This window comes from Microtus oregoni, unplaced genomic scaffold (genome assembly GCF_018167655.1).
Source record: "Microtus oregoni isolate MIOR12 unplaced genomic scaffold, Mior012 000031F_ref0000149, whole genome shotgun sequence".
NCBI lineage: Eukaryota > Metazoa > Chordata > Mammalia > Rodentia > Cricetidae > Microtus > Microtus oregoni.
This window is the reverse complement of record NW_024543090.1, coordinates 3,718,381-3,789,874: the sequence shown is the minus strand read 5'-3', so window position 1 is coordinate 3,789,874 and position 71,494 is coordinate 3,718,381. Positions and strand designations below refer to the sequence as shown.

The 71,494-nt window shown below is 45.8% G+C and overlaps 1 protein-coding gene across 3 annotated transcripts; it reads left to right on the top strand.

The window, feature by feature from the left end:
- Positions 1-23,659: 23,659 nt before the first annotated feature.
- Ehf (ETS homologous factor) lies at positions 23,660-65,750 on the top strand. Of its 3 annotated transcripts, none has more exons than XM_041679053.1 (9): positions 23,660-23,799; positions 44,225-44,324; positions 50,069-50,314; positions 52,848-52,910; positions 55,167-55,235; positions 55,338-55,406; positions 60,918-60,980; positions 61,987-62,182; positions 62,281-65,750. In XM_041679053.1, exons 2-9 carry the CDS (start codon positions 44,228-44,230, stop codon positions 62,378-62,380), a joined length of 903 nt encoding a protein of 300 aa, XP_041534987.1. In that variant the 5' UTR covers positions 23,660-23,799; positions 44,225-44,227; the 3' UTR covers positions 62,381-65,750. The 3 variants fall into 3 exon arrangements, with proteins under 3 accessions (XP_041534987.1, XP_041534988.1, XP_041534989.1); XM_041679054.1 differs by lacking the exon at positions 23,660-23,799 and adding an exon at positions 26,208-26,224; XM_041679055.1 differs by lacking the exon at positions 23,660-23,799 and having other exon boundaries at positions 44,070-44,324; positions 60,921-60,980.
- Positions 65,751-71,494: the final 5,744 nt, after the last annotated feature.

The window sequence follows — 71,494 nt, the reverse complement described above, 5'->3', positions numbered from 1 at the left end:
TCACTGTGAGGACTAGCCATCAGTTAAGGAGTTCAGTGCCAGCTTGATATTTCTATACCCTGTAACCAAAGAGTGGGGAGTTTCCAGTAACAGTCTTATTCCGTAGTTCTGGTGGACAGCCAAGAGCATTGGTTGTAGCCAGTATTGGTCTGGGGAGCCCAACAGCCGCTATGATCAACAGGTTGCTGTAATGAACACCATGATCCAAAGCAGTTTAGGGAGGAGGGTTTATTTCAGCTTATAGGTTATAGTCTCTCATCCAGGGAAGCCAGAACAGGAAGTCGTGGCATGTGCCTGGATGCAGGAACTGAAGCAGAGGCCCTAGAGGACACTGCTTACAGGCTTGCTCTCAGACTTATCTGCAGGTGGCCTTCTTACACAGCCCAGGCTCATCTGTCACCTAGGGGATGACACCACCCACAGTAGGCTGGGCCCTCCTACATCAATTAGCAATCAAGGAAAAGCCCCACAGACATGTCCACAGGCCTACCTGGTGGAAACAGTTCTTCAGCCAAGCATCCCTCTTTCCAGGTGTGTCAAGTAGGCCATGAAGATTGGCCATCACAGGGAGGTAGCCCACTCCTAGTTCTAGAATTTTTCATTAGATAACCAATGACTTCTGGGAGCAGCTTTATTCACTTACATAGAGTACCTCCATTCAAATACACTCTTTAAAAATGTTATTTGAAATATTTAGTGTGTGTGTGTACTTGTGGAATCAGATGAAGGTGTTGGATTCCATGAAGCTGCAGTTACAAGTAGTTGTGAGCTGCCTGGTGAGTGTTAGGATCCGAACTCTGGTCCTCTACAAGAACAGCAAGTGTTCACTATTGAGCCCCTCTCTAAATTGTTCAAAATTGATCAAGTATCGGATTTCTGCATGGCTTTTCCATATATTCTTATTTTCAGTTAACCCTCTTCTCTTATTCCTTCTTACTCCATCTCATTGCCTCTTCTCCTCGCTTCAACCTTTCCACCACCACTGGGGCCTTTTGCCATAAGAAATTATTTAACCAAGCTAAGGTTCTCTGTGGCTGACGGTCTAAGTCAGTCATAACAAATATTTACTGAGGTCCTCTTAAGTGCTGGGTTCTGTGCTGCGTTGTGTGGGTGGGGCTAAGAATCACACAGAGAAAGGTCTGTTCATTCCTACTGTCACGTATCAGGGTTTTAAAGGAATAAGATAAACAACTAAACTTTGCTCCCTGTACACAAACATGCATGGAACAGGCTATGCCTGAGCTGGAAGAACAATCGTTAAAGGAGAGTGAGATTGCCCACAGGCTGCGGCTGCCCAGACAAAGCACTGAATTTAGGGATAGAGAGTTTCTCTGTCCTCATCCAAACTTGTATCGAAGTGGATTCCATCCCTGCCTCCTTTGTTAGCACTATTTAGAGCATGGCTTGGCAAATATTTGCTGGATAGAGACAAGAGAAACATTCTCTGCCCCCCAGACTGGACAGTGTCTGTCCTGAACTCTGCTATTGTGGTGCAAAGAGCCCACAGAGAACCTCAGTCCCACACTGCTTTTGCATCTGTATAACTTAAGGTACACATGCTGGAATTTGAATTTTGTATGATTTTCACATTTAATATATTATTCTTGTGATTTTTTTCGGTCACTTAAGTTGTAAAATATATTCTAGGTCAACAGCTGTAGAAGGTCTATATTTGGGCTAAGGGCTATAGTTTGTGAACCTCTGATTTAGAGCTGTAAGTCTTATTGCAGTGAGCCCCTTTGAGCATGCAGGGAAGGTTCCCCACTCATTCACCCACTCGTCCTACAGATGTTTTTAGGTTTCCTGGGTTCTGGGGGGCTTCTGCAGTCACTGTAGTGGCTGCTCTGCCCTGCACAAAGGCCTGTCCTGGGGAGCCTCAATGTCATATGCTAAATTACCAAGTAACAGGAGTTCTGAATTTTTAGTTCACAAATAGGCACTACAGGGAATTTGGGCTGGGGATCAGGTGCTGCCCATCGGCCTGGGAAGTCAGGGGAGGTATGATTGAGGGTGACAAAACGGGGCATGGATGCCAGGAACAGGGCTCGGGGCAGAGCTGAGACAAAGGGGGATGGATGCGCGGGACATGAGAGGGTGGGCTCGGGCAGAGCTGAGACAAAGGGGGCCTGGATGCGCGGGACATGAGAGGGTGGGCTCGGGCAGAGCTGAGACAAATGAGGGAGAGAGAACTGTTAGGCGGAAGACTCTGGGCGGAAAAGGAGTCACGTGGGCATGGGTCCTCTGACCCAGGCTGAAGGAGAGGGCAAAAGAGGGTCTCCTGTGTCCTGATCAGGCCTTGTCTTCTTTACTAGAAGCGAGAAAACAAACAAGAAGAAAGCAAACCAGCGTTTGAGGAAGGGAGCACCTCCCGCTCGCAAGCTCAGTTTTGTGGCTCACTGAGAAGGGCCTTGCTACAAAGTGCCTGCTCCCCACCTTCAGGAGCCACCTGCTGAAAGAGTGACAGCCAGATGGGAGCTACCCATGGGCGGGGTTTGTGCACAAATCTCCCAGAGGTTGGAGCGTCTCTTCCACATCCTGATCATTGTCCTTCACTGCCCCCTCCCGCCCCCCACCCCTCCGCCACACACAAGGAACCAGTTCTTGCAGGATCCACATCCTTTGCATCCTTCCCAGTAACCTCCTCTGTTCAGCACTGTGTTCGGCACTGTGCAAACCTTCTGGGCCTCACCCTGCCCTCAAGGACTGTGATCCCCAGGACTGTGCCGGAGATCCTCCTGATCTTGCTGAGAGAACCGGGTCTGAGTCAGGTTCTCTAACCCAGCGGCCACCTGTGCTCCTGGGGAGCTTCGGGGAGGCTGGGAAACTTTCAGAGCGCAGTTAATCACTAACTAGCTGGAGATAAGGAAAAGAGAATGAAACAATTGAGAAAATGCCCAACCCAGAGCTTAGTGAGGCTCTGCCCACACATGCCAGGAACTGGCATGCCAGGAAAAGCCCCAGGATCAAACTGAGGTTGTTCACTGGAGAGCAGGCATGCCAGTCCCTGGGGGCTGCAGAACCCTGATTGACAGGCTGAGAGCAGCCAATGACCTTCCTCTGCTAGGACCCTTTGGCTTCAGCTAAGACTCAAACCCAAGGACAAACAGGGCCAGTTGTTCCTGCTGCTCCGTGCAGGGCTTGGAAAATCTGGATAGATCAGACAGCTGCCTGCGCTTACTAGGTTCATGCTGAAAAGAAAGTCAGACTGAATACCTGTGTGTAGTCTAGGCCGGCTTGGTAGGAAGACAGACCGGGTGAGGTCAAAGGGAGTGGCCAGCGCCTCCTGAGAGGTCAGGAGAGGGGGTGCCACAGCTAACGGAGGGTTTGCAAGTGTCAGACAAGCCTAGGCGCTTCCTTTCTGTTATCCCCAACTTTGTAACTGACCTGTGTTCAAGGGATTAACCCTGCGTTACAACTGGAGAATTCAGTGGCGTGTTTCAGGTCACCTTGCTGCTGAATCCCAGAGCTGGCGCCCCAGCTCTCGTTCTTCTGACCTCAAAACCACAGAACTATCCTGAGAACTGCCCCTTTCCCATGGCCAGTGTCCAAAATGCTTGCACGGGAGTGTTTTGCTTTCAACTAGAGACTTGAATTCTGGAGAAAAACAAAAGCCCAGACTTCTATCCAAGTGCTGACAGCCATTCATGCCTTACTATGAATGACGGCCTCCCGAGGGACATCTATGAGTGATGTGGGAAACTGAGGGTGCAGAAAGCACAGAGACAAGTTCCCTCAGAGACGACGACCCCAGCACACATCCGGCTCCTGCCTGGGTTTACAGTAATGTTTTACCAATCTGATAGCCTCAAGGGGCTTTTAAGTTTTCTCTGTTAGCTCCCTGATAAGTATCCCTACCTTCTTGTTGATGCTATCAGCTGGGCTCAGTACAGTTACTTCATCAATTTTTATTACAGTCTGTCTTTTCAGAATATTGTAGATAAAAACTGTCCCCACCCGCAAGCTCAGAAGGGATTTGAGGGGAAGAGTACCCAAGTGCCTGCCAACTGGAAGAGCTCATGATGGGAGGCCAAGTGAGCTGGCATGCCTGGGGTTCCTTCCACAGCAGCTGCTGAGAAGTAGCCTCTGCAAACTGACCATGCTCAGAGCCGTTTTACTCTCATGATCAGTTGGAAGGTGGAAGCGTTTCTGAGTGCTCACTATGCGGCAAATGAGACCAGACAAAAGTACTGACTGTGTAAAATCTTAATTGAACCTGCCCAGAACCTTGCACACCCAAGTTTAAGCAATGGGCTCCGGCCTACATGGCAAAAATAAAAGAGTTGTTGAATCCATATGTACAGACTCCCCAGAGAGCTTTGCACTATGCAGGAATGCTCCAGGACCATCATCTTGGGTATAACATAAGAAGCTGATCATAAGTAGGGCCCTAACCATCCCCCAACTGCCTTCAATCTGCATATTTGACAAGATCCCAGGTGACTGGCAAGTGCTTTGCAATTTGAGAAGCACCACCCTCCTTACACAACCCAGGTCTAGTGCTGGTGGCTTCCTAAACTATTGTATTCAATCAGTTGGCTAAACAATGACCAGCTAAGTTGGGTCAGACAACTGGTGTAGGTCAAGGGACAGACATCCTTATGGGAACTTGTGACTCTGCACTTTATAGGAGAGTGTAGGGATTGGACCGAGGTGGTGAGAGTCAGGAAACTTGGATCCAAGCCCTGGCAATGCCACTCACGGTCTGAGTACCGGCTTTTTCTGAGTTCTGTGTTCTCACTTGTGGAACCACGTAGGTAAGCCATCATGCACCCAGCATAGTGTGAGTTTCACAAACACAGGGAAAGGATCTGGAAGGCTCTGGGGGAGGGGAGAAGAAACCCAAAATTAGTGATCTTCCCGCTCATCTTTCACAAGGAGACAGCCCCCCCTCCCCCACCAGATGAAGGAAAGCAGTATGCTAGGGTGGCAAGACAAGAGTGAGGGTTGCTTTGTGTCCCAGAAATGTGGGGTCTTCAGTCACTTCCTAACCATGACAGTGGCCTAGATCGCCCCTCTCAAACTTATTTTACTTAGTGAGCAGCTGCTGCAAACTCGTGGGTCACTCAGCAAACTGGCGGGATCTTCAGGGTGGACCGGTGGTGAGGAATGATTTCAGTCTGAGTCTCTAATCTGGGAGTCTCACTCGTTAAAGGGAAGGAGATAAATAAGACCCAGAGATTCAAAATAGCTTTCCCACTCTCTCCCTAATCGCCCACCTCTTTCCTCATCTGCACACTTTTTTGAGTCGTCCTTAGATGTCGAGGCCGGACCAATGCCACCTTAAGCACAGCCAGGGTTTCCTTTGCTTATCCCAAGCCAGTCACAGCACTGTGCACTTCTGCTCTATCCCACGGTGGAATCCCTCAGCCATCCTGAGGATGCGTAGATACTCTTATTGTCATCTGCATTTTATAGCTGGAGCAACTGAGCCACAGGGCAAGGAAGCAGCTTGCCTGAGGCTACTCACCCCTTTCCTCCTGACAGTGAACAGGTTCTGTATTGGACCCAGTTCCAAAGCCCGTGCTCTAAACCACTACACTTCCCACCTTATAACCGTGGATTATAACTTGGTTCAAACAGTAGGCCTGTTGACATGGCGTTTCCATCCTAGATCATTGGCTCCCCCATGACAGTAAGCAAAGCAACCATATTTCCCTAAGGACAGAGCACAGCTTCCCCCACCTTTAGGTGTCTGTCTGTCTTGTGGCAGTCTGAATCAGCAAGACAGCTGTTGTTTGGTGAGGTTCCCAGGTGTTTTAGAACCTCCGTAGGCTTCATGGCTCTGGGAGAAGCTGGGTTCCATGGAAGTGGCCTTTTTGCTTTTTCTTCATGCAGAGCAGGCTACTGGCTTCTGGGAATGCAGGGTCATTACCTTTGAGGGAGCTTCTTGCAGGTGACCTTTGCCCTCTGAAAAAATGTGGTGACTGAGATAAGGATGTGAGTTTGCAGCAGGAAGTTAGGCTTCGGGGCTCAACTTCTCTCGTGGAGAACTGAGCTCAGGGTGATGGGAATTGGGAGGGTGCTAGAGATGGCCTACTAAAACTTATTAATAACTAAACCTTAAGTAGCAAGCCTGTGGGCTGTCTCACACTGGTTCTTAATTAATATGCATGTGTTGTAAACATGTTCCTGAGAATATAGGACCATGCTTACATGTGTGGAGGCCAGAAGCTGACACTGGGTTTCTTCCTCTATTTCTCTCCACCTTATTGTTTTGAGACAGAGTCTCTTATTGAACCCAGAGCTCCCCGATTGGCTAGATCTTGAAGGACATGCCTGTTCCTGCCTCTCTAGCACTGAGATCATAGGCACAAATGGCCAAGACCTGATGTTTACATGGGTCCTGGAGATCTGAAGTCAAAATCTTGGGCTTCCATGGCTAAGCATGTTATCCACTGAGCCATCTCCCCAGGCCTCAGGTTTTTTAAAGCCTTCAAACAGATGGCTTTAGTATGTCTGGGTCTTCAGATGTAGACTTGCTCTTGGCACCCCTAGTCTGATGGTGCTCCCCTGTTCAAGTCTCCCAAACATCTTTTGGTTTACTTGGTGTATTTGCCACCTACTTGATTAGCCTCTTAGGTCTTTCTTAAACACGAGTCACTTACTAAGGAAAAAGTTCTGATGCTCTGTAGCTTCGCAGGGTGACTGTAGCTCACAATACTCTATTTTATATTTTTTTCTTTTTTCTTTTGGTTTTTTGAGACAGGGTTTCTCCGTAGCTTTTGGTTCCTGTCCTGGAACTAGCTCTTGTAGGCCAGGCTGGCCTCGAACTCACAGAGATCCGCCTGCCTCTGCCTCCCAAGTGCTGGAATTAAAGGGGTGCGCCACCACTGCCTGGCCTCTATTTTATATTTTATAAAGACTGAGAAGAGCCAATCAAAGGCTCCAAGCAAAGAAATAATAAATGTTAAAGGAGATGGAAAAGCTCACCTCTCTGATCTGGTCATTATTCACTGTATGTGGTGTTAAAATTACCTCACAAATATGCACAATTACTATATTTCAGTGAAAAAAATTCATGCTTCTATAAAGCAATCATATCTCTACCAATAGTAGAAAATAAGCATCAATAACTGTATATAGAAATAAAAAATTTGCATTTACTAAAACCCAGCAAAGGCATGGAACCCTGGAACCCCAGTTCTTTCTGTGGACATGAGATGCCTGAACATGGAGACTTCCTTTGAAGTGTGTGAAGAAAGAGCGGATCGGAGGGGATGCACTTTCTATGTGGTTAACTGTAAATCCAGGCCCCTAGGTATTCTAAAAGCATGCCATTTCTGGTGACTACGGAATGCGACAGCATTAGAGCATCAGCTTCACAAGGGCAGGGCAGCAGTGGTTTCTCTTTTGCTGATCTGTTCGTTCACTGATATTGTCCCAGAGTCTGGATCAGAGCTTGGAGTGTATCAGGTTCTTCTATATCTAAGTCAGACATTATCTGTAGGGTTTATAACCTGATTCTTCCATCCCTTATCTTCTCTCTACTCCGAGAAAGCTGGATCTAAGTGGGGAGAGTGTTCAGTTGGTTCCTTTATCAGGACCCAACCATCCACTTAGGTCTGAGAACTCTGGGAAACTGACCCGTAGCCTACATCAGCTTTGACTTCTTCCAGTTCTTGGATGAACGTGCGACAGTGTTGATGTGGGAATCAAATGATACCATGAGTGGGCAAGCCTTTACAAACTAGAGAGCCCTCTGCGCAGGGAAAAGTTGAGTTGGTTGGAAATGGCAGAGATGTCTGGTTGTGACTCAGCGACACTGTGTGGCTCCCAGCTGCTGTGTGAGCGCTCCTCCAAAGCCTGGCTCTCCTCCTCGTCTTTGTTTTCTAGCAGAGAACCCATTGCTCCCCTTTTCTCACTGAGCCAGCTCCTTGACCAGCTCCTGTACACTACAGAGTGTTGGAAAGGGCGGCCAGTGATGCTGATGCCATCCTCCCTGTGTTTATTTTTTATTATACTGCTACTAATATTAGTAATAATATTGTCCTTACTAATAATGCAGGGAAACTCCCACTTGTCTGTGACTGGACCGGTTTAGCCTGGAGGCAGAGGCATGGATTCAATGACCTTTTGATCTTCCTCTCAGCCTTTCGGCTCTATTACCACCTTGTAAACCTGAGGGTTTTCTGTTTCTACCCTTAAGGAGTTGTGGTTAGAACTCACCGAAAAGTTCCACACAGTGCACCTCCCAATGGCCACTGCCTTTCATAATCTGCCTGTCATTCAAGATTTCCCAGGGCATGGCAGTGAAGCAGCACTGGCCATGTAATGAAGGCAGCAGGATTTATGTGTCACCCACCAAGCTGGTGAGGCTGTCATTGCAGAAGTCTGATACCTGTCATCTACTGAGGAGGTGACATCCATACCATGCCATTCCTTATCATTAAGTACGTGTTTGCAGAGTCTTAGGATTCACCAGCCACTCTGCTAGTCTATCCCAAGAGAGAGAGACAATGAAAATCAGTAAGGGTTTAGGAGAGATAGAGTCAAGGAGAATTCAACAAGCCGGTGTGTGTGTGTGTGTGTGTGTGTGTGTGTGTTTGTGCACATGCGCACGTGCAAGGGAACATGTGCTAATTGGTGGTAAAATAGTCAATCAGGAAAGGCTCCCAGAGGAAGCTGTGTTTGGGCTGTGATCTAAGGGATGAGTAGCCATGAGAATGAGGAAGAAGGACTAATGAATATATTCTGGGCTTTGCAAGAGTGTATGATATAGTTTAGAGGAGAATAGCTGGCCCATTCATGGAACTATGCTATTGTGAGATGTGGATTTAGGTTTCAGCAGTGTGTTGGTATTCAACTCTTATATGTCTCATAATATCCAAAGTGATGTGTCTGAAATGGTATTTATAATAACGAGTTGACTAATGACGGTCATTCCTAGGTTCCTTTAAGGTACAACATGGACAATGGAAAACCCAGGGGCTGGTGAGATGGTTCTGTAAGTAAATGGGACTGCTACCAAGTCTGGCGACCCAGAGGATGGAAGGAGAGAGCTGATTCGCCCAAGTTGTCCTTAGATTTACACACATACACAGAGGCAGGCACGCAACGCTTCCTACAAACAAACGAACAAAATAAAGAAGAATCTAATCATGTGGTTAGAGCGCTGTCATTCAGCCTTGTTCTGTACCTCTGAGGGTGAGACAGGGACTGGAATTTGAGTTAATTGACAATGGATAATGATTTAGTCAATCATGCTGAGCTAATGAAGCTTCCAGAAAAACCCAACAAGACCTGAGCTCTGGGTTTCCAGGAAGACGAACAAGAAGTCATCCATATGCTGAAGATGGCTTCTGGGGAAGCCTTGTGCTGGGGATCCTTCCAGACCCTGCCCTACACAGCCCCTCATCTCACTAGTTGCATCATTTCAAATGTCTATTATAATAAACTGGTAAATACGGGTGTCTACTCGAGGCCTCTAAGTTGCTCCAGAAAATTAATTACAACTCAAGCAGCAGGTGTTTGGGAGCCCCAGTGTGTATCTGTCTGGAGCACATATCCTGGAGCTTATAATCCACAGAAGTTTTGTGAAGTAGGTGTTTAATCTATGAGGTCTGGTGCTATCTCTGGTTATTAGAGGACACCCAGCTGGTGTCGTCTGCAGCATTGCTTGTTTGGAAATGTGGGCAAAGTCCCACATGAATTCCATCACAGAAGCAAGCTGTGTTATGAGAGTACTGTAGGGCAAATTGAGCCTATCCTATTAGGATCCAGGTACTAAAGGAGGGATTATGCAAGGTGAGAAATACTCGGAGAAAAGACTGGGGAAGTAACTAGATGCCAAAATTATGCCGTAGAGGCTTGTTTTTTTTGTTTTTTTTTTTTTTTTTTATTCCAAGAGGCAAGGATTCCACTGGTGAGTTTTAAACTAGCGGATTCACATTGGAAGAAGAACTCTAATCTTCCTTTGATTCCTACCCAGTGCTCTGGGTACATCTGTCTTAAGATGCTCCAGGCAGACATTCATATGACCTGCTATAACCAGAGTGGTCCTGCTACCATACTGGAGTTTAGACTCAGTTCACAAAGTGCTTAGAGCAGGATGACGTTAAATAACCAGTGCTCTGTCGACAGAGGGAAGAAGGCATCTGTCGGGGTCTGGCTTTCCTGTTTTCTGATGGTTTAATTGGAGGTTAGGATACCAGGCTTTTTGCTTCCTCAACCTCTTTTAATCTCCCTTCCCTACCATGTCTATCCCGCTCAGTCTATCTCCCCTTCCCTACCATGTCCGTCCCGCTCAGTCTATCCCCCTTCCCTACCATGTCCATCCCGCTCAGTCTATCCCCCTTCCCTACCATGTCCGTCCCGCTCAGTCTATCCCCCCTTCCCTACCATGTCCGTCCCGCTCAGTCTATCCCCCCTTCCCTACCATGTCCGTCCCACTCAGTCTATCCCCCCTTCCCTACCATGTCCGTCCCTCTCAGTCTATCCTTTTCAGCTTTCTTAGCTACTCTTTGGTTTTCTGAGTTTCACGTATCCCGGAGAAGTGCTGATTTTGTTTTTTGATAACCAATGGGACACTGACCAGCTAAACTGCTCTGCTCTCTCTTACTCACCTGGTTCTTTATGGCATCAGAAGGTTCAATCATTTGAAGAATGGCTTCCCAATCAAATAAAGGGAAGCAGGTCCTGAGATGTGGGGAAGGCTTGGCTCTGAGGTTAAATGGAATCTCCGTAATTCCAAAGGTGCGGCTTAGAAGTAGTTTAATACTTTAAGCACGCAGAATTGTGTCCTAAACATTATGTTTTCTGATTTTGCTATTATAGGAAGTTTGTGTTGGGAAGGGTGGCACTTAGAAGAAGGCACGAGGAAGTTGAAGTGTTAGCTTAAAAGAGTGTGTCTCCGTCACAGTCAAGCTGTGACTAGGCTCATATCCTGATCACATGACCTTTCATGTTACTGGATGCAAAGGATCTGGTAACCAAATGGCATTTCCCTGGAAAGAGCTCATGGCTGGAGCTGTGTGCTGGTGAGTGGGTGAACTCTTGTGATGGAGAGAGGAGGGAGGGGACTGTGCAGCCACTGGAACCTTCAGAGAACTGTCACCTTGGTTAGATTTTCTGTTAGTGTGATAAAACACTGATCAAAAGCAATCCGTGGAAGAGAGGGTGTGTTCACTGAATTTGCCTACACTCCACCATGCAGGGAAACCAGGGCAGGAACTCAAGGCAGAGACCTGGAGGCAGGAGCAATGCAGAGGCCGTGGATGCTGCTGAGTGGTTTGCTCCCCTTGGCTTGCTCAACCTGTTTTCTTGTAGAACCCAGGACCACTTGCCCTCAGTCGTCAATTTAAAAAACAAAATGCCCCACAGACTTGTCTAAGGGCCAGTTTGATGGAGGTCTTTTCTCAGCTGAAGTTCCCTCTGCTCATCCAATCCTGATTTTGTTGACAACAAACAACAAACAAACAAAAAACCCCAAAAAACAAAACAACACAAAACAACTAAACAAAACACCCACTAACCAGAGCAGTTTCTGTATCACAGTGATTGACAATACGGCTGCCACTCCTTCTCTAGGGACCCAGTTGGGAGTTGGTTCTAAATCCCACTGACCTTATCTTAAAAAATTCTCAAAATGGACCCAAGAGGTGCCTCAGCAGTTTAAAGCACAGGCTGCTCTCGCAGAGAACCCGAGTTCCTTTCCCATCTCCTACACAGAACAGGTTATGTCTGCCTGTAACTCCAGCTCGAGGGGATCAGATTCCCACTTCTGGACTCTTTTGGGCCCCTGCACTCACAGGTGCACCTCCCCACACACATAAACCCATAATTCAAAATAAACTAAATCTTTAAAGTTTTACAGGGCTGGAGAGGTGGCTCGGGGTACGTGAGGCTCTTACAGAGGATCAGAATTTGGCTCCTGGCATACACATCAGGCTGCTCGCAACTGCCCATAACTCGGGCTCTTAGGGATCAGATGTCTTCTTTTGGACCCCATCAGCATCTGCACACACAAGTACATATATGCTGTGTACATGTGCCAATTATTATACACAAATGTTATTTATTTGTATAAATAATAGCTCTAAATTTATCATCTATCTATTATCTATCTATCTATCATCTATCTATCTATCTATCTATCTATCTATCTATCTCCCAGAAGCAAGGTCAACAGTCAAGTTTGCCTTCCTCTGAGAACATAGATATCAGTGGAAATTGTTTAGGAGCTTCAGAAACTGGAGGTTTAATTTAGGAGTATAGCAATAGTAAATGAAACAACTGACAACGGTACCCTTTACATTTGTCATCCACCTTTGTCTCCTTAGTAACTCTATCAACTTAGTAGTGCTAAGATCTTCAGATAGAAAAAAATGGGTTTAAGGGAGGAGGATGTAGTTCACTTAGGAGAGTGCTTGCTGAGCGTGCCCTGGATTTGATCCCCAGCCTCAAATAAATCAGCCATGATGGTACATGCCCGTAATCCCAGTATTCAGAAGGTAGAGGTAGGAGGATCAGAAGTTCAAGGTCATTCTTGGCTATACAGAGAGTTTGAAGCCTGCCTGGGATGAGCAAAAAAAAAAAAAAAAAAAAAACTGCTATCAATAATAAATAGGAATAAATTTAAAAAGAAATAAGCTTAAAAACTCAGTGAATCCAATTGTGTCATTTGGCCAAAGTTGTATTGTCACATATGACCAATCTGGGCACAAAGCTGCCTATCTCATTTTATGCCGAAATGCTTCCTGAAGCATGACAGGGTTTGGCTGGTCATAGAGGCTGCTGCCACAATGACTGGTACACAAGAATGAAAGTGTTTTATTTTATTTTTTTTAATCCTGGTGAAAAAACGAGCCCTTTTCAACCTCCCACAGGACAGTGGGGCAAGTCAGGACTTCCAGTGCTTACCAGCACTGCAGATTTGTGCATATTTGACAAGTCTCCCCCTCAAATCCGCATTCTCCCCTTGCTTTTGGAGAACACAGGGCAAGTGAGAGACAGAGATAGGGACTTAGCAGGATGGATGGAAGAGTAACAAGGAGACCTTGCAAGGTGGTAGAATGCCTGAGTGACTTTTTTTTTTCTTTTTGTTATTTGTTTGTTTTTAAAACAAACTTTACTTGGGTCCGCAGTACCTGGTGGAAACTCTGGACCTCCTGAAGTCTTTGAGGTTGTGATTTATGACCCTGTAAACTAGACCGCCCTTGGCCTTCGTGTTGCTGCTCCAGCTTGTAATTATCCTTGCCACAAGTGGCTGCCTGGCTTTGTTCTGCAGTTAGATACTCCTTAGTCCCTCTGTGCTCCTGAGTCATTCTCAAGCTCCAGTGTGCACATTCAGCCTGGTGAGTCACTGCCATCACTCGGGAGGGCAGTGTGGGCAGGGAGGAGGAGAGGGTGCTCCTGAGGATAACCCCTTCTCTTTTACCCACGCTCTTGAAAAGCAGGGCCTTGAGGGATGTGCAGCCGAGGATGGGAGCTAGGCTCACCAGTGTGGGCAGCCCTATTCAGAGCTTTGCCTGTGAGAGAATGCACACCAATGACGGACAGGCTTTCAGGTCAGACGATCTGTACTCTAGACCTTGCCCTACAGCCTTGGCCCAATTTCCCACTTTTCTGTGACTGGGTTTCCTAAGGTATAAAATAGAGATAAAAGTAGTCCCTATGTGCCAGGGACATCTCAGTCAGTGTGGTACTTGCCTTGGAAGAGTAAAGACTTGAATCTTAATTCCTAGAACCAACCGACTGTAAACATCTGGGTATGATGGCACATGCCTGTAATTCCAGTGTTGGGAGATGGAGATGGATTCTGGAAAGCTCAGGGGCCAGCTTTCCCTGCACGTGATGGTGGAGTCCCAGGCCAGCAAGAGACACTATCTCTAACAAATAGGTGGGAGGTACCTTGGGATGGACACCAGAGGTTGTCCTCTGACGTCTATACGTGGTATGCATGTACGTGCCAGTACACATATATACATACGCACAACACATACATGGCTGTACACACACACACACACACACACACTCACACACACACACACAGTGAAAAATATAACCACCTCATTAAAGGGATTTTTGGGCTATTAAGTGGTACCAGAGGTGATGATGACCTCGATAGGATGGGACCAACTTATATTCATTTTAAAGATGGTTGAATTGAGTCTCAAATTGCCCAAAGTAACATAACTAGTAAAGAGTGGGGTCAGATAAGAACCCCAGTGTTTCCAAGGCAGGAACCTTTCCCGCTGTAATTAGTCTGTGTTTGTTGTGGGCTGACAAACAAGCTGTCTCTGCTACAGGGATAATATCACCCAAGTGGGTTCTCGGGTTTTCTCCTCAGTGTGAAGCTGGAAAGCAATGTAATAAGATTATGTAAATATTAGTTCAGGGTTCTGGTAAAACCAGCAGGGCTTCAGGGTAAGCCGACTCCCAGCAAGCAAAGGCTTGCCTGCTAATTCTCTGGCCTTCTAAGACTGATCAGGTTGCCCAGTGTGGAGGTAATGCCAGTTTCCTTCTGTTTGGAGGCAGAGCGGCTGTCCACTCCCCCTGAGGCTGGGGGAGAGCACATTCCTTGTGCATGGCTAGAGAGTTTTAGGAGAGGGGCCCCCAGGTCAGCCTAAACTGGTTCCCATCTGTCCTTCCCAGAAGTGTGACCTTGGGAAAGTCACCTAATTTTTCTCAGCTTCAGTGTTCTCATTCTTAAAATATGGGATTATGATGGTACTTTCTGGAGCCCTTTTGAGGATTAGGTGGTAAGTTAATAAAACAGTGTCCAAACCAGTGCACAGTGGGTACTTGACCAAAAAAATACAACTGGGTTAAGGGGGGTTTGGTGGCCCGGATGCTGTAAGTGTGATGCTTCTTTCCTGACACATGTTGAGCATCCAAAGAGCGATGGTCGCTCAGCCAGGACTAACCAGCAGTCAGGGTTTCTGATTCAGCAGGGAGCTCTTCCTTTCCACACAGCTCTCAGTGTATCACCCACAGATACTCATCAATGCAGGCATTCATGGTGACTGCCGAGCCCCCTTACCTTCTCTCCGTGCCAGCAGTGCTGGGAGTCAAGCGTGCTCTCAGTCCAAAAGCAGAAGAGAAGCATGCCCAGAGATGGTCCCAGGTCTAAGGATGCATGCAGGCTGTTAGAGAAGATCAGGTTGGAGAATGTCTGCTTGACACGTGCCTAGGTTGGCCAACTTTTCTAGTTTGACTGGGAGTGAGGGGTTTCCTGGGACAGTCAGTGTTAAAATGGGGGTGTAAAAACCCAAACAAAGGAGGTCCTGTAAAATCCCGGTGGTCCTGTAGCTCCCATGCCACTACAAGACTATATGCAAGCCAGTATCTCCGCCATGAGGCTGGAATCGCAGAAAGCTAAGGAATGGGCTGGATCCAGCTGTCAAAGCCACGGCTTCAATCCTACCAACATTGCTTAGTAAATTAAAGACTCATGTAGTCAGAAAAAGAGAGATATACAGAAAAGAGAGATTCAAAGATGAAGAAAACTTCTAAATGGTTTACAGTGTGTTAAAAATATATGCAGGCTTGAAAAAAACCAAAAAGGTTAAAGCCATTAATGATTCTAAGCCTGGGTTTTCAACCCTGGAGCTGGTAGCAGCAAACATGGCCACTTCATTTCCATCTGTATCTGCCACAGTAGACATATTTGTTTTTCTCCTATGACGGAGGCACCACTGCCTAGTGCCCCCTAGGCATGCGGTAGGTGGTCCGGAGCATCTGTTAACTGTTGAATTTTGACTGTTTCCAAGGACATGGGATCCTGGGAAATCCAAATTCTGAATGAAGGCGGATGGGAAGATGACACCGGGGAATGGCTGTCTTGCCCATTTTGGTCCTGTCTGGGTGGTGGGACAAAAGGGAACAGGAAGGCACAGGGTGCCTATATAGAAGACACATTCCTGGTGTCGGGATGTACCCCCTGAGATGAGGTTGAAGATTTAGAGACTTAGAGCTAGAAATTTAGGTGGAGACTATACCGTGGAGGAGTCAGTGTCTCTCCCTTGGCAGGACGCAGCACCAAGAACTTGCTTTCTGTCATGGTTCTGGGAACATCGGAGTACCCATCTTTAAACCATCCCCCCTCACGTTTCAACCACTCCCATATCTTTGCTACCATTTTTGCTGTTTCCATTCTCACCAGAATTACAGAACTTAAGAATTTTCCTTCAGTTGGTTAACTTTTACTTATTAATTTTTCACATCAAGATCATATAACTTAAGAACAATGGTTTGCTCTTGAAATCATCTTTCATGTCACCAGAGATGGATGTGTTTCCCTCAGAGGAACATGGGCCTGGGGTGGAGAACTGGCAATGATTTTGGTTGAGAGAATAAGCTAGTTGCTTTCTTGAGAAGTTCACAGATGCAAGTAAGTCCAGAATAGTTCTTGTGTGTGTGTGCGTGTGTGTGTGTGTGTGTGTGTGTGTGTGTGTGTGTATGTGAAGTTCAGGCAGAACTGTGTACTAAGATGGTAAGACACTTTATCGAGTGACTTCACAGTCACTGGGGTCAATTATAAACCCCCAAGCTCCCCTCTCTCTTGGTCACCCTCTTGCCTAGCAGCTCTGTCCTCTGAGCTGTGTGTGGTGGAAGCTCTGACGAAGAGAAGAAACAGTGAGCACAATGCACGCCTCTCCTCTGTGGGAGACTGCAGACTCTACAGGGACCTGCAGGGCTCTGGATGCCTGGCAGTTACTCCTTCCTTCACTGGTGTGATTTTATGGCTTTCTGGACTCATCTTGCTTGGTTCTAAAAAGGAAGATAACTCCCAGCCAAGGCTCAAGTTTTATTCCTCCTCCTAGCAAACTGGAAAAAACAAATGGGATTAGCGAAAGTTAGTTATTTGCCAGGGGAGCCCCTACCTCATCATGATTGCACCCCTCCCTCACCATGATCACATCCCTCCCTCACCATGACCACACCCCTCCTTCACCATGACCACACCCCTCCCTCACCATGACCACACCTGTCCTTCACCATGACCACACCCCTCCCTCATCATGACCACACCTGTCCTTCACCATAACTGCACCCCTCCCTCACCATGATTGCACCCCTCCTTCACCATGACCACACCCCTCCCTCACCATGACCACACCCCTCACTCACCATGACCACACCCCTCCTTCACCATGACTGCACCTCTCCCTCACCATGACCACACCCGTCCTTCACCATGACTGCACCCCTCCCTCACCATGATTGCACCCCTCACTCACCATGACCACACAATCATGAGATCTAAGATTGGATTTCCTGAGGTTTTCTGCCCTGGTAGTTCTAGAAACTTTTGAAGATCCACAGACCAAGGAGACCGAGGACCCATAAGGAATGTTTTAAGTTTTTTGGTGTTGATAGGAAAAGTCCATTGACATTGGATTTCACTGTTGATGGGAAGGAGTTCACAGCCAGTGGAACTTGCCTGTCTCTAGCAGCTTGTTGGAGCGGTTCCTTCCTCTTCATTCCTTGTATGATTCTTTTTCTTCTTATTCATTTTAAACCAGGTGTATGTCCATGCAAATGTGCATGTGGAGGTCAGAGGTCAATTTCAAGTGTCTTCCTCTTGTTCTACACCTGATTATTTTGACACAGAGTCTCCCAATGGACTTGGACATCACCAACTGACTAGACTGGCTGGCCAGTGAACCTCAAAGATCTTTCTGTCTCCACCTCCCCAAGATTAGGGTTATAGGCATATACAACCATGCCTGACTTTTAAGTGGGGCTCTGAGCCGAAGTCCTCCTGCTTGTGGGCAGGCATGTTACTTTTGATTTTCACTGGGAGGGGATTGGTGCAGAACTTTGCTGTTCTCGCTTGCAGCAGGGTTGTGCTCCTAACAGAAGTTTTCGATGCACTGACGGTGCAGATTTGGTTCTCTTTGTAGCCAAGTTCCTTATTTCACTTTTACTATACATCCACCTACACAATATGTGCATATATTTGGTTTTCTGAATTTCAGAGATATTTGCCTCCAACCTTAAGTCAGGACTCTGATCAAACTTCCCTGGGTCAATGTTATGAAAGAAGTTAACTCTCAAAATATCATTATTTGGTATATAGGCTGTCCAGAGTAGGAGACTGACTAATCGCAAACCCTGAACTAACATGTGGTTACTGAGAGTTGGGGCGGGGAGAGGAGAGAAAAATCAGGGACATGTCCCAACACCAGCAGGGAGATTTCATCTGGGTTTCCCCCAAATATGAAATTATTCAGAAATAATTCCAGAGGCCTCTTTCCTGCCATCCTACCAGCGAGCAGGTGCAAATGTTTTGAATGGCCTGAATGGATAACTTATTTATGCAAATGAGTATTTTGCATAGTCCCTGTAGATGTGCCTGTCTACTCTCTGAGGTCACTGTCGGGAGGGTTAGAGATGTATTTGGTTCAAGGGCATGGACAGTTCCAGTTTTATCTGGAAGACGTTTTTAGGAATGGCCACCTGGGTGGTCACTCTGAGACACCCTAGGCCGCTTTGGAAGAGTGATGGCCACTGATGGTGACCCTCTTTCCCTGTTAGGCTCCTCTGCTGTTCCCCCTCTTTGCTGCTCTCACATCACAGCCCCCCCTCCCTGCCATTCCTCAATTCTTGACCCAGAGACTCAGTTGGCACTTAGCCTGTCCAGTGCCCAGAAGCCTGGTGAGCAGCAGGGTGACCTTTGTGTCAAAAGACCCTCAAGACTTTCAGGGCAAGACAAAATCACTACTCTTGCAGTGGGGTTTCCCCTCAATTTTTATTTTGAACGTTTAGCTTTTTCAGTATTTGATCTTAAGCTATAGGAGCTGTCTTCATACATTAGACGTTCTTGTTTTGGCTTCCCAGTTTCATTTTGATCTCCTGTTTATTCGTTTATTTTTACTTTTTTGAGACAAGGTCTTACTCTGTAACCTAGGCTGGGCTGGAATCAGCTCGTATGATGTGATCATCCTTTAATTGGTTTTATATTTAAGGTTCCATGATAGTAGGAAGGGCAGTCTTTTGCAGAATGTAGTATGTGAAAACAACTGCTAATTGTTCGACCTGGTGACTGTAGTTAAAAACAAAGCATTGTGTGCTTGAAAGCTGCTGAGAACAGATTACAAGTGTTCTCACTGTCCAAAAATGTTAAGTATGTGTGGTAATGCATATGTTAATTAGTTTGATCTATTCATCCCTCAAGATATACATGATCAGAACATCATGTTGTAAAGTTTAGATATACATATATTATACAATTTTAATTTGTCAGTTATAAAAAGAGTAGCACAGAAGGTAGAAGAAACCTGCTATAATTATGAGAAGCGTTTCCCTGTATAGAAAGGAAAATACTGGCCACAGGAAATTCGTCTGGCAGAGGCTAGCTTTTGCTTGGTCTTCTGGCCTTTTTCTGAGACTGAGAATTGAACCAGAGAAGCTCAAAGTAGTTTGATTCAAGAACCAGGGTGAAGTTTTCACTCACTTGGGACAGTGTGTGAAGCTGTTCATGAGGAAACATAAAGTAAGAGAGAATTCAGCAAGATCATGAGCTACAGAGGAGACAAAGCAGGGCACACTAAACTAGGCAAAGTGGAGGGGCCCTGAGTAACATTTTAGGGTGGCCGTTTTTCTTTGGTGCTTAAGTAGGACTGGGGACATATTTAAACGATGGAGAATCTGTCTGTCTGTTTCTCTCTCTCTCCCTCCCTCTCTTCCTTCCCTTCCTCTCTCTCTCTGTGTCTGCTTCTCTCTTACCACAGCGAGCTCTTTTCAGTACCACTGGGTGCTCCCCCCACTCCACAGTGAGGCTGTTTCTCGCCTTGACATTTCAGAGGGTCCTCTCAGCCTGTGGGTGCCCAGATGTGATGAGAATAGCTACAGAGTGTTCTGTGCAAATGTTAGGACAACTGTCAACCTGTGACCTCCCTGAGAAACTGAAATGCCACTTTCAGGGCCCATGAGCTATCTCAGAGTACAGGAAGATACCCTAATGTTCAAAATGAAGGAGAATGGTAAGAGGCAAGATGCATAGGAACCCTAGTTCCTTATTTAACTATAGCCAGGGTAACCAATGATTGACTTTCTGTACCCTGTGAGTTTTACTGAACCAGAGAGAGAGAGAGAGAGAGAGAGAGAGAGAGAGAGAGAGAGAGAAAGAGAGAGACTCTTGTTCCTGTTCAGCTTGTATTAATATTTTTGTTGTGCCTCTTATTACATAGCTGTCCCATTCTGTTCTGCCCTGGGGTAGATCTATATCATCAGTGGAGAATGAGAGACAGAAACATACACAAACACACATTTGCTTTCAAAGATAAATATAGGCTTCTACTTAGGAACAGATGTGTAAAGCAAGTGAGCATCTGTGTGTGCAAAGTAAGGACATCCTGCTGCCATTGGCCTGTAATGACATCAGGGCTTTGTCTGAGACTTGGACCCCTTAGGGCTTGATAATCTCAGAGAGGCTCTTTGTCTTGGCCTCCATTTAGCAGTTAGGCCCCTTTGCTTCCTTGATTTCGTGATATGGACCTTTTAGCAGACAAACCAACTAACTCAGGAACTCCACGCCACTGCAAATAATCCTGTCTGCCCTGCCTGCACCATTTGCGTGTGTGTGATGTGTATGTGTGTTTACACTTGAGCGCTTGTGCGCATATGCACATAGAGTCAGAGACTGACATTTTCTTCAGTCACTCTCCGCCTCGTTTTGAGACAGGAACTCTCCGTGATTCTACAGGACTAGCTGGCCAGCAAGCCCTAGGGAACTCTTTTCAAGGCATCTCTGGGGCCAGGATTGCAGATGCACACTGCCATGCCTGGGCTTTCTACCTGGGTGTTGGGGATCCAAACTAAGGTTCTCAAGCATATACAGTAGGCACCTTACTAACTGAGACACCCCCGTCAGGACTTGACTCAGGTTCCATGCCTTTGCAAAAGCCTGGGACTGGGAGGGAGCCTTGACCTGTGAAGAGACAAGGCAGGTTTCAGAAGATTTGTGTTTCTAGACTGTATTCCAGTTTCTGGAATCATCTCGATTTTACCTCACCTCATTACTCTATGTCCTTCTTCTGTCTCCCAGAGAGTTTTAGAAACAGGATGAATGGTGGAAGTCTGGTGATAATGACAGTCTTCTGCATCCGGTTCAGGAGCATACTCTGTATCGGTGTAAAGTATCTACTGTTTGATGTTTCCATAGTTACTATTTAAAACTTATTATGGGGTTTATTCCATCCATCCATCCATCCATCCATCCATCGCCCTCTATATATTAATATATTATCTATCATCTATTATCTATCTATCTGTCTGTCTGTCTGTCTGTCTATCTATCTATCTTATCTATCTATCATCTATCTATCCATCTACCATCTATTATCTATCTATCTATCTATCTATCTATCTATCTATCTATCTATTATCTATCTATCTATCTTTCTGTCTATCTATCATCTGTCAATCAATTATCTAGCTCTCTACCTACCAGTACTATCTTGTTAAAACTGAGCATCAGGTAAATGGTCTCATCTGGAGGAGTTTTTCCGTTGATGCATGCCTAAGAATCAATCTCTCTCCTGCGAGGGAGGTACTGTTTTGGCTGTTCTTCTTCTAGAAGGGTCAGCTCAGTCTCAAGTAAAGAAAACAAGCAATACTTGAGAGGACCTGCTAATTATCAGGCACTTTGTTTGGCATTTCATATATATGAACATGAACCTCCATAGTGGCCGTGGCTATAAGGTGACAGACACCTTTTTATCTCCTCCCAGCTCCACCAATGCCCTGATTGATGGAGTGTCCATCCAGCTGGTTAAGAGTAAGAGTGGAAAACAGAGTAGAGATGGAAACAAACTGTCTCATCTTGAATTCAAGTGCCTATAACTTCAGGTGGCTGGGCCTGAGCTAGGATCCACATTATCTTAGGCGCCTGCATTCGGTGTTCATACCTCAGGAATACACAGCTCCTACCCCTTATCACGCCAGGCTGCCTCAGGTCAAGGTTTGGCAAAAGTGTGGAGTAGGCTAAGGTTGCTTGCTCTAGAGTCTTTTCCTCCCCCTGCTAACACCCACCCCACGGTGGGTGGAGCTAGAGGAGCTTGGGCTGCTCTTGATTCATCTCTCCAAGAAGACTCTAGCCGGCTGTTCCCTGGGGCCTCTCTCTCAGATCTGGAGCTGATAAACTAATTGGGGCTAATGTGATAATAGGCAATGATGACATTTACTGTTTTTATCAGGCCCAGGGCACACATTTGCCTGTTAACAGGGCCTTTGGCAGGTAGACAGGACTGAACTGGAGGGGAGGTGGGTTTATTTGCTGGAGGTTAGAGAAGCAGAGGGGCTTTACAGACCTGCCCCGAACTGTACCCCAATACCTCCTTTAAAGACCCACTTCCTTCCAAGACCCCCCTCCCCAAACCCACCACTGCCCTACCACTGTCTTTTGCACTTGAAAGTTCTTGAAATTCAAGTCACTTAAACCAAGCAAAACAAGAGAGCACTGCGTGGGCTGGCTCCCCATCCCTGTTAGCAACTATTTGGTGTCTGCTTCTTTCTCAAGCCTTAGCTTCTATATTTCATTTTCACAGATGGAAATTCTGGGTTGTGACCACAAACATCTATCTACCTTAGCCGAAATTCCCTCCTGTCTCCCGACAAAGAGGGAGAAGTTCAAGAAACCTGTCTGGATGCTTTGCTCATAGAAGGCTGTTGTCCAGGAAGACCCAAGGGGGAAAGTTAATGGTTAGGAGACTGTATTTTTCCTGGCCAGGGCACTCGCTCACCTGTGCAGGTGGAGAAACATTTGGGACCCAGTGAGGCAAGAATAGGAAACTCCCTGCATAGCCTTGACTCAGGGGGATGGGGCTCTGGGAAATTCGAAGATCTCCTTAGCAGTCCACGTCTTGTTCAGACTCTGTTGGCGTTTTGATTTTCTTTTCTGGATTCTACAGAAAGCGTTGATAAACAGTACCAAAAAAAGAAAATAAAGAAAGAAAGAAAGAAAGAAAAAGAAAAAAAAAAGGAAAAAAAAAGCATCTCGGAAGTGAAGTGAAGATGATCTTGTCAACCAGTCCCTGCCTTGTCAATGATTGTTACCCTTAGGCATCTCATAGTGGACCCTTCTAGGGCCACCCCCTTATAACCTTTTTCCAAGGTGCTTACCTGGGGTTGGGGAAAAAGCCTGTTCAAAGTCCTCTAAAACTGTCAAGAGTCACTACCAAGAGCCGGTCATGGTGCCCCGAGAGAGAATGGGCTAGACGCTCCTTTCACGCTTGGTACCTGCACAGCCAGAGCAAAGGTCTTGATGCCAAAGCAGAGAGGACTAAATACAGGTTAGAAAATGAGACAGATCTTCAGGAGCACCTCACAGCCCTCTGCCTTCCTTCATCTGCCCGCCAGGGACTTGGGTTTTTATCTACCCCCCCTTCCCGAGTGTCTTTGGGAAGTGAGGCATTTTTTACCTGAAACTGCCTTTAAGCTGAAAGGCACGGTCACCACCAAATCAATTCCTCATCCATTAACAGGTTGTCTCTGTTCTTGAGACACAGGCATAACCTGGTTAGACCTGTTTTGTTTGAACACTAACGTGTGAGTTGGCCAAATGCAAATGAGCCAATGTTTGTAATCCTTTATTTTATTTTTTTAAAGGGCTGGGCAGCCAATCAGAGGAGGGGGAAGTGACTTAGGGAATTCCCGGTTGGTGGCTTATTGCTTAACATCCTACAAAATGATTTTAAATTATTGTCATATGCATTTATCTTCACTCTGATGAGAGCCGAGACGTGATAAGGCCGTGGCTCCCCATCCCGGTAGGAGCTGGTGCCGTAGCTGCCTGCCTTCTCCTCCATCCATAGCGCCATAGGACTGCCCAGCCAGAATCTTCAGGTGAATGAGGTAAGTCCTCACCTTTAAACCTTCTTTGGAGCCTGAAATCCATACACCTGTGTGGAAAGAGAAGCCTGTCTTGACTCAGACAGGTGAAAAGAAACCAGAGGCTCCGGGACGCAGCTGGCAGGAAGTGAAGCTTGTGTTACCTGGCCTCACCTACTGAGTCTTGTTCGAGTTTATTTGGGTGAGAGCCTCTGGGCTGCATGAGTGTTATCTGTAAATTTTTTTTTACATTATCTGAATTTCCAGTCAGCAAAATTCTAAAAGCCCCCTGGCTTTTCTCTGCCCATGTGGTGTAATAAAGCCATATCCCTGGGTTAGATAGGCTAAAAGCAGCCGGAGACAGGTGACTCTGATGTTGCTCAGTGACAAGCTGGTTGGCTAAAGGCTGCCAGGGATCAGGGATCATAGACTGACAGTCTACAGGTGTCTTCGCTGATATTTTTTTTTTCCTGACTTACAAGCAATAAGGAAAAGCCAATTCACCTCCACTGTATTCCAGTTGGGGGAAATGGCTATAGATAGGTAAGGTAACCTATATTTGCAAAGGGAACAGGGACCAGGTGGCCAAGGCGGGAAGACTGTAGCTGTAAAAATGATGCCCTGTAGAAAGAAGACTCAAGTTAGGTAAATGATTTTTCCATATCGCAAGGGGACAGACTAACCCTTTGTTTTCCACAATGGGATACTATGACCAGACAGACTGTCATGACTCACCAGCAGCAAATGCCTTCGATATAGGGACTCTGTCCTTTTGTTTGTACAGCATGAACAAGTGTTGGCCCCAGTGCGGATCGAGGAGAGAAAAGTGGGGGAATGAATCTTGATGGCTCGTAAGAGCACCAAGGTGGCAAGGTCACTTTTATTTTTATTTTTTATTATGTTTTAAAGTCTGTTTTGGGACACTCTGAGCATTGCTGTGGGGTGGTGTGTGAAGTGTAAGCTGAAGTGTAAGGTTCTCTGGTTTTGAGTCCTCAGGTGCCTCTGCCTTTCTCTGTGCTGACCTCAGGGAGAGCGGGGGAGTTCGGAGTCTGAGATTTCTGGTAGAAGCAGCAGTTGATTCTGTGGGCATTGGTGTGAGGATGTATCAAGACCGTATCTTTTAATGTCTAAGGGGAAGTTAGGACCACGAACCGCTGTGTGCCACTTCCCCTGAGGTCCAGAGAACAGTCAGTCTCTAACAGAAGAGATTCAGATGTGTTATGAGAAGAATTTCACAGTCGAGAGTGGGATTGGAATATGGAGCCGTGTGGGACTGGTTACTGGTGCATCAATGGGCCATGCTATTTAAAAACTGTAATGGAAGAGATGAGAGTTATTTGGAAGTTCGTAACCACATTTAAACACTACCAAATAGCATGAATACCATCTTCCATGTTTCTAGATTGTTGGGCAGACATTCTGAAAGAGAGCGATCTTGAGGACGCTACTATGTTGCAAGTTAGAGGACCACTCAAAACATCATTCAGGGCCTCTCGCTGTAGTTGTGGGTAGGACGTGTGTTGGACCCAGGCTTCATTTATGAAAAGGTCTCAGATTTGATAACATTGTTTTGGTGTGTGTGCTAAAAAAATTATATTACCTATATCCATACAAGCTTCTTGATATTTTTATTATTAAATTATTATACTATGATTTCTCATGGGAGTTCCTTGGGCCTTTCTTAACCTCTGGTGAGCTCCAATCACATTCACAATTCCATATTTGTGGGTCCCGTAAGGGTTTCCCCTTCATCTTCTTTCAGTACCCTTTTGACTCCATTGAAGGCCCGAGACAAAAATGGAAGCTGAGAGCTCAGCTCTGTTCTCAGTGGCATTCTGTTAGCTAGCTGGGATCAGGTCAGAAGGTGAGTGCTTTCCGGGCCATGTTCTGCTCTAAGGAAGTGGACTGCACTTTCTGCAATCTACTAGGTTTTCTTTCCTTCTTATCCTCGGTGCTCTCTGGGGGACTTGAGAGCTGGGCTGTGTTCACTGGACTTTCTTGCGTTATTTTTTTTTAAACCTAAGTATGAGAATCTTGCTTTGCATTGCACCGTCACACACAGTTAGGGGAGTGCACTCGGTCTCCTCTCCTTTTGGATGGTGGCATCCCTAGGGCTTTTCCAACAGATACGACCTTTGAAGGCTTCTGGGAGGTGAGGTGGAGAGGGTACCAAAACACCGAAACTGAGTCTGCCAACTCACAGCGCTACGGTTTGAAGGAACTAAACATAAACTCAAAACCTCCATTTCAGTACCACCACTTCGCTGGTGTCTTAAGCCATTTCCCCTGTTCAACTGCCTCTCATCTTCCATGGAGGCGAAGCAGCAGGCTTTTCTGTCGTGGGTGGGGCCCCAGTTGGGGAGCATTGGCTTGCTGTTTCAAAACCACACAACCTGACCCTGTCTTTGTTACTGTTTAACAGAGCACAGAACAGTGGCTTTCAGAGTGGGTAAGCTAATTCTGTCCTGGGGTCCTCAGAGCAGTGAGCGCTGCCCAACTTTTCTTAATTCGATTCCTAACAGCTGGTGGGAGAAGATGGGTAATTCATTTTATCTGACATTTTCATACCTGCTTATAAAATGGTTTTAAGTGATATAATTTGCTCTGAGTAGCAGGCATTTTTTTTTTTATCTTATCTCAGGATGGGATGTATTTTCTAGCCAAATGCCATCATGGCGAGGAAGCCAAGATGCTCTTGAGTAGACGTTTCTGTCAGTCCTTTGGAGTTAGTTGACGAAAACTTTACTGCCTTTTAGATGGGAGCAAAGATTATGTCTTAAGGCTTGTCCTGGACAGCTGGCTGGCGCTATCTTTGGAGTGATCAGGGCACACGACAGGGAAGGCAGTTGGTGGGACAGTGCTAAACATGACAGTAAGGAGACCTGGCAAGTCTGAATGGCCCAAAGAGGACACGCTACCTCTCTGGGTTTTAGTTTCCTCTTTTATACATACTGAATACCTTTAAGACATATTTGAACTCACAGATTTTGCTGGCTATGGTGGCCAAAGGTAGGTGGAACATTTGTGCTGAGTGTCAGCAGGATTGAGTCTATGAGAATAAAGAGAGGGATGACAGATGCCCCTGAGGCAGAAAGACTACTGGGGGCCCTTAAGTATCTCTGTTAGGATCTTCAGAACTTTGACTAAGAATGGACTATTGAGGAATGAACCTGGCAGCCTTCGTTGGCGGTGTGGGGAGGGGGGTCTCAGCCGCTTATGGCACTTGGTACCCCATCTTAATCAATAGACTCAGAGCAGGTGAGATAGCAACTTGTAATAATGGGGAGCCCGTGATGTACTAACAGCACTTGAGGAAGCACCGAGCTACTTCTGGATCAGCCCAAGGTGAGACTTCCTATGCTGTGCCTGAGCTGCGTTGATTTGTCTGTGGTGACTGGGCAGATGAGAAAGGTGTGGACTCTGTCCTAGAGGAAGATTCGATGGTCATCATGTGGGCAATAGGGCTAGTTGGGTCACCCAGGAGCCTGTGCTGTTTCCAGATGGCTCAGCCCTATATCTGCAGCAGACAGAGCTCACAGGAGGGTCAAGCACGGTGTCCCACTTAAAGAGACTCCTAGGGTATTAATTGACTTGGTTTAAGAGACACCCTGTAAAATGCTCTTTTGAAAATGATTTCACTAGCACCTAACCACATTGTGTCTTTGGTTTGCTGTGCGGGGCTGGGCTTCCCATCGCCAGGCCACTGGCCTCACTCGTATCTCCTCTCCGGCTCTCTCTCTTTCTTCTCAGCGTTAGAATCATTGTTAAGGGTTTCTGGCCACTCATTTAAATTATGGTGTTATAGGTCTACCCAAAACATGATTTCTGATGACACAAGCCTAAAATTAAAAAGGGGCAAAGAGCCAAACAGATAATTGTGTGCCTTTTAAGAGAACCGAGTATTCCATTAACCCAACTATTTCACTATGAAAACTTATCTCAAATAACCTTGTCTAGATGCATGCTTTCTTTGAGGTAGCTGTGGTGAAGTCAAGGTGGCCTGCCTGTCCGCTGCTTTTTGTTCTTCTTGTATCACGGACTCACGATAAACAGTCTTTGGGGCTGGGACCATATGCCAGGTATGAATGTGAGAAACTTCAGTCACTATTAACCCGTCCCCACCTGATACCAGCTGAACTCGGATGAGCCTCTCTCAGAATAGGGAGGAAGTTCTTGTTGTACTTGCTGTGATGGCAGAGTCTTGTGAACATGACCATCATAGGGAGTTTGCCCCGGAATCTCTTAGGAGACCTTTAGCAAGCTTCCCTCAGAAGGGCTGCTGTTACAGTCTTGAGGAGAGGTAGGGGGAGAGCTATTACCAGTTCTGTCTTCCACGAGACCTCTGAGCTGACTTGTTTTGGCTTTGTGTGGGCTGTAGATTTGGCCTGAAATTTAGCCTCTGCCTAGCTTTGTTCTTTTTAAGAAATTAAAGGGCAGCTGGTTGCGATTCTGTCCTCTTCCCTCCACTGGCCAGAGGCTGTTTGGAAGATCATGAATAAAAAGTAGATTTTGACTGTTTGTGTCTGAAGGGGCAGGCAGCGTTGAATTCTCATGGCTGGGAAGGGGCTTTGCTGGGATGTGGTAAGCCGGACACTGGAGGAGTCCTGGGTACCTGGCTTTGAAATGGACACTGCCACTGAACAGTTGAGTGCTTTGGGACGAATTCGACAAACTTTAGCATCCAAGTCTCTTCATCTGGAAAATGGGGTAATAGCATCTACTATGTAGGAGTAATAAGGATTAAATTAAGCAAAGAATGTGAAAGCACCCAGACAATGCTCGTGAGTAATGTTAGTAGTCATTTGCACGCTGGAAGTCAGAGAGAAGTATTCAGCTTGGGCGTTTTTCTCTCTGTCTCCACTGAGTTGGAGCAGATGAGTTTTAAATTCTGTTTATTATTGTTGCTTTTCAATAATGACCAACTTGGATTCTAAACTTTGACTCTGGGAAAGAAACTGGAAACTTAATTTTTCATAGAGATAGTAAGCATGAGGAAACAGGAAGGTCTATATTAATAGGAAACCTCCAAATTGATTCTCATGCTGAGCTGGCTTCAAGTCACAACACACATAGGGGTGGCCTTACAGGACATCTCTGTACCATGCCTTGATGCCTGGCATGTAGGAGACCCTGGAAGAAATGTCTCTCTTCAGATTGTTCACCAGCTAACACAGCTGTGTGAGAGGGTGCCCACTCCTACAGTCCTTAAGTGTTTCTGTGGGTATCTACTGATCACTGCCACAGAAAGTATTGACCTTGGGTATCTAGGGGCTTTGGTGTGTGTGTGTGTGTGTGTGTGTGTGTGTGTGTGTGTACTTATATATTTTCATGAGATCTTGTGGGTCTGCCTCTTGCTAAATTGTTGAGCTGTTGTGGACAGGTGCAAGTCATTTCTAAAGACCAAGTTGAATAGTCCTTGCTGTTAGTAAAATATCCATGGTTCTACCTAATGTCCAGAGGAGAGAATTCAGGGGCATCTAGGAACTTTGATGCAGAAGAAATGACATTATTATTTTTAGCAATTTTCAATTATAATTTAATATATCTCTCAATGTGAATATAGGCAAAGCTCTCTATTAGTATTAGCCATGATTGTGATTATTCTCAAGAAAAATCATTAACATTTTTATAACACATTGTACTTGTTCCAGATGTATCGACATCTGAAATCGCAGAGGTGATTAGATATGTGACAGATATGAAGCACATAATTTAATATCACACGTTCAGCAAAGTTAAGAAGAGGCTCACAAACTCCAGCAGACTGCACAAAGGGTCCATGGAGAAAGAAAGGGGGAGAGGAACCAGGGGGCAGCATTTTCTTGCACAGGAAATGACTGCTGAGTAGATTAGCTGATCCACATTCTTCACTCCGACAGGGGAGTGTGTTTTTTCTGCTTATGGACTTAGAGTTGTGGTTTTACTCAGGCACAGGGCGTAGTGAAGAAAGTAACAATAATACCGATGTTAGTAAATGCTGTTTGCCGAGTGTCTGCTGTAGGACAGGGAGGAGGGGGTTGTCCCCTGCTATGTTCAATGTTGTATAGTATTTCATTCTCTAATCTATCTGAGAAGGCAAGATCATGGGGAGGGCATTCAGGGGCAGGAAAGATCACTCCACCCTCAGTGGTGATGAAGTCTTAATGGGGTAGAGGCAAAAGTGGGGCTGATGTCTTGGAGATGGTCAGCATCAGAGAAGACTTCTGTGGTTATATAGGTGGGGGCTGTGTTCCAGAGAATCTGTGCTTAGGAAGTCTATTTGGTTTAATACCCTGTTCCTAAGCTATTGATCTGCTTAATTCTCTCTCTCTCTCTCCCCCTCTCTCCCTCCCTCTCTCTCTCTCCTCCCTCCCTCTCCCTCTCTCCCCCTCTCTCCAATGCATAGCTAGGGATGACTTGGGACTCACTACGTAGTCCAGGCTGGCTCACACTCCTATCCTCTGTGTCTGTATCTCAAGTGCTGGTCTTACAAGCCTGTGCCATAGTACCTAGCTTAATATTCTTAATAAGGTTTGAACAAGGGGCTCTGCTTTTGGTATTTGCTCTGATTCCTACATTCTGGAGTTTACGTTGCCTTTCATCAAGGTGAGGTTTTTGAAATATGTGATAATTCTTGGGGCCTGGCCATCTGGGAAGTTGTTTTGGAGGCTCTCTGCATGTGTTCATCTTATTCATAAACTAACCCTGGTATAGAGCTGAGATTTGGGTCAAGAGGGGGGAAGATGGGAGTTGTGGCATGGGTGAGTTCTTGTTTTGTTTGTACACTGAGAGTTTCCTCTGAAATAGTTGTGGGATGGGCCACGCCATTATTACTGTGGCAGGATTTAATTCCCAGGAAAGCCTTTGTGAGATTGAGGTGCTTGCCTTTATGGTGGGTTTTCATTCTTGAATTTCCTGAGAGCTTGTTGTGTACATAGAAGTACATAGGAGAAGCAGAGGTGTGTTCTGGAGGGAAAATGAGACCCAGTGTGCCAAGGGGCTAGATTCTTATAGGAAGAGTCTTAGAAGGACCTTGGGTTGCTTACCTCTATCATTGAATGGTTATCTAAACAAAAAGAAAGCTATGTTGCTACCTTTTCTTTTTTTTCTTCTCTTTTCTCTTCTCTTCTCTTCTCTTCTCTTTTCTTTTCTTTTCTTTTGAGACAAGTTTTCTCAGTAGCTTTGGAGCCTCTCCTGGAACTAGCTCTAGTGGACTAGGCTGGCCTCGAACTAAGAGAGATCCGCCTGCCTCTGCCTCCCAAGTGCTGGGATTAAAGGCATGGGCCACCACTGCCTGGGCCGAGAAAGCTACATTTTCTTAAGAAGTCATCTTTAAATTTGCAAGGAAATCTAGGTGTTATTTGCATCTGACACTGTAAAGATGACGATAGGACCGTACATGCTTCTCTGGGGTTTCCAGGTTGAGCTGGAGACCTACCAGGCTTGGCTCTGTGGTCATGGAAGATGGGGGGAGGCGTTGCTGGTTCTCTTTAGGTAGAAATTAGGCTCCCCAAAGACACACCCAGTCTCTTTCAGTGCTATGGTGTTCCCGACAATTGCAGGTCTTCCCCCAGACTTCGGGTGACCTCCAAAGGGGCTATAAACCCTCCTTAATTTTCACTGGGGTTTCCTGCTATTATTAGTGCTCTTTTATTAAGGCTAACAAGTCTGAGGTGGCTTCAGGCAGCCACTTCAACACCTGAGTCAATCTGGGGCTTTCAACAGAAAGGCAGACTAAAGAGTTTGGTGTTGGGGATTGAACCAAAGGGTTCTCACATGCTCAACTGTGCTGCTCAGGGACATCTTCAGCGTCTCCTCCCCCCAGACTTAAGGTTTCATGAATATGTTCTGGGGACCACGAGTCAGCAACCTTGTAGGATCTAGGCTCATGTTCACCTAAGGACTCAAGGACACCTTTCCTTTTGGAGCACAGCATGATCAGTTCATCTCCCCCTGGCATGTAGGGTGGAAATTCAAGGAGACATCCTGAGATTTTTTTTCTTTCTTTCTTTTTCTTTTTTTCTTTTTCTTTTTCTTTTTTTTTTTTTTTTTGAGACAGGGTTTCTCTGTGTAACAGCCTTAGCTATCCTGGAACTAGCTCTGCAGACAGGCTGTCCTTGAACTCACACTCAGATACTTTTAAATAGAAAGTATGAGGTCCTAGAAGAGACTCTCTGTTCTTTAGTGACAGAAAGACCCATTTTCAAAGCTACAAGGAACCATGCTGCTTTCCCCAGCCTTTCCAATACCCAATACACTTATAATACCCCCTCTGTTTAGGAGATTGATGGGTAAGTTTTTTTTTTTCAATTTCAATATGTCTTGTCTTTTGTAAAATGGAGATATTAGTAGCTATGTTTAGCATTCTCATGAGGATTCCAGGAGATGATTCATGTACAGTTTGGCTCCATTCAGACTAGGCAATAAAACACTTGATAAATATGAACTGCCTTCCCTATCTTAGGTTTTGCTATTGTCTTGTAATTATGCAATTTGTGAGATTTCAGATTGGTGGTTGTTGGCTTGACATTTTGGCGTTTTCTGCAGAGGAAACTTGACTCTCGAATTGGTCAAATCCATTGTCCTAGTCCATTCCAACCCCTCCCTGCCTCCTGTCCCCACCCCTTACCTCCCTCCACCCTTCCCGCATTCCTGTGCAGTTGGTCTTATTTATTTTTCAGTCAACTAAGGGTGTTGTTAGAGCTCTTCTTTTTCTTCTGCCTGGTTTGATGTGAGGAGCTCCACTCCCTGCCCTGCTCACGACAAGAATGCCTGGGAGTGCTCAGCCAACCATGTCCCACCCCTACTGGATCTCCCTGTCCTTAACACTCAGACGAGAAAGCACAAGCCCTGCCTGTTCCACAGTTTCTCCCCACTGCCCTCTGACCCTTTAAGCCCCTGGTGATAATGGGTCTGTGGTCCAGAAAAGGCTGGGGGGGGGGGGAGGCGTTTGCGGCGGGGAGTGACGCTTATTGCCCGTGACTATGCTTGAAAAGAATATGAAGATGCTTCCTCTGATGGGCTGAAGGCTGGGTGACGAAGCCGTGAAGCCACTGGCTAATTGATGTTGTTCATCGTTTTTGTTGGAGTGATTTGTTTAGAACTTTGTGCCCCTTTTGGGCCTTAGCTCATCATGTGCTATTGACAAACTGATGAGGAATGAGGGCACCATGTTATTTGGATTAGAGAAGAAATCACACCTTGAACGTCACAGGTCCTCTTTCTTCCTCCCGGGACCTCAAAGCCCTTGGTAGGGCATGAGTGAGCTTTTCCAACCTGGTTTGCTATAGGTATGGCTAGACTCATTGCCATGGTCTAGGGACTAGAGCTTTTCATCCAGACTAGATGTTGGGCATCTGTGGGAGAGGCTGGACTGAGACTGGGGATGTGCATGCTAAGTCTCCCCTTTCGGTCTCCACCTCCTCCTCAAATACCCTGGCTTACAGAAGTCAACCATTTGAAGAGTGGTTTGGGATTGGAGCATCACCCAACAGTCCCTTCTCCACCCTTGTTCATCTCTTTTCTGATCTGAACCCAGGCTGGCTGGAGGCCGGCCATATCATTCTGCAGACCTTGGATACCCTCAGTGCCCTTGCAAACCAGTCAATGGAAAAGTACAAAGTCTTCTGGCTCTCCGGCTCTGCCAGCTCCCACTGGCCTATTTGATCCCTCCTTTTCTTCCGAGGGAGTGGGAGGATAGCCTCAAAACTGAAAGTACAGGGTTTTCTCTCTTTCTTTTTTTCTTTTTTTATAGGAAAACAAATTGCCATGAAGCTGAGACAAACCAGCTCAGGCTGTCTGGGCAGATGCCTTTCTTTGCTTTTTTTTCTGTTTATTTTCTAACAAATCAATGCTTAACTGCATTGTTATCGGAGTAGAGCAACAGGTGCAAGAAAATAATCCCACTGCCAACTCAAATGAAGAGGGAGGGCTTATCCCCTCTGGGAGGTATTCAGAAGATAACAGAAGCCCCTGCCAACAACTGAATTAACAGCTCTGTGGACGGTGGGTTCTGTGTTAACAACCCACTCCTAACCCTCCGACACATAAACACGCCATTGTCTTGGGAAGAGGGTTTCAGTCATGCAGACAGCCGGCTGCTTCATTCTGCCCCAAGTGGAGATTGGTTTTGGCTGAGGCGGCTTTGTGAAACTCAGAGGAATTATCCTGTGCCAAGTCTATGTCTTACTGAGGGTTTTCTCTGAGGCCGAGGGGATGGAGTTGCTGCTGAGAAGAGGAGCTGATCTGCTTTTTAAATTGGTTGAAATTCTTTCTGTGGTTACTTCTTCCCAAATACCAGAGAGGGTTGCCTGGCATTCTCTGCTCGCACTCCATTACCAAGGAGATGAACGAGCTCAGGAGACTCTGGAAAGATCTGATATTGTTTTGGAAGTGTGTCTTGGCTGATAATCTCTTAGTGCAGGGCGGCATCTGTGTTTTGTTCGCTATCTTTTTTTCCCTAGCACCAAGCAGGATGCAGAGCATCTAGGATAGATGCTAATTGGAAGGGACCAGTACATATTTGTAATAGTTGAACAAGCATTTCTCAGAGATGGTTTCTTTCCTCTAAAGGCTGATTCATCAGTTTTGAAGGGTGTAAGGCTTAACACATAGGTGGTTAAATAATCTTTTAAAAGTGGAGGTGGGGCTAGGTCAAGTCAAGGGTCACTGAACCGGTCACAGGATCCTTTTGAAGCAACGCAACAACCAACAAACATAAGGGCCACCTGGAAATGCAGGGTCCCGGGGCCAGAGTATCTTCTTAGTCTTTATTTATAAGTAACTAGACGCTGTTGAATGTGGCGGTTTGGGGGTCCTGAGCATCAGAGGCTGGCCTGTTGACAAACAGTACAGCAGTAGGTTCTCCATAGACAGATTGGGTCTTGAATCCTCCTGCTGGAAATTTTCGTCTCTCTGGCTTTATAAGGACTGTTTTCTTGTTTGAGGCTTTCCCGTCAAGGCTGATGTCTCTAAGAGTTAGTTACCTGTGGTGAGAAATTGATGTAAGATCAGGTAAGAGAGTCTACAGACCAGACATTTTCAGCTGTGAGGACGCTCAGGGTTCTAACAGAGGGGCTTGGGAATACAGGTTTTGGTTTGGAGGTTTGGGTAGGATTCCATGCGGGTTGAAGTTCAAGCCTTCCTTGGGTGGTGAGCATGCCTTGGGGGATCAGTCCCGGTTTTCCAAGGGAATTTGGAAGGCGATTGTTGTGGCAGTCATGGGGTGCTCCTGTCTCTGCATCTGTCAAGGTCCATTCAAAAACGCAGTAGGAGTGAGGTTGTGTCTTTACTATGTGTCCTTCATTAGGCTTTGAAGTCCAGAGGGGGCCATAGCGAGGAGACAGATTTTTTAGGTTCAGAGGTAGTAAGGAAAAGAGTGAATTCTTAGAAATGATCATCTTAGGAGGTGACATGGTTCCTACTTCAGATGCCACTCGAGAGAGACAGTGGAGCCTTTCCTGGTCCCAGTGGGAGGCACCAAGGTGACACCAAAGCCAGGTCAGAGAACAGGGCTAAAATCTCACAAACCTTTCAGGAATGGCAGCCTTAGCTCTGATAACCTGTCTCTAGCATAAAGTTTTCCTAAAATTCTAATCTCACATAAGCATGGAGCTTTATTATTTGTTTTATACTAACTTGAATGTTATCCACGACAACTATACTGGTGTCAATCGATCTGTGGGCGTTAGTAGCTGCTCCTTCGAGGGACTGTGGTCCACAGGACAGAGGTGTCGCAGCAGAAGCATATGCACATTTTTGGTAGAAAGAGAACAATTGCTCTCTTGAAGTCTCAAAGGCTCCGTGATCTTTTGAGATTCAATCTAGTTTATAATATCCGGATGAAATTGACAGAGGCCCTGTGGGTTATTCCAGGTAATCTTGTTTTGATCAGTTTTGGTGCCTGCCACTGTCAGTATGTGCCATCTTGTCTAGGTCTGGCACCGAGGCTGATAGGGATCAGCACGATCTGTCTATTTCCCAGTGGCCTACGGCCAAAATGGTTTCTCTGCCGTAGAGCCAACCTCACCCTCCCCATATTGATATTATTGATCGTGAAAACACTCAGTATCCCAGGAATATACTTCAGATGTTGTCCCTGGAAACAAGAAATGTCTGTCTCAAAACACAGGCGGAAGATAGGAAGTTAGTTCTGACATAACTGGAGGGACAGATACATTCTCCACGTTTTGATTCCTTTGTAAAAGCACAAATTATTGCCTGTATTCTATTCAACTACATTTCACAGGGCCATGCATTTTCTTTTCTCCTGCTTGGGAGTAGTCCTTTGAAAGAACAGTCAAATTGAAGCAGGAAGTCAGAAAGCTGTTGCGACATCTTTAGCACAAACGCTGTGAATTCACCTGCTGGCAGTTTTGAGTAAGGATGGAGAAGGTATGGCTGTTGCTGTCACAGAACAAGTAATTATTTAAAAGGCTTAATTGCTTTCCTGGCTTGGGAAATAAATGTGTCCCATGGCAACCAGTTCTGTGGCAGTGGGAAGAGCATGTGGTTGACTGAAGAAGGAGAGAGCTGTGAAGGAGTTACATCGTGGCCTTCCCTTGCAGTTCCTGGGGCTGAGGACAGGGAATACCAACACTAACCCTGATGAGAATCTGCTCCATAGTGCTGGCTGTTTTTCGAACACTTTCCACCTGTGATAGGAGGGAATTATATCCTTTTGGCCTGGGATCTAATTCAGGGACAGCACCAATAATTATGGGCCAACTTATTTCTCAAATATTAAGTTGAAAATAAGTACAGGAATTATCAAGGAGGTTAGTTATATCATACATGTTTATATATATATACACAAACACACACATATATATATACATACACATATATGTATCTATTTATTGTGCATATATTTGTACATTATAAGGCAGTTCAGTGGTGTTGAAAATGCTGTGGCCACATATGGAATGGTACTGTGGGTGCAAATGACTTGAGGGGTACTCTAGACTCTTCTGAGCGCTAGTGTTAGACTAATGTTGAATTTTCAGTTAGTTACAATCTTGCTGAACCCCGTGATCTTGAACAAGTTGCTGAACTGCTCTAAGCCTCAGCAGGTCATCTGTTAGACAGCATAATGCCTCAGGGAGTTAGGGAAATCCTCAGCATCCACTGGGATAATGTTTTCAAGACTTTTAGCACACAGCTGGCACATTTGAAATATTCCCAAAGTTTAATCACTATTATACAATAAAAATGGTGAATTTTGCAGCGTTTGGTGTTTGCTGGGAGTCCTACCACTGAGCAAAAGAAAGACCCGCTTCTAGCTGAGCAAGTCCATGTTTGTCTTGTTTGTCTTTCCTGGTTCTCTGCCAGCTCTCCAAGAGGGGCCAGTGGAGCAGTCTTTGGTCTTGTTAGGAGTCCCGAGGCTGGGAGAACTTCCTGTATGATACAGGGTTTCATTACCCTCGCAGAATCCCAAAGCTGTCTCTTTCCTTTCTTTTTCTGTCCCGATACCCCAAGTTTCAGAGCCCACTCTTTGGAGTCCTTGCGGTATCCCTGTATGAAGGAACCCACGGGGCAGAGAGCTCCGTGGTCACGCTTCATTACAGCCATGCTGCTCTTCCATCTATTACTGCCCCAGCACAGCAGCCATGGGCTGTGGGCAGTGCAAAACCTGGGATCACACAGAGCTTGGGAATGTGTGCCCTTCCACTGGGCTTGGCAGCCTCAGGCACTATGTGGTTGGGGGGAGGTGAGGAACCTGGTGGGGTGGAGTGGTGGTTTCCAGTCCTCCAATAACATGACTTCTGCAACTGTGGAGAATAAGCTTGATTAAGGCTTGGCTGCTCCGGCAGCAGGAACCAGAGAATTGTGCAGATGACAGAGATCTGAGGCTCTGCTTGAAATGAATTTGGTTCTCAGTTTTCTCTGTGGAGGTTCAAAAATGACGAGGCTGATGATTGCTGTTAATGTTATCATTATACAAGCTACCCGATGTTTATAAAGTGTTTATTATGTGTTCAAAACTTTCCTAAGCATGCATTAGTTCATTTTTTTTTCACTCAAAGATTCTTTTCAGAATATCCTTACTTCATAGATGGGGAAACTGTGGTCTGGAGAAGTTAAATGAAGTGTATAAATTTGTCCTGTTGATAATCTGGCAAAGCCAGGACTTCAAATATGGCCACCAGGCACTCTAGCCAATGGCTCCCAGACTCTTACACTCTTTTGCTTCTGAGGAGTCTAGTCATATCCCAAGAATATCCCCAAAGCTGGCCAATTTCCAGCTTAACAAGAGGTTTCTGGGTCAATCCTATCTGTAGAGCTAATGAGTATTGCACAGCGACAGCATGTAAAAGACTGGGGTCTGCTTTGACCTTTCTTATTTACTTTTGTAACCTCGACTTTTTGCCATATGGGGAAAGAGAGGCTGTAAATAAGACAGTACTTCTCCATAATCAACGTGGCCATAAACATCTCAGCTGTTGTGGTACATGTCACGGTCCTTGGCATTTAAAGACTGCCCTGCAGACCGGGCAGATTGAAATGAGTTGAAATCTTCTGATACTCATGAACATGTCCTTCGAGCTCAGCTCCGGGGTGAGCCAGTCTCTGTGGCTAGACCTTGCCTTCTCCCATGTGCAACAAAAATCCAAGACTTAAATTTTAGAGTCAGGTCAAATGCTCCTTGTTCTCTTCTCTATATTTCTCTCAAGTGGTCCAGTCTGAACGGTGACTGGGCTGCACCTCCTCTGGAAGAGAAGGGAGCCTTTGATGAAAGCCTAGACGAAGAGCGGTCCCAGGGCATTGTGGAAACTTAGAAGCAGCCTCTGTCTTGGCATTTTAGGAGGTTGTGTTGTTTAGCTTAAATCACTCTTTAAGACAGCGATGGACACAGGAGCCTGTCACTCCTGCAAAGATAAGATGATGACAACCCAATCCACGGCAGCGTTTTCTTTCTGTAGAATTAAGTTCTGGGTTGGCTAATTCCTAGTGGCCCCTGATTCTCAGAGAAGCTGACAGCTCATTACTTGTAGGAAACTTGTTGCTGATTATCCAACAGGTCCCAACTAGTCACAACTAGCCACCTAACGTGAGGTGGTTGTCTGGGTTTTACTCTGAGGGTAACATGGCTGGCCCCTTTTCTTTAGGTAATGTGTAGACTTTTGTCCCCTAAACTGTCATGCTTATCAACTTCTGCACAGAGTGGTGTCATTTTGGGTAAATAGAAAAGTCTAGATTATCAATAAGAGCACAGATGAATATTCTTCTCTCTCCTTATCCATACCTATGAAGAAGGAATAAGAGACTGAAGATTGTTTTTATCCCTATATAATTTACATTTTATTTCACTCCTAGGGTATGAAATAAAATTTACTGTGGTATACTATAGTTTTTAATAGGCCAAGCCATAATTTATGTTTTTCTCTCCAGTTAAATGTACTCTAGAACCAGGCTGTGCCTAGGGTACCTGGTGCTTATTCTCAACCACTGATTAGCAATGGCTTTGTGTGCCAGGCTTGGTTCTGTAAGCTCACCTGTCCCTGTTGTGTTTAATCCTCAATGAGCCCATGTAGCCAGGAGAGATACCGCCTGCTTCTCAGGATAGGAAAGAGCAAATTAGAAAGGTCTAGATCCAGCCCAAGGTTCCATTCCAGCAGAAGAGCCCTAGCTGCCACATCCACAGGCTTTAGTTTGAACCACAGTTCTCAACCAGGAGTGACTTTGCTCTAGGGGACACATAGGAGAGATAGATAGATGATAGATAGATAGATAGATAAATAGATAGATAGATGATAGATAGATAGATAGATAGATAGATAGATAGATAGATAGATAGAGCTTCTGGCATGTGAGATCTAGTGGGTAGAAGCCATGGGTCCTGCTGGATACCTTACCTGTGTGTGGCAACTTCCACATCAAAGAATTTCCCAGTTCTTCCTAAATTCCCATGTTTCTTATATCAGTATTGAGAGTGCCCAAGATATGGACCATTGAAAGATGAATGGGTAAAGAAATGAGGTACATATATGCACTAGACTAATATTCAGCCATGCAGTGAATAAAATCTTGTTATTTGTGGCAATGAGGATGGAACTGGAGGGCATCATGGTGAATGATAAGGCAGACATGGAAAGACAAACACTGCGTACTTACTCCTACTCCTTGGTGGCAGGTTAAATAATGATCTCATAGATGAAGAGAGAATAGTGGATGTTAGAGGCTAAGAAGATAGAGAGCGAGGGGGTACAGTAAAAAGGTGATAGGTGGTGATAGGTAGCAAAATGCAATTAGAGGAAGAATTAGTGCCAGTGTTTTCCAGAACAATAGTGTAATCACAGTCTGCAATCATTCAATAAATATTTCAAAACATTTGGGACAGAAGTATTCTAAACACAAGCAAATGACATGCCAGAAATGAAAAAATATTGATCCTATATTGTATATACGTATGAGTTGCCAAACTGCACCCTCTAAGATATGCACAAATACTAGGCCTTAATTAGAAATTTCAAGAAAGAATTATTTAGCCCCAAGTTTTGATTGTAGGGATGTTGAGAGGCTACAATTAGCCACTGTCTGGCATGATGAGGATCTGGTTCCTGGTGCCTCCACCATGACCCCTGACAGCACCATCAGCATCCCTCAAGCTGAGGATGAAGAGAACTGGGCCCTTTCTCCAGCTTGCTTCATACACATTGCATAGAATGCCGCTCTTAGCCCTGAGGTGCAGAGCCAGTCCCAGCAGAGGTGAAGAGTGTTGTGGCAATGCCCTGACATCTATGTGTAAAGAAAGAAAAGGCTACTTTTATATTGGGGTGTGGACATGCCGTGCACTGCACTGGACACTTCTAAAGTCACTGTGCTATCCTCCAGGACAGCTCTCCTTGCACTTAGTCAGAGTCCCTCATCTCTCACCCCCATCATCCCAGGCTGGGAACGAGGAACAGACTCAAAGTCACAGAGCTGGGGAATGAGCCTGGAGCCTACCTGGGGTCCTGCAGGCTCTAGCTGGACTCGTCTCATGACTTGTTTTTTTAAGGAAAGCTTTGCTGAAGGTTAAGTAGGGAGCTGTAAACAAGTCCTAAATATTCCTTGCTCCTCCTTTTAATTAAAAGGGTAGCTCTTTACACCCCATAAAGCAACCAGTGTACAGCACGGAGAGTCTATATTAGTATACGGGGGTGTGGGTACGTTGGTCATAATAGGACTTTTTTATAGTTCCCAAGGCACATTTATTATCCATTATCTCATTTGATCTCCTCAACCGTCCCGGGAGTCTGTTGGAGGACAAATGTCTGCATTTTCTATTTGAAAAGCTGGGAGTAGTAGGCTGGTCCAAAGGCCTTGGCTAACCCAGTCCACCCAAGGTGCCTCCTGCGGCTCCCTGCAGCTGCTGTCAGGGTCCAGGGCCAGCTATACTTAGAAGCCTGGGGGAGCTCCCGTGAACTCTGACTCACTAAGGGTTAAGCCACATAAACTCTTTTATGGGTGGTAACCATTTAATGGGCCCTGTAAAAAGGGCCCCTCACTATGCTGCCTGCTTTCCCCTGGAAAGAGGGTGCTGGCAGGGTGGAGGGCTTGGGAGGGGGTACAGGGTAGGAGGTCACAGGACAGCTGAGACACTGACATCCTAAAGGCTTCTCTGCGAGTTGGGAATAATTAGGAAAGTTTCCAGGAGGTTGCGTTAAGAAATGACACTTGCCCAGCTAGAACCTGAGCGCTGGCTGAGACACCTACCAAATTCCTGTTTTAAATGTTTTTATCCTTCTTATTATTAAAACTATTTTTAGATTTATTCATTTTGCTTGTTTTATGTGTATGAGTGTTCTGCCTACATGCAGGTATGTGCACCTGTGTGTGTCTGGTGCCCAAGAAGATGAGGACATCACATTCCCTGGGTCTGGAATTAGGGATGATTGTGATCTACCATGTGGGTGGGACCTGAACCCGAGTCCCCTGCAAAAGGGACAAGTATCTCACCGTCAGAGCCGCTTCTTAGCGACAGCTCTTATTAGGACCTCTGAAGATCTTGACATATTTAGTGCCAAGCGATTCTTCTCAGGCTTTGAGTTTCACGATATACCCATTTTGCAGTGGAGAAAGTGAGGCTCAGGAAATCTGGGGCCAGACAGATACAGAACTTCGCATCATCTACAGTGAACCAGGAACTAGAGTTTCATTTCCTTCCGCAACTCAGAAGAGGGGGGCAGCCCTCAAACGGTCTGCTTCATACCTATGCCTTTTCTTAGGAGGTGGAGAACAAAACCCTGACCTGGCTAAAAGGGAGGCTCCTCCTGGATCCTGCGGGTCTCATCCCCACCAGCACACCCACTTTGAAGCAGCCCTGCAGGCAAGTTCTTGGGAGGCCTGAGCCTGCAGGACTGCTCTCTCCAGCAGGGCTGGGCCCTGAGTTTCAGTCCTCTTGGGGTTAAACAATAACCTTTCCACTGCTTGTGGGTGAGCAAATGCTGCCAAGGAAGAAACCCAGCCTTGAGCAAACATAAGCCAGGGCCGGGCCCTGTCCCTCCCCAGCTGCCAAGTCCCCCCATGGATGAATTAGCTTAGGGGGATTGTTTTAAAAAGCCCGATGTGAAAATGCCTCCATTACTGTGTGAAAGGAAGGTTTGGCCTGGTTAGTTTTTCTTCCCTCAAGGTGAGAAGAAAAAAGTTTGCTAGAAGGGGGCTCAAGAATCGTTTAACTTTTCAGACTGAGAAATGGAGGCCCGGGGTTGTTTGGAGTACAGCTTATCCACAGAGGTAGCATTTCCCCCTTAATTGTTAGACGTGTGCCGAGTGCTGCTAGTATAGGAATATGTTTGTCTTTAGTGTCCAGGCGAGATGTGATCGTCTGCATTTTCACCCGGGGGAACGGAGGGCCAAGGGATGTTGATAACCCATGTGAGCTACGAGTAGGAGAGCTTGCAGGAATCCCAGCTCTCCTGTGCGCCCTCCACAGCCTCCCTTCCCTGACTTGATTGCCTGTCATTTCTACTCCGCCTTTCTTTCTTCCCTTTGCACTCATGCTGGGTGCAAGCCTCCATGTTCACCCGGCAGCAGTGATGTTGAGGTCAACAATTACAAGTGGTGTCTAGCCCAGCTGAGCCTCCAGGTGCTGCTCTGTTCTCAGAACCTGTAGACAGCACCTAGCCCTTCATCAGGGTGATAAATATTTGCTGCATATATGAATTATGAATACATTATATACTTTCCCAAGATTATATATCTTTTCTCTCAGGTTCTACATTGAACCTACCAGAGGAGTTGAAGCTCAGTTAGGTGTGTGTGTGTATGGAATTACTCTGAGGGGACCATTCCAATCTGTTGGCATGGATGACACCTGAGAATGCAAAATTCCTTCAAATAGGACAAAAAAGCACCATGATCTGTAGTTTTCCATACATCACCATTTTATAAAGAACAGGGGCATTGCTTCTCGGGCCTTTTGGCTAAGATCAAGTGTGAAGAATGAGAGACTTTTAGAGCCTCACTATGTTCAGAAAAAACCCCTGCTCTTGCTTTGATGATTGCACACACTCCCAGACTCTGACCTGTAGGGTGGAGGGTATCCAGTTTGGGGGCAGACACATCATAAACGCCAGGGAATTTTTCTGAGATGTAAAATTGTTACATTGTTCCAACGTTCCAGAATCTGAGGAAGTCACCTTGAGGATGGCTTCAAGGCCTGTTGAATTTTCCAGGTCTCCATCAGAAGAAAAACTAGACATAACTTTTTAGCAGAACATAAAATCTTAGTTTTCTGTACCAAGAAGATGAAGTGTCTGTCACAGAAATCAAAGGATTCCTAATCGTAGCCCAAAGCCAAAGGCTTAAAAAGCCCTAAGGCCTTTAATCCCAGCACTTGGGAGGCAGAGGCAGAGGCAGAGGCAGGAGGATCTCTGTGGGCTTGAGGCCAGTTTGGTCTATAGAGTGAGTTCTAGAATAGCTGGGGGCTGTTACACAGAGAAACCTTGTCTCAAAAAAGAAAGGAAGAAAGAAAGAAAGTCAAAAAAAGAAGTTTTACTAAGAAATGATGAGCTTCAAAGAGGACTCAACAGTGAGGAAGTCTTCCTGTGTCCCCAAGCTTGGGGCCACTTATGTGAGGACTCACAGGGGCGTCTGACATAGGGACTGAGCCTGAGATTTCCCTGATCGCGACTCTACTTCACATACGATCCCTCTGGCATTTTCACTTTTGTGAAGCGCTTGGACACTGGCCAGGCTTGCCCTGTGAGCAGGTATTGTGTTTTCTTCCCTGCTTCGTTTCTGATCAGAGATTATTCATTTATGAATGGGTGGCTATAAAAACTTGCCTCATGCATATGAAAATTGAACCTGGAAAATTTTAATTGCCATGAGTTTTGCTTTTACTGAAAGGGCTGTGGCAATGGGTGGAAGGACACGTTCCTTCCTCCCTCTCTTTCTGTCTTCCTTTCTTAATGAACTCCATGTTGTGGACTCGCCAGCGAGTGTCTAAGGGGCGCTGATTAGATGACTGTTTGATCCCTTGCAGATCATGATTCTGGAAGGAAGTGGTGTAATGAATCTCAACCCAGCCAACAACCTTCTCCACCAGCAGGCAGCCTGGACGGACAGCTACTCCACATGCAATGGTAAGGGTCCTGCAGCTGTTGGCTGCTGGTGGCACTGCCCATGTCTATCGTCTCCTGGTCTGACTTCTTTTCCAACTTAATGCTTGAAAAGTAGAGGTTTTACTCAGTGATGACATGGAGGCTAGGGACAAATCTCACTTTCTTTCCCTCCTTTCTCCAGGTAATTCAGTGTGTTGTTTATCACAGACTTTATCACTGATTTGTACTTTCTTATATGAGAAAACTTTCAATGCTGTTTACCCTGTAGTCCTCCAGGCCCCTATGGCAGAGACCATTTGAGAAAGATCACTGCCTCCTTCCAAAATGCAAAGATTTGGGGTTGGCACTAATGGTGGTAGATGAGATGTCCCAAGGGAAGGGAGACATATTGTTGAAGTTTTCGATAGTGTTTCATTAGGATATCAAGATAGAATCAAGAAGGTGAGCGCATACATGAGTACACACATGCGTTTAACACACACCACACCACACCCACACATCCACACACACAAGGGTTAAAGAAAAAGGGGTTATAATAGTTTAAACTTCGTAGCTTATTTCCCATCACATCCCAGTTTAAGGAAGCGAGATTTGTCAGGGAACCCCAGTGCCAGCTTTCACTGCGTTACTTTGGAACATAGAGACCCCAAGCGGGAGGACCTCGTGGTATGCAATGGTTGGTGATCCAGCCTGTGGCTCCCAGGAAAACTGAACCAGGGGCTCCATGCCTGGTAGTGAAGGCACTCAGCACAGCCAGGCTGCTGGGTGTCCAACAGTGCTGGTTTAGAAAGCTCAGTGCACCCCCACCTGCTGCCAATTACCCCCCCCCACTTCCCCCAGCCGCTGCTGCCCGTGTTTACCTTGACACACAGATGTGTCCTGTTAGAGACCAGATTGAGAAGTAGGGGTGAGCATAAATGGCAGGGTGACATTCTCTGCCGAGTGGCGGGTCCACGTGGCACTCCTCTTTTACTTTGGAATCCCAGCCAAGCATGGCAGGAAGTTTGAAACAGGTGGCCTTCCTGTTTTAAATCACTTGTCTCCTAAAACTGCTGCCCTTTCTGGACAGTTGCATATTCTGTGACAGACCTTGAACTTGCCGTGAAGGCCTAGAAAAAAAACAATCTTCCAAAGAGAGCTGGAAGTCTTGGCATGCGCGTCCCAGGCATCGGCTCTACTATTTGCTTTGGAGAAAAGTGGAGCAGTGGACTGAGCAGGGAGCAGAATTCAGAAGTCACTTTTATTTCTTTAGCTCGGGAGGGAGGGAGGTGTCAAGAAGACACTGATCTTCATAAGGACTGCAGGGGAGGGGGACCGCAGCTGCCTGGCAGAGAACAGAACCCGCTGGCTTTTCAGTTTCCCTGACACTGAGGGACTCTGTTGACTCTGCCTGATGAGGGAGGCGCCTTTCTCCAGCCAACTTCAAGCAAGTTTCTGGCTCTGCTCTCCTAGGTGCAGGGGGAGAAGGCCCTCGGTCTGCCACTGAGCTCACGACAAACCCACAGGTTACTTGTTACAGAGCCGAAACCTACCTAGTTCTCATGCTCAGTCAACGTCGTGTGTGAGATACAATGATTAAAAAAAAATGGTAACAAGGACCGGAAGCGTCTGTATTGGGGGAGGGTTTCTATAGACCTCAAGTTTTGGACCACTCCACTCTCCCATGTAGGAGGGGCTAGGGGAATGCACTGCTCAGCTGTGAAACTCACCAGGTGAGCCGCAGACAGCAAAGACCGTCCCCTAGCCTTCCTGCCTCTTCTTGATTGTGAGGTCTGGAAGCAAGGCTAGATTCTAAAGGGGGATAAAAAGTGAGATTGCCTAAGACCCTCCCCCCTCCCTCTTCCTATCCCTCCTTTGGTAAGATAGAGGGTTGGCTCTGAGGCATTATGGGAATGGAGAGTCCTGAATGTCCCTGTCACTCCATAGTCCAGCAGCAGCAGCAGCAGCAGCAGCAGCAGCAGCAGCAGCAGCAGCAGCAGCAGCAGCATGACAAAGCTTGCTAGGAACGCAGAAATTCAGGCCTTAGCCCAGACCTCCTGGACTGGGGTCTGCATTTAGGCAGTAGTCCCTAGCGATTAGTGATTGCAGTCACACTGAAGTTTTGTTGTTGTTGTTTGTATTTTTTGGGGGGGGGGGGCGATAAGTTTTTTGTTTTTTCTTTTTTTATTGATATTTATTGAGCTCTACATTTTTCTCTGCTCTCCACCCTGCCCCTCCCCTGCTCCCTTTAACCCTCCCCAAGGTCCCCATGCTCCAAATTTACTCAGGAGATCTTGTCTTTTTCTACTTTCTACTTCCCATGTAGATTATATCTATGTAAGTCTCTTTTAGTGTCCTTATTGTGGTCTAAGTTCTCTGGGATTGTGGTTTAGTTTTAAATACTTCAGCCAGCATGATTTTAAAGGGATAGTTAGAGGTATTTTCCTTGTAAATACATTTCCTCATAGAATGCTGTCCCCCGATTATGGCTCAGCTGTGGCTTCTGGAAATTGGAGTAACTGGGACCACTCTTAGGAGATCCACATATGATGGGATCCACTAACATTGCTTTGTGGAGGGAAAACCAACACAGTCCACAAGGTTCCTCCCTCCACAGTAAGCAAGGCTCCTCCCTCCACAGTAAGCAAGGCTCCTCCCTCCACAGTACTCAAGGTTCCAACCCTCTCTGAAGATACAGAAACAGTGAACAATTGCAGGCTGGAGGAGACTCCTTTGGTGGTACTGTTTAGGGTCACCAACACTTCTATGATAAACCCCTCACCCATGCTCCTATAAGTAACCTGAAATTAAACTCAACAACTCACCCAGCTAGACTTGGTATTGAGTCTTTGGTCTCTGGTGGTGTCCTATCTTCAGTGAGCAGACACCTGCTTACATCTTCCCAAAAAAAGCCATGCCACAATGGTCCAGATCTTGAGTTTGTGTCAAGTTCAGTTACATTGCCCGGCTTGGGCTTGCTGGGTTACAAGGTGTCTGCCTTTGACTTTGCCATTTATCTTTCTTGGAAGAGGGCTCTCTTCCCCTTTATCTCTGTTTTCAGAAGACCTTGAGGGCCTTCAGTTTGCACCACAGCCCTAGAGGCTGGTGCTCTCGTCTCTAGTTCCCATGCCTTGGGGTCGGTTCTCTGAAGTTCTCGTAAGTGAGCACAAGGCAGCCAAGTACACAGACTATTAACATATAACATGCTCAGCAATTAGCCACCAGAATGTACTCTACATCATCATCCAGTTCACCTCACAGTACAACTATATCCTGCATTATTTGTTCTTCAGCTAAACTGAATCACAGTGACTAGGTAATGAGCTTCCACCACGGCTCCAAAAGAGGTTTTATGGATATATGAAGATGAGTAAGACAGAAGGTCTGTGACCTTGAGCATACACTTTGCAAAGGACAATAAGCCAGAACTTAGGAGCCTATAGAGATAAGCAGAACATAACAGGTGCCGTTGAGAGAAATCCTAAGCATGATTCCTGGAAGTTCAGTTCTCAAAGTGAGTTGGGGGAACTGCAGCTCTGAATTCAGCTAGAGGCTAAACAGCAGCAAATGATGGGACAGAAAGGGGCCTGGGGACCAACCCGAAAAAACACAGAGGACACTAGCCACTTCAAAAGCAGTTGGCCAAGTGCTTCAGTGCCTGGCGTTGCATTTCATGTCTTAGTCTAGGGAATAGTAGGGAGCTTGTGAAGGGACCTGAGCAGAAAAGGGGCATTGGAACAAGAGATGTATCACCCAGGTAAGAGCAAAGCCATCAATCAAGAAAGGGAAGCTTAATTTAAGGCCCCATATTTTGTGGAAAATAGTCTGTATTTGATGAATCTCAGCTTTTTGTCTCTAAATCTCTGCCTCTCTCTGTCTTACTGTGTGTGTAAGAGGGGAAAAAAAGAAGTGGGAGACAGAACTATGATCAGCCCTCTGATCCCCAGGGTTCCACACCAAAGACTCAACCAACTCCAAATTTAAGAAATGCGTCTTGGGGCTAGAGAGATGGCCCCTGGCTAAAGCCCATGCTGGAAAACACAAGTGTCTGGGTTCAGACCCCAGAACATGTGTGAAAGCCAGGCAGGTGTGGTGATCACACCTGTAGCTCCAGACCCCAGTACATGTGTGAGAACCAGGCAGGTGTGGTGATCACACTTGTAACTCCAGACCCCAGTACATGTGTGAGAACCAGGCAGGTGTGGTGATCACACCTGTAACTCCAGACCCCAGGACATATGTGAGAGCCAGGCAGGTGTGGTGATCACACTTGTAACTCCAGACCCCAGTACATGTGTGAGAACCAGGCAGGTGTGGTGATCACACCTGTAACTCCAGACCCCAGGACATATGTGAGAACCAGGCAGGTGTGGTGATCACACCTGTAACTGCAGATCCCAGTACATGTGTGAGAGCCAGGCAGGTGTGGTGATCACACTTGTAACTCCAGACCCCAGTACATGTGTGAGAGCCAGGCAGGTGTGGTGATCACACCTGTAGCTCCAGACCCCAGTACATGTGTGAGAACCAGGCAGGTGTGGTGATCACACCTGTAACTCCAGACCCCAGGACATGTGTGAGAACCAGGCAGGTGTGGTGATCACACCTGTAACTCCAAACCCCAGGACATATGTGAGAGCCAGGCAGGTGTGGTGATCACACTTGTAACTCCAGACCCAAGTACATGTGTGAGAGCCAGGCAGGTGTGGTGATCACACCTGTAACTCCAGACCCCAGTACATGTGTGAGAACCAGGCAGGTGTGGTGATCACACCTGTAACTCCAGACCCAAGTACATGTGTGAGAACCAGGCAGGTGTGGTGATCACACCTGTAACTCCAGACCCAAGTACATGTGTGAGAACCAGGCAGGTGTGGTGATCACACCTGTAACTCCAGACCCCAGTACATGTGTGAGAACCAGGCAGGTGTGGTGATCACACCTGTGATTCCAGACCCCAGTACATGTGTGAGAGCCAGGCAGGTGTGGTGGGTTGCATCTGTAACTTCTGCACTGGAAAGTCAAAGACAGGTAGATCCCTGCATCTCCCTGGCCAGCCAATCTATCCATATCAGTGAGATGGGATGGAAAACTATACTGACATTGACTTCTGGCCTTTATCCACCCACTCAACACACATGTGCATGCACCTGCATGTACACAAACATATACACACACATCACACATACACACACATACGATGCATCTGTTCTGAGTAAATACAAAGCTTTCTCTTGTCATTATTTTCCAAACAATCTATCACTAACTATTTACACAGCATTTACATTGTTGTGGGGATTGTAGTTAATCTAGAGATAATTGAAAATATGGGGAAATGTGCAGGTTATATATACGAATATGAAATGTTCCATAAGGGATGTTAGGATTTTGGTATTCATGAGATGTTCTATCAAGGTGAATGTATTTGCATATGTACAATCAGCTAGAAAGTAGATGAAATTATAGCCAACTCTTTTACTTTGATACTTGTTTGTAGGTGGGGTGGGGAGCAAGCTCAGGGAACTTCAGGTATCATGCATTATCTAGTATTTGCTGTCGCATTGGGAAGAACATGAAGATGCCCTGCCACTACTGGGTAAAACGCCCCCACGGGCAAGGAAGCTGCTATGCAGAGCACATTCTGTATTCAGTCCCCACGGTGATGTTCGTAGGATGGAGCCTCTGGTTCTGGTCTGCATTATATTATCACACAGTCGTGCCTCTTGTGTCTGAGACTGCCCAGGAACAAGCAGGGGCCATTCACAGGGCCATGTTCTATTTTGCAGTTTCCAGTGGCTTTTTTGGAGGCCAGTGGCATGAAATCCACCCTCAGTACTGGACCAAATACCAGGTGTGGGAATGGCTGCAGCATCTCCTGGACACCAACCAGCTGGACGCCAGCTGCATCCCTTTCCAGGAGTTTGACATCAGCGGAGAACACCTGTGCAGCATGAGCCTGCAGGAGTTCACGAGGGCAGCAGGCAATGCTGGGCAGCTGCTCTACAACAACTTGCAGCATCTCAAGTGGAATGGTGAGTGGTGCTGGGAAGCACAGGGGCTCCACTGCTGGCTGGGCTCCCTGTAGAAGCGACACACCAGCTTACTGGTTCCCAGGACAGGGAAGAGCAGCGAGAGGAGAGGAGAGGAGAGGAGAGGAGAGGAGAGGAGAGGAGAGGAGAGGAGAGGAGAGGAGCAGAGCCTAGCACAGTGTGTCTAACCCCTCAGAAACAGTGATGGAACTCCTCTGTGGCCGCTTTCATTTGCAGAGAGACAAAACTGTCCACGTGTCCACAGAATACTCTTCATAGTAAGACAGGCTTTTCCTTTACATGAAAAAAATTATTCCTATGTATTTTATTTCATTTGACTGTTTATTTATTTTGCCTGTGCATGTATGTATCTACACCACATGTGTGCCCGGTGTCCACAGAATGCTCAGAAGAGGGTGCTGAGTCCTCTGGAAGTGGAGTTATGGATGGTTATGAGTCACCATGTGGATGCTAGGGACTGAACCTGGGTCCTCTGCCAAGTTCTGCAAGATGGCTCACCCTTAGGCACTGAGCCATCTCTCCAACTCTTTTCATTTTCTAACAGAGTCTAAGAACGTAATTCTCAGTTGTTCATTTACTTGTTAAAGATCATCAGTAATTTTAAAGAAGAAGAAAAACTTATTGACCTAGAATCTTTTGATCTTAATTTTAAAAATTTTGGTCCAGTTATCCTGAGATTAGTGGGACTACGTGGTTCTAGAGCTGCCCCTGAACTCTCTATGTCACTGGGGTGACCCTGAACTCAGAATCCTCTTTCCTTAGCCATCCAAGATCTAGGGTTACAGGAATGTACCAGCGCACCCAACCCAGACCCACATTCTTAAAATGGGAGTAGAGGGTATTTAAGAAGGCGAGTGTAACTAGATTCGTGCATCTGGATGGGAGAAGGCTGACCCCACTCCCCCTTGCTAGGGCTGGAAAGGTGGATCAGCAGTGAAGAGCACGCACTGCTCTTGCAGGGGCTGCATTGGTTCCCCGCACCCACATCAGAGACTGAACAATCTCCTATAAACCTTGTTTCAGGGGATCCAACACTTACGACAATCCACGCTGCACCTGTGCTTATGTGCACATACTTACACACAGAGGCACACACATGAGGACACACATAATTAATAAATATTTAAAAATAGAACTATACTGAAAATACTTCTGAAGACAGAATAGTTCCTAAAACATCATGTTTCTTTCCTCGGGTTTCTCATCTCACACACAGGAGGCCACTTTGCAAACTGTTCATGGTGACATAGTACACACACACACACATACACACACAGAAAGAGAGAGAGAGAGAGAGAGAGAGAGAGAGAGAGAGAGAGAGCAAGCTGACCCACTGTAAAGTGAATTTATCTCTCAGTAGAGCCTATGTCTGACAAGTGACCAGGGCTCAGTAAACGTGAGCTCTAGAGCCGTGAGGACAGCTGCCATCAGCGGGGAGTCTGGCAATATTTCTGGCAGCCATGGATGTCCTCATCTGGCACTCTGGCATTCCCTTCTTCCCATTCACCTCACGGTGGTGGTTACTCATTTTTTTCTTATTGGAATCACACAAAACAAGGCTCTATTATTTAAATAACCTTCAGGAATCTTTGCAAAGAGCAGACTTATAGGTGAAGAATTAAAACTGCCACTCTAATTACTGCACTCCCGTGAAGCTTTGCTCTGACAGACGACTGAGGCAGGGAGGCTTTGGAGGTGTGGTGGCCATCTTTGACCTTCCACGAATTGTTTGGTCGTACCGTTCTTGCCTCTAAGTGCCAAAAGGTAGGCGTTTCACTCTGGCCTTGTTTCCGTTTCCACACAGAGTCCACTAGTTTGCATTTATTGCGCCTTTATTTGTACTGTGAATTGATTCATCAAATGTCCCTTATGGCAAAATATTGTACCCATTTTGAAGATGGGAAAACTAAAGGTCAGAAGTATGAACTACTGGTATCATAGGAGGTTATATGGCAAGCACTGCATGTGTGAGGGCTGAAGGCATAGGCAAAGGAAAGAAAACTCCTGGTATTTTATGCAGATGTGACTCATAAACGAATCTAATAAAGGTGGGGTTGATTGAGTTTAAGATCAAAGTCTTGAGTGCTGGTGAAGGTAAAATGCCTTTCTGTGTGTTTTTACTTTCATTTCATGTGATATCTGAGTGTGAGCATCTCAGAGGTCACGTAAGTAACTCTATCCAGTTTAATCCCCTGACTTTACCGAGGAGGAGACAGACTAGAATAGCAAAGTCTTGCCGCTTCTAGTATTGGAGAAGATGACATTCTTGTTTATGCCATTCTTTACTTCTAGCACCAATTAATCCCACTCATACAGGTGCCTAGGACTAGGAGTTCTCTGGGGACAGAGACGGTCCCAGACTCAGGCGTGCTGAGGCTGGCAGGGAGACTCCCACTGACAAACCAGGAAAGGCAGCAAGATGGCAGACACTCTTCAAAGAAGCCTTATGTTCTTATTAACTTGTCAAGTTTTGACTCTGTCTGGGCTTTTTGACTTTTCCATCTGTCCTTCACAGGCCAGTGCAGCAGTGACCTTTTCCAGTCCACACACAATGTCATTGTCAAGACTGAACAACCAGGTGAGTGCGGAGGGGTGGAGGGAGCCAACTTGACCAGGCAAAGCCCTGGGGAGAAAAAGAGGAGGGAGAAGAGGGGAGCATGGGCGAAGAGGTGGCAGGGAATCCGCGGAGGTGACTCCCCTGCCTCCAAGGGGCCTCTTCCTTGCCCTTGGGACCAATGACCACCAATTATGTCTAATGTATGGATGGGTGCTGAGGCATCCTTCCCCTGGTCACAGTACCATCCAGATCCAAGGCCAGTCACTGCATAAATACAGACGTTAAGGTGGGCTTTCTTCTCAGCAAAAGTGAGATTGCGTTCAGAAAAGCAAGGGAACAAAGAAGTCTTTGTTACGTGTCTCTCCATGGGAGTGAGCTTCATAAGGAGGGAGATGCTGTCTTGATATTGTAGCTAGCATAGTCTCTGGGACCTAGTGAGCTTCCCTGGGGACGTTGAAGGTGACTGTAGAGCCCAGTCCTCGCGAGGATATTTCTACTTGAAAGATCTTATCCTGAGCGCTGAGCAAAGTCTACACTATCATAATGTCTGCATTCATTTTTTGTGCTCTTTCCTCTGTCCCCTAAACTTCACGGGCACAAAAAAAATTACGCAGGTGGCACTGCTCCTGAGTCACTCCCTGTGTCCACATCAGGTAGATTATAGGCCACGTGGGCTGGCAAAGCTTGCCTCAGGTCTCCCCGAGGGTTGTGCGATAGTCACCAAGGACACGATTTGACCTGGGGTGGTTTGAATCACTTGGCACCAAAATTAGCTCGTGTAGTTATTTAATCTTTTATAAGGGCCCTGGTCTACCATTATTAAAGAAAAAAATAGCTGCCAAGCATATTAACTCGGCCTCCCTAGGCCTGTCCTTTAACTCGGATGGTCTGTGTTTTGTAGGTCTGCCCAAGCTCTGGAGACAAATCAGGTTTTAGCTTAGAGAATGGCCTTGGCCTTACATATAACCCTGCTGCAGGGGCCAGGGTGATATTGGAGAGGCCCCACAGAAGATGATAATCCTTCTTGACCATCCGGACATTCTTGTGTTGCTGGTTCAGAAAAGTTGAGCTTAAGGGTGGAGAAGGTCCACCCTGGGAAGAGGGGGAGAGGAGGCTCACAGAGGGGCCAACGCCCCCAAGTCTCTTTGGAAGTTGTTTTTAGAGACAACAACAGATGTACAAGGTGACCCAACAAGGACAGAGGGTGTAACCCCAAGAGATTGGGCTTAGGATGCCCAAACACGTAGCTGTGAGTTCAAATACCAGCTAAATCCCCATGTCGTAAACAGGAGGGCTTAGCCAGTGAGTCAGGATTGATACCATTTATGCTATAAAAACAAAACACAGCTCCGCCAGTGGCTTGCCATCCTGGTCCTTACATGTGGAACTTGGGTATTAGGGAAGTCAAAGCAGCCCAGATTGGGGGCTAAGAGTTTGATGCCAGGGACAAGTTAAGAGTGTCAAGCTCTTAGCCAGCCGGCAGAGCAATTGCTTATGTTGGAGACTGGCCTGGATCTGTCATTGTGTGGGAGTTGGGCTTACTTGGGGCAGGTGGAAGGGAGTTCCCTTCTAATCCGCAATCTGAAGAGTGTGTCTCACTCCAACTAACTCTTGAGACATAGCATACAGGAGAAGAAACTGGGAGTGAGGGGGCCATTTTCTGCTTCTCCTAGAGATACAAAAACCCACCCATAAAAAAACCCCCTGTGATTTGGTAACATTTTCCACCTTCTCCGGAGTTTTGAGAATTTATATTACCCCTTACCTTGCTTGGAGAAAACCCAGGCAGCAGCGGCTATCACTCATCTTAAGAGTAGCTAGTCTCTGAAATTCAGTAGTGAAGGAATTGTAAGAAAACTGGCCTGGTTTTTCTCTGAAAGAAACGCCACCAGTTCCCTATGACCCCCAGAAAGAAGAATGCTCATTAATCCCTTATTATACTTGCCTTTATCTCTTGCAAAGCCTTCCCTCCACTCCAAAGTAAAATTATTCTGGTGATTATGTGGTAGGAGTGAGGTCAAGTGAGGTCAAGCAAGGTTGGAGCAATTCTAGATGAAAGGACCTGGGAAGAAAATGCGTGTGTATCACAAGGTTAGACCCATAACAAAGCTAGCCTCATGGAGCTGGGAGAAAAATGGGCTGGCGCTGTTATAAAGACACACATAGCTGGAGTAGACTCTTACTCCTCTGCCTCTTGAATGAGCAGACACTGAGAATGGGAATTCTTCGACCAAGAGATAACAATTGCTGACCTTCCCCATTCTCTATTCCTCGCAGATCCTTCCCTTATGAACACGTGGAAAGAAGAGAGCTATCTCTACGAGCCCAGCTATGGTAGCACAGTAGGTAACTAACTCTCGGACTCGGAAGGCCCTTCTGCTTCGGTATTGTGTCATCAGGAGGGTCTCTCAATGTCCTTTCCCTTTCCTCCTTTTTTGTTTCCTGCAGATCTGTTGGACAGTAAAACTTTCTGCAGGGCCCAGATCTCCATGACAACCTCCAGTCACCTTCCAGTTGGTAAGTTGTCCAGACACAGACTGGCTTTGCCTCCTGCCTACGCTTAGTAATTATCAATAAAACTTACTGCTGCCCTACCTTTCTACCTTTCTGGAGTCATTCGCACTGAAAATCTAGGGAGTGAACTGAGTTGTCATCTGAATGAGAAGTTGTGCTTCCCAGCCAGTATGTGCACACCAAAGACCCTCCAGAAGTATTCACCTATGCACTCTGTAACTAGCCACTCCCTCGAGACAACAAAACAATCAAAGTTCCTTGAGTTTTTCTTTCTTTCTTTCCTTTCTTCCTTCCTTCCTTCCTTCCTTTCTCTCTCTCTCTCTCTCTCTCCCTCCCTCTCTCTCTTTCTCTATTTTAACACAAATTTGCTTTGGAGTTAAACCTGGTGAAATTATTTGTATTTACTGGTGAGAAGGCTAGAATTAGTTTTCAATTGCATCCCAAACATACATCCCAGCATCCCCCTCCCCGACCCCAGACTAACCTTGATGGCTCTTCAGTGTTCTGCAGCCAGAGCATCTGCCCTGTGTCAGTTATGTTCTTATCGGGTGTATTGCCTTGATTGGATACTGCTAGGGGCTATCCATGCATGATGCTTTGTCAAAGGTTATAGCCATGATGGCACATTGGGGGTTAGACCTGGGAAGGGGCTTTCAGACATTAGGTACATTTATCTGTGTACTATAAGAATTAGCTAAACAAAAGATTTCATGTCGTTCCTTGACTTGGTTGTTTCTGGACCTCTTTGGGTCTATGAAGGAGAGAGCTGGGAGCTAGTTTAAGCACCTATGGTATTGTAGTTGAGATCTGAAGGCAGCCCCCTCCCCCAAGCCTTTAGTGTGTATCCTTCCAAGGGATTTGTTTAAATCAGGAAGCAAGACCAATGCCAGAAAAGTAGGGTATCTGCCACTATAGAGGAACAGGCCATCTGGGGAATTTTCTGTGGCAACTGTTGCCATCTAGAGAAGACTACCAGCTTCAGGGCTGAAGAAAGCACCCAAGTCACCCATTAATTTCCACTCCAACTTCCTGTGGTGTCACTTCCTGTGGTGTCACCTTCCATTCTTTCCTGTCGGGTCTTTGAGGAGGTGAAAGGTTTCCACTAAGGATAAAGTTGAACCAACTGCTCCCCTCAAACTCCAGGAAGTCACAACCCTATTACCTCACATCCACGTCTGCCTGCGCCTTTCTGAGTCTCACATCTTCTAGAACGCAGAACAGCAGGGGCTCTAGGCAGCCCATACCTGCGCTGTAACACCAGGGAGCTGCTGTCTCCTGCGACCACCAACTGTGCTTTTAGATGGCCCTTAAAATGAGCTTCATGAATCTGTCTGTCTCCCTCACCTCTTCACCCCGATCCCCACACTCCTCTTCTCCATTATCCTCCTGTCGTAGTGACAGGCTTGAAAATGAGATGTATAATCCAAGCTTTCCATCTTAAAACAACAACAACAAAACTCGGTGTCTGCCATTGGTGGATTCTTTGGATTTTAGGTCTGGTAGGGACATTGATTGCAACCATATATGTGTCGATTCCTTCCAGAATAGTTTAGTGTCTAGTGGATGGGGCCAGAATGCCCCCAAAGACCTCTGCCACCTGCCCTAGCCTTGTTATTTCAAGGTCCTATAAAATAGCGAGCAGTTCAACATCTTTCTATGTTTTCATGCAAGTTTCAGCTAAGCTAAGGCGAGGCTCTGTGTCAAATGATGGTCTCCTCGATAGCACAGGCGGGGAAGCCAGCTTTGTTTGGATTTTTTTCCCCCTTCTGCCCATTTCATAAAATGGTTGCCACCAGTATTCTGATCTGCTCGAGAGTGCCAAAACCAGTCATGCCATCCCGGGCTTGATGTGTTTATCTACTGACTTACTGAGCCTCAAGCTAGGGTGGCACAGTCTATTAGAACACTAAAATTTGTATATCCCGTAAAGAAATGGCTCACGGCTGACTCATATGCAAATACGTCTAATCTCTGCCTTCTTGTGAAGCAGCTAGGCTGAAAGCATAGGCTCCCATTTATACTGCGAACTCGGGTCTTGTCGCTGCTTCTGCTGGGACCCCACGGGCACCATGACCCCAAGTGTCTGAGAGAGAAACAAGAGAGACACAGGCTGGACAACCTCTGTAGAGCTAGCCATTCTTTCGTACAAATGAATCACTTGACCACAGGGCTCACTTCAAAGGTCTGGCTTTTGTTTTGTGGCAATGGGGAGTACAAGGGGGCGGGAGGGAGGCAGTTGTATTAAATGAGCTCATAGATCAAAAGGCTTGAGAGCTAAGACTGGTAGGGTTTTTGTGACTTCCTCTGTACACTGGCAGGAGAAGAATGTCTGGAAGAAACATTCATCTTTTTGTCCTGGATTACTTATTCTCCCATGTGAAGTTGGGAACATCTAGACTCTGACTCTCTCTCTCTCTCTCTCTCTCTCTCTCTCTCTCTCTCTCTCTCTCTCTCTCTCTGTGTGTGTGTGTGTGTGTGTGTGTGTGTTCCAGCTTGAGGAAAAGGCTGTCATCTCAAAGAGAATTAATGTAGTCTTTTAATCTAGAGTCCATGAGCTCCCTAAGTGAGCCAGGGATCCCTGAAATGACTGACCAAATTTCATTAGTGTAACACACTTGTATTTTCTGGGGGAGAATATTTAGGCGTTCATCCAATTCCCAAAGATAACATAACCCCAAAGTACTTGATTCTACGTCAGGCTGAAGCCCCCATGAAGAATAAGGCCAGTGTGCCAAGAAGCTCTTGTGTTTTTCTGAAGCTATCCCTGGCTCTGAAATCCTGGCCCTGCTTCCTCCTGGGTCTCATTGGAAAATGAGCTTTGCTTGTGGCCTGCTGGGTAAATGCCATTCTTTGTCTCCAGAACAACGTGGCCCTGTCAGGGTGATGTATCACTGGGAAACCGGGGTGGGTGCCAGACCTGTCTCAATGTCATCATGTCCTGTTGGGGTGTTGCAACCCTGGCCTGTGAAACTGCAGGGGGCCAAGAGAGGTGTCCTTCCCAATTCCTTGTATTGGTCCTTTTGGATTTCAGAGAAAGCCACAGAAGTCCAGGCCCTGCTGGCATCAATGCCAGGAGAGAAATTCTTACTTAGAATGAGGACTTTCTCTTTCATGTAATCCCTCTTCTCATCACACCATGGTTTTTGGAGAAACTGTTGGGAATGTGGATGTGTGAGAAGCTGAGGGATGGATGGATGGATAGATGGATGGATGGGTGGATGGGTGGATGGATAGATAGGTGGATGGACCAACACATTGGGAAGTATAAAAAAGATTTTATTCTTTTGTCTTTGTTTTTGTGGAGATACTGTGGAAGTGGATGGCCTCTTAGAAAGACATCTGAGAAGTGTGTTGTGTGACCAAAGAGCCTCCTTTTAGGAAAGTGTTATGAGCAAAGCTTCTGCGATCCAACTATTGATATTTACAGCCAGGCTCTACTGTCAGGCTGTTTCTCGGATCCTCCATAGACACAAACCCAACCTTATAGGGTTTTAGGGTTTTTGTATGGGTTATATAGTAGTACCTACCTTAAATTATTATTGTCTGAATGACATAAGAGAAGCCAAGGAAAATGCTTAGTATTGTGCCTGGCACATGGCAAGAACTCAATAAACAGTAGTTATTTTTCTTAAGTATTTTATTTTTTCTTATCATTTTACTGTTGGTAGTGCCTTCTTGGTACGAGTGCTCTAACCCTGAGCCATAGCCCCATTTTGCTTAGTCCCTTTAACTTTTGTGGCTCATAAGCTCTTTTGAACAGTTGCCTGCTCTCTGAGATGCGTGCCTGGACCCCTCCCCGAGCACAGTGTTAATGAGTCTAGAATGTTCTCAAAGACCTTACCACGGATCCCTATGTTAGGAAGTTCTGCTATAATGTCACAAGAAGAGACATGTTTTGTTTAATTTATTTTAAGAATTGACCTGTATTTAGAAACATTTTGTATCAGAATTGGCTAGCTATTGATTATTGAGATCATCAATGGTCCGCCCAACACCTGAAGTACCCTTGGACATGTACAAACACAGACACACACAGACAGAGATATGGACAAACACACACACACACACACACACACACACACACACACACACACACACCTGGGGGGCACTAAGTTGTTAGATTTCTTTTTCTTTAACAGTTTTATTTATGCACATGCGGGTTTTGCCTGCACATATGTATGTGTGCCATGGGCGTGCCTGGTGACTGTGGCAATCATAAGAGGGCATCAGATCCCCTAGAACTGGAATTGCAGATAGTTGTGAACCACCATGTAGGTACTGGGAATCAAATTCAAATCCTCTGCAAGCTCAACAAGTACTTTAAACTGCTGAGCCATCTCTCCAGTCCCTTCTTTTTTAAAAAAATTAATCCACAATAACATTATATTCATGAGCCATGCTGTGGCAGTTTGGTAGCTTTCTATAATATGTGATCATCAAATCAGGCTTGATAGCTAACTAGTATTCCCACCTCTTAAATGTTCACCATCTTGGTGCTGGGAGCCTTGGGACTTGTTGGTTCTAGTTCTTTGTCATCTGTGTGATAAACCCCAGGCATTGTATTTCCATCCTACCACCTAGCAGAAAATTGACCTTGTTCCTCCAGGGCAGCTGCTGTCATGGCATGCCATCCAATCCCCTGCTGTTCCTTGTGTCCCCGCTTGATCTCTTGCCTCCATCAGGCACTTTGGCTGGGATTAAGCTCGTCAATCTGTCATAGATACCTGAGAACATCAGTGGTTTAGGTTTTAGGAGAATTTTCACATCATAGATCTGCCTCTGTCTTTTCCTCTCTGGAGACAATGAAAGGGTTACCATAAAGAGTCATTTGTTAAGCTAATCTGTGTTTCCATAGTCCACTGTGGCCCTGTGTGCTGAGTTCAGGACACTCAATGGTCCCTTTGTCAAGGTGATTAAAATGTAACTTTGCATGCCAAAAATGGCACTCCTCTGCCTTAGACGTTGTCCTTCTTTGTTATGAGTGTTTACATTTTTTTATTATGTTATAAAAACATCCTTTGGATGACCTAAATCTTTCCACGGTTTACCTTCTCTCTCAGAATGAAGCAGAACAAAGTCCTTTCAAAAATTTCTGTAAGGCGTTAATGATCAGACCTTCACTTTCCAGCCCTCTGCCCCTTCTTCACATCCGCACTGGCTTCTTTCTGTGCTGTGTAAACATTTCATGCACGGTGACCTGAGGCAGTTTGCACTTACTGTCTTTATATCTGGAAAGTTTGTCCACGGGTAATCTGAGTGGCCACCTCCCCCATATCCCGTGGGTCCCTTTATCACAGAAGTCTTCTGTGTCTCTCTTACATTAAGTTGCAAACAAGTCCCACTTCCCTACCTCGACCCCCCATTTCTACCCTGCAGTATTTTTCCCCACAGTGTATCCATACAGCTGGACAAGGCTGACATGCAGGGGGTAGTCTGTGGATAGTGACCAAGTGTGTCGTGAGAATGATACTTGCCTGAGGTGTGTAAACTGAAGGGCTCTCACTTTTCCCTTAGCAGAGTCACCTGATATGAAAAAGGAACCAGACCACCCCGTAAAGTCCCACACCAAAAAGCACAGTAAGTTGCCTGGCAGTATTGCCTCTGTCTCCACTCCTTTGCCTCTAAAGGGGACTTGTTTTCTATCAAGGTGACTCCCTGTTGACTGTTTCTGAAAGCCGGGCCTCTTGGGGATTTCTCCCTCATCTTAATTTCTCTAGAACTAGGATACTAAGTGGATAAGAACTTGTGGGCATAGGTTATATGTCTAGAGGAAAACAGGATAAGGCAAGGAGGGAGATGGATAGGAGTAGCTGGCACACATCGCTCTTTCTGGGGGGGAGGTCTTGTCCCAAAAAATGACTGTTCTGAAGACTCAACTCTGCTCTCTGGAAGTCAGATTTCCCCAGGGAGAAAACCTTGTGAACTCATATAGACTTTCAGAGACATCGTCTAGAGGGGGCACAGAGAACTGTCAAAACTGTACAACCTAGAAATGACAGAGACTTGGGGTGTCTTTACCATCTGCCCCACCAGCCCATCCCATACAGGTAAATTCATTCAGTCTCTTGAGTTGCAAGGGGAAGGGGCTCTGATGTGCCAACTCCTGGAAGTAAAGTCATATTCAAGAGCTACCTAGCTTTTAAGTTGGTTCCTCCAACCCCTGTTTGCTACCCCCTCCCCTGGCCCAACATGCTTCTGGAGTTAAGACTCCAGTGCTCTACTGATGTCATGGCTGGAGCACAGCTGTAGGGTTGGAGTAACTAAAACAAGTGTCGTATTAGATAAGTGACCAAGGATTGCTGTCTGGAACGAAGCCCAGGCCATTGGTGAACAGTAGAAGGAACTCGGCCTGGATTACATAGTTAACACCACATTCTCTATTCCTGGCTTTGGCAGTCGACAATTGTACCACATTGATTAAACCACTGAAATCCCCCACACCTTGGCTAGATGAGCTGTTCATTCTACAGTGACCATTTGGTGATTCTGTATCTCAAGGAAGAAGCTGTAACTCCTCATTCTCTCTCCCTCCTGTTCTCTGATTCGGGCCATTAGTAAGTCAATGTGTCTTGCTTTTCATCAGACCCAAGAGGGACTCACTTATGGGAGTTCATTCGGGACATTCTGCTGAGCCCAGACAAGAATCCAGGACTGATCAAATGGGAAGACCGTTCCGAAGGCATCTTCAGGTTCCTGAAGTCAGAGGCTGTGGCCCAGCTGTGGGGGAAGAAGAAGAACAACAGCAGCATGACCTACGAGAAGCTCAGCCGGGCCATGAGGTGAGCAACTTCATGTTCATGAAGGGCAAGGCCACAGGAGCAGGCACTCCCTGCCGTGCTCAGGCTGAACGGCCGCCTAACTCATCTCCTTCTTACAGATACTACTACAAGCGAGAGATTCTGGAGCGCGTGGACGGACGACGGCTGGTCTATAAATTCGGGAAGAACGCTCGTGGGTGGAGAGAAAATGAGAACTGAGGCTGCCGACCCTTGGGACACAAACCAAAAACACACAGCAAATGGGTTATGATCGATGAAGAACTGGACGTAAATATTTCAAAAGACTGCTGTTCAGTGATATTTATGTACCATGAAGGGACAAAAAACATCTACTTCTTATGGGAAGAACGAACACTACAGTTGACGAAAGCAATTATTTTGTTACGTTGAAGTATGTCCTATGTGGGGAGCCAATGTACACAGTTTTCTGTGAACTCTGAAACTGTATGTGGTTGTGATTTGCTGTTGTCTCTGTTGTGATGTTCTTTTCTTCCCCCAAGAACAACAGGGCCTGTAGCCTTGTGCTTCTTGCTAAGAGGAAGGGAAAAGAAATACGAGGGCATTAAATATTTGAATTTACAAAATGATTTAGAAGAAAGAAGTTGATGTGTTCTCTACACAGAAGCGTCCACGTGACCTCCTCAAGAGAAATGGGATTCATCAGTAGGACAAAGTTCAGGGTCTCAGATTGATGGGATCAACCCAAAGGATGCTGGGAAATTTAACTTGACTTAGTGAGTAGAGAGGGGGAGCTTCCATAAGCCAGAGTAGCCTGTGATCACTGCATGATTACATGCCCGGGAATGCTGAATGATGGTGCGGGAGGCTTTACTTTCATTCATGGATGATTTTCCTGTATTCCCTTTACCCTTGGATGGTTAAGAAGTCATTGGCCACATGTACTTACCTCTAGCTGTGTAGAATTCAGCCCAACTTACTGAAAAATAATCAAGAAAGGGAGGTGGTGCTATGGGAATGATGGATGAGCATGCTCTTGTTTCTGTAACTTAAGGTTTCTCCCTGGGAACAGTTGACGTTTGGGGCTTGTCCATTCTTTGTGGTGGGGGTTGTACTGTGTGTTGTAAAATGTGTAGCAACATCTATGACCTCCATCGGTATTTCATTCCTGTGACAATCCAAGTATTCCTAGAAATTGTCAAGTGTCTCCAGGAGGATAAAAGTACCCTTGAGTGAGAACACCAAATGAACCAGTCAATATAAAGGTAGTCATTCAGGACAAAGAGATTTATAGAACCTTCCAGTCCCTAGAGTGAAGATGAAGCAAGACCTTGATGTCAATATATTTTTATTTTTTTAAATAATAGGGACAACAGGATGTGAGAGATGGAGGAGATTCTTTTCAGAACACCACATGAGAACCAAAGTCAGATAAATGCAGTGACCTATCAGGAAGTACAAGAGGAAATGTTTGCGCTGGGAATGCAGAGAGAAGCTTATACTGCAGAGGGAAATACTGAGGAAAGATTCTATGGGTGTCTCTCTCTCTCTCAATGTGTGTGTGTGTGTGTACGCACGTATGTGGGTACGCACATGCCTGTGTGCTTATGTGTGTGTGGGCTGTGCGCCTCTGTGTGTGTGTGTGTGCTCAAGTGCCTGTGTGCTTGTGTGAGTGTGTATGTGAGGTGATGGTACTAGCCGCATCTGCCTGTTTTCTCTCTGCTGTTCCTTGCATAGTTTCCTCCTGCTTTGGTCTAGGGTGATGAAGCCATTCTCTGGGTTCACTTTCCACAAGCCTGTGAGTTTCTCGGATTCCTGTAACTGGCTTTGGCTCTTTCTACAGCTTCTTCACCACAGAGCTATCCTTGTCAGGAGAGTCTGGAGAGGACCGGTGGGAACAGTTCTGCAGATAAATAGATTGTGCTGTTTGCCGAGAGTGACGGTTTCTTGGCACCCAGTGCCCACTCAAAAAGGCTGCAGCATTGAGTGCTCTCATATCGACTTTCTTGGCTCTGCTGTGTTTTCTGTGTGCTGTTCACGACTTGGAGAACTCCAGGTAATGAAGCTATGCCAATTTGGGGTGTAGCCGAGTGCTCCCCACCACAGTTAGAAAGAAACAAGAAAGCCCTACAGAGAAGCCCCTCTTTCTTTAAGGAATAGTCACTTAATTGATAAGTTCATCTGTGATTAATTGGCTAAAGGCTTACCTAATAGAGTCTCCATGAATATGCCTAAGTGTCCTATTAGTGGTTTCCATGGGAACCTAAGTCAAGTAATGGAACATTAATACTTCAAATGACTCAGATCATCGGAGGCTCCTATATGATTTAATAAAATTAAGCAAGGCCCTGGACCCCAGCTTCTTCAGCATGCTACCTGAGCAGGACAAACCCACGCCTACGAGATTCACACACAGAGCCTTTCTTCAAGTTCCTGTCGGGCTGGACTGTAAGCCCTCTGAGGGCAGGGACCAAGTCTGACCACTTTTGTTCTCTTCTTACCTGGGATGCCTTACCTGGATAACTATTCACTGAGCGATTGGCAACCACCTTCGGGGAGATTCCTCTGACTGGGCAGGCATCAGTCATGTTCCTAACCGGGATGTGAATCGCTTCCAGACCTCCAAAGACACGTCCTGTGTGGTGACTGGTTTACTGTGACGCTCTCCTCTGCCTCCTGCCTGTGCTGAAAAGACATTCAAACAGGCTGCTTGGTTCCACACACCAGTGTCTGCTGGATGGCAATTCTACTCCTTATCCAGAGCTGTGAGACTTAAGCTGGTTACAAGATGCCAGCAATGAACCCTTGACCTATTTAACCAATGAAGATTATAAATGTGTTTATATGATGTCAGTTGCTATTTAAGCATAAAACCGTTCTCAGTTTTAGTATTTAGGGGTTGGTTTTTATTTTTTTTTCCTTTTCGAAAAACGCTGAGGAATATTTTGATAAGGTTAGCCATGCACATTAGATGTTAGTTTTGCAAGTGTGTCATTTTTTTTAAATGTATAAAATATAAGAAAAGAGAGATTAGTAAGATGGAGGAGAAACTGCATTATTCTTCTGTAGTTTAAACAAAGCACCTGTTCGGTGCCCTGTGTATTGTGGAGCATCCCGTATGTGAGGAGTGCACGTGAGGACGTAGGTGGTGGGAGACTCCTGATCTGGACTGATGGAGGAATACTGTCCATGAGACTGGAGCACCGTCCTGGCAACCTTAGGGTCACAGGTGAATTGTCCTCAGCTGGGAGGCTCAAGATTCACTTCTAGAATAAAGGAGGCCATTAAGAAAGCCAAATTCCTTGGAACTGTGTCTCACAAGCTTTTGAAACATGTAGACTTCAGAGTTTAGTTGAATTGGGGTTAATCATTCTGTAGCTATAAATTTTATTCTTGCCATCTGGCGTCTGGGTTGGTAATTGGTGGGCAACAACCCTACTGCCACTGTTCGGCTTTTTTGTTTTTTGTTTTTTTTAAGCAGAACCTTTCCCCCTTAAACTGTTAAATCCAAGAAATTTCTGTTTAATGAAAGAATTCTATTTTTCAATAATATGTTTTTATTTGTTTGTTTGATGGGTCCCAGAAAACACTAATAAAATCCACAGAGACATGCTGGAGATGTGTTTCCTTCCTTGGGATAAACCATGCTGCAAACTAAATACGGGGACAGAATATGCACAGCTTCAGCTTCTGTTACTAGTCAGTGGTTTTTGTGTGTTTGTTTGTTTAGATTTATTAAATTTGTGCATATGTGTGTGTGTGCCTGTTTGTCTGTACACCATGTGTGTGCAGGTGTCCTTGGGAACCAGAAGATGTTACGTCTCAAGGGACTGTAATTATAGGTGGTTGTGAGCAGTCCGAGTTGGGTGCTAGGAGCCAAACCCAGGGACTCTACAGAAGGATCAAGCATTCGTAACTGCTGAGCCCTCTTTCCAGTTCCCACTTGTTGACATTTCTCTCTTATGTGCCAGATGTGAGCATGGTACAGACAAAGATACTCAATTCTAATGCAGCTTATGTCCTGTCAGATGGAAACAAATAAGAAAATCAAGCATAGCACATCAGATATGTGGAGCAAGGAGAACGATTGGTGAGGACGAGAGCAGGTGGGGTTTAGGGAGATTTAGGAAGAAAGCATTTCCGGAAAGGACTGATGGTCCTAAGAGAGGGAGGCTTAGGTAACTGGACGAGCATGCTATATCAAACGGACAGCACATGCAAAGCTCAGAGGTGGGCGTGTTACCATCATACCTAACGAACAGCAAAGAAGTCAGCTTGTAGAAACAGACTCACAGTGGTTGGCCTGATGGAAGAGAAGCATGGCCAGGGCAGACCAGAGCAGACAGTGCACAGGCACACGCGAAGGGCCTGCTCTTTGCTTTGCATGGTAGGGGACTCAAAGGACAACATGCTTCAACTCCAGCTCAGATGGTGGTTGTGCCGAGAATGAACCGTAGAAAGGCATTTGGTGCAGGCGTACCCACACAGTGGTGGGATGCAGCATAGATTCCTCTTTCATTCTGGCTTCCAATACAGTGCTCATGAATGTTTTCAATAACCAAACTCTGGCTATGGCACCTTCCTCTCTTGACCCACAGCCTACCACTCAGCCACCTAACCCCACCCAGGTGTAATGAAAATAATAGGGGAAATTCACCAGGTATGGAGACCTGTGATAGGCTCTTGCTCCTCATATTTCATCCTCATGCAAGCTGGTGATATATTAGTTAGTTTTATTGGGCAAAGTAGTGAGAAAGGTAAACTGACTTTCTTCAAGTCACGAGCTAGTAACGAGTCTGGCATTGTTTGCTATCAAAGTCCAAGCCCTCACCCCGCTTCTCTAGTTTCTCAAGATGCTAAAGTCTTATGTGCGCGCGCACACACACACACACACACACACACACACAAATATTGATGTGCACATAGGACCCTTTCTTTAGTATGCTGGGATTTCTATTTTAAATCTTGTTTTCCAGAGGAAAACTCTTGGAGTCTGTATTATGTTGATGTACACTGTTGGTCCACAAGAGAAACAGAAACCACAGCCATTTCCCAAGTTTCTTAGGGATGGAGCATTTCCATCAAAGACGACCTCATCATTTACTTTTGAACACTTAATGAAATAATGATTTTTAGAGATGACTTCTGAGATATGGATGAGATGTCTTTTTCATGACCTGGCCAAATAACTATGCTAATATATTTCAGCATGCTAATTCAGCAAACTTTAAGAATGTTCCATTCTTTTCATAAGAATTTCTCACTAACTGACCTGCTTATTTGTGTGAACGCATTTCAGGACTTTCCCCATGATCAGAAACCAAAAACGAAAGCAGAAACCTTTAACTCGTTGAAACTATCTATCTAAAATTACTTGCACTAGCTACAATTTGATAAATTAAACATTTGATTTCTTCCATTGTCCACCTGTCACGTGCTGAATGGCCACAGATGGCTGGTGGTTCCTGCATGGGACAGACAGGCTGTGGGCACAGTGAGTGCTGGAGAAGAGTTTGTTTATCACACGAGGAGCTGAGATGGAAGGAACAATGAGCCAAGGTAATCACCGAGAAACAGGATCCCATAGCCTTAAGAACCAGAGGTGACTTTGAAACGTAGAGAACAACAACAACAAAAAAAGACTGAATTAATTGTCCTTGCGTTTGCTGGAATGATGACAATATTGTCAAGAACAAACAAGTTTGATGTTGCCAGTTTGTTGCTGCATGGAGCGGGAGGATTCGATTATTTCCAAAGCCCACAACTACCCTGCGGTTATCAATACGGATAGCTTGAGTCTGTGGCCTTCTGGTTCTATATGCCAACAATGAAAGGAGGTGGTCATTACAGGAGCAGGAATGAAAGATCCCCATATATGAATGGCTGCCCTACACACTACGTACTAAAAATGGCACCAAAGCCATTGTCTTTCTTCCTTTAGAGAACAACCTTCTGTGGCCTACCTAGCTATGTTGCCGCTCAGAAGTTAGATCTCATCTGTGCTGATCACAGTCTGTTCTCTGTTCGCATTAAGGTACTGACAATGCTGAAGGTCACAATCAACTTTTGCCCGAAGGCCTCCCTGTCCACGCAATGCTCTTTTCTTTCAACCCTGATGTCACTGGCTCCTTTAAGGTCTCGCTCCAGAGAGCCACCTTGTCAGTGTGCCTGCTGCAGCAGCCTGCCCACCCCATGTCACCTTCTTTAAAAAAAAAAAACTAAAATTTTTTAATTTCATTTTTTAAACAAAGAAAACAAACTATCTTTTTTTCATTTGCATACTAATCCCAGTTCCCACTCCCTCCCTTCCTCCCATTCCCTCCCCCCCCCATTTTACCTCCCCTACCTCCCCGCACCCCCCCCCCCCGCCATCCACTCCTCAGAGATGGTAAGGTACATTGCTTTGAGGAAGGTCCAAGGTCCTCCCTACTATATCTAGGCTGAACAAGGTATCCATCCAAAGAGAATGGGTTCCAAAAAGCCAGTACAAGTAGTAGGGATAGATCTTGGTGCCACTGCCAGCGGCCCTTCATTCTGTCATACATCTGTCACCCATATTCAGAGGGACTAGTTTGGACCTATGCTGCTTCCTTCCCTGTCTGGCTGGAGTTGGTGACCCCAAGTCACCTTTTTTAGGTTTTTTATATTTTATGTTTTCAAAAAAAATAATATCTGCCATTTCATTTTCTTTCTTATATTAATTTTTTGCTTTTTAAAATTACAATTATTTCCTCCCTTCCCTTTCTGCCCTCCAACCTCTCCCATGCACTCATCTTGCTGTCCCTCAAATATATATAATATACATATACATACATACATATATATATATATATTTACACATACATGTAACCTGGTGATATATTAATAAGTTTGGCAAGAAACTTAATTAAATGATGAGAAAGGTTAACTGACTTTCTTAAAGTCTTGCGCTAGTAATGAGACTGGCATTGTTTGCTATCAAAGTCCAAGCCCTCACCCTGTTCCTCTAGTTTTTCAAGATGCTAATGTTACATACGCATGCACGTATGCACACACACACAAGTACAAAGGACCATTTTATTAAATATATTAGAATTTCTAAGTTAAATAATGTTATCCAGAGCTGTATGCTATAGAACTTCTCAGTCATTATCATGTTGATATAAATTGTGAATCTATAAGACAAATAGAAAGCACAGAAACAGATGTGTGTGTGTATATTCCTAAATACATAAGTTAAACCTGCTCAGTCTATTTTCAGTTCATTATTTTATATTTAAAATGTTTACTTTAATTGCTAGGTCATGAGTCACTAGGGAGAAGAGACCTGATGCCAACACATTCCCAGAGCAAGGATGTGCACCTAAGATATGCACCAGACTCCATCAGTGTCTGTTGGGCAAGTGAGTGATGGACCTTATTTTGATAGGACTCTCTGGTCTTTACTCTAACTAGGAGAGGAGTCCATCTTCCCTTTCTTTTACCAGACATCAATCCTTCCAGTCAAACGCAAATCTTCTTGGCCCTGCCACATTCCTTCCATCCCCAACATAAGGATGCTCCACTTTAATGCTGATGTAGTAAAACCTTGCTTAGTCACAGTCAATTTATCGTCTCCTCTACCGCACAGCAAGTCAGGAAGGTCACACATCCTAAATGCTGAAAAGAGCAAACACGGAGCTAGAGGGTATGAGTTAGAGCCACTTGGACACGATGCCTGTGGAGTTCCAGAGCTTGAGAAGAGGCCTCTGAGATGAACCCTGGGAAACTCTCCCCTTAATCATCAGCTGTTGTTGCTTCTCTGCTCTACTGTGTGTACGTGAGCAGGCACACGTGTCCCTGCCCTTCTCTTGCTTGCTCTCTGTGACTCTCTCGGTGACCCTGTTTCTTTACCATCCTCTTCCTTCCTTTCTCACCAACCCTTCCAAGACTCTCTCTCTCTCTCTCTCTCTCTCTCTCTCTCTCTCTCTCTCTCTCTCTCTCTCTCCAAACCTGCCTTTCCAGGTGGGTGAAAGACAGAGCCAAAGGGGAGTAGGTCCAGGACCAGGGATGGTGCCACCTCTCTGGAAGGCTCAGAGGTGACAATAACAAATAGTATTTACTTAAGAATTATTAGCACATCACCTGTTCTCCCCTTTGCTGTTTAGTCATGTCATTCAACACTAACGGGCCTTTCCAAGAGCAAACAGAAAGAGAAGAAGGGAAACAAACAGTGCATTCACACAGACAGAGGCAGTGATCCCTGCCGGAGCTGCGAAAACAGAGGTGAGCAGTTGGATCTGAGGACACGGCTTGCCTGAGCAGGCGTTTGCAGGACTCCGGACTCTCCACTGAGGTTTCCTGTGCACGGAAAGCGGGAATAACTTGGCTTCATGGTACAAGAACAAAAAAGCATCTCACTTACTCAACAACTTCCAACTAGGTATTGATGACAGCCCTTAGCAGAGGACGGCTAGGGCCTGCCACAGAGACAGGTCAAGTGTCTGCTTCAACCTCCTATAGTGGGTCAGTGTCAGAGGTCACCTGACGACAGCCAGGGCTCTTCTATCACCTTGTCTCTTTGATGACCTTTCTTTTTTTCTTTATGAAAGAGAATAATCTCCAAAGAGCAGGCTGAGAAAACAGACCCATGACACAGTATGCTCAGGCCTTTGAGCTGGAAGGATCCCAGCCCTGGTTTTCATCTTCAGTTATGATCTGGGTGACCGGGCACATGACTAGATGTCACTCAACCTCTGGTTCCTTATGAATGAGCAGCGAGTTCTAAATCAGAGTGAGTACTGCGGGGTGGGGGAGGGAAGGAGGACCAGCCACACTGTGATCTGTGATAGGTAACTGTAGGGAGACAGGATACTGGTCCTGGGTTCTAGTCATGGCTCCCCTGCTAATATTATGAAGTTTCTGAAATTCTTTTATGGTAGTTTCTCCCTCTACCAATCTACAGGTTGGATCTGAGCGTCTCTGAAGTGGCTTCAAGTAGAAAATGCAAGGATTTGTTAAAATAAGTTTGAGTTCAGTCCAATATTTGTTTAAATGCATGTAATTCAGACGAACAGCTTGAAAATGTTTTTTTTTCCAGTGTCCTGGGATGGATTGTGGCACTCAAGTGACTACTGAGTCATCTCTGGTCATGGTGTAGAGGTGGGAGGAGAGTGGAGGAAAATGCAGCCAACACTGCATTGTGGGTGATTGTAACCACTTCCAGGGGAAGCTGCCCTTTGGGATCTGAAAGTTGAATGTAGAGTTTTGTCAGAAATACAAATGGGGCCGAGAGATGGCTCAGTGGCACAGAGCACTTGTTCTGGCACAGGACATAGATCTAGTCCCCAGCACCACATGGTGGTTAACGACCATCTACACTTCCTGTTCCGGGGC

Bases quoted from the DNA above. Each gene is read 5' to 3' on its own strand.
- Ehf (XM_041679053.1), top strand. From the start codon at position 44,228: ATGATTCTGGAAGGAAGTGGTGTAATGAATCTCAACCCAGCCAACAAC. The intron at 50,315-52,847 runs GTGAGTGGTGCT...TGTCCTTCACAG, and splicing joins GCAGCATCTCAAGTGGAATG to GCCAGTGCAGCAGTGACCTT. The intron at 60,981-61,986 runs GTAAGTTGCCTG...GCTTTTCATCAG, and splicing joins GTCCCACACCAAAAAGCACA to ACCCAAGAGGGACTCACTTA.